General features: G+C 35.2%; 3 protein-coding genes across 3 annotated transcripts; all 3 read right to left on the bottom strand.

Moving 5' to 3' along the window:
• Nucleotides 1-8,753: 8,753 nt before the first annotated feature.
• Nucleotides 8,754-10,859, bottom strand: LOC100028526 (olfactory receptor 4F15-like). The gene has a single exon (XM_001378501.3). It carries the CDS (start codon nucleotides 9,690-9,692, stop codon nucleotides 8,754-8,756), a length of 939 nt encoding a protein of 312 aa, XP_001378538.2. The 5' UTR covers nucleotides 9,693-10,859.
• Nucleotides 10,860-20,853: 9,994 nt separating this feature from the next.
• Nucleotides 20,854-21,797, bottom strand: LOC100618673 (olfactory receptor 4F6-like). Its single transcript, XM_056825908.1, has one exon. It carries the CDS (start codon nucleotides 21,790-21,792, stop codon nucleotides 20,854-20,856), a length of 939 nt encoding a protein of 312 aa, XP_056681886.1. The 5' UTR covers nucleotides 21,793-21,797.
• Nucleotides 21,798-31,680: 9,883 nt separating this feature from the next.
• Nucleotides 31,681-32,724, bottom strand: LOC100028496 (olfactory receptor 4F15-like). The gene has a single exon (XM_001378479.4). It carries the CDS (start codon nucleotides 32,614-32,616, stop codon nucleotides 31,681-31,683), a length of 936 nt encoding a protein of 311 aa, XP_001378516.3. The 5' UTR covers nucleotides 32,617-32,724.
• Between the last annotated feature and the right edge of the window lie 39,365 nt (nucleotides 32,725-72,089).

Raw genomic sequence — 72,089 nt, 5'->3', positions numbered from 1 at the left:
TTGATAATGTTATTGAGATACTGAGATTGTTTTGATTCCTCAGTATCCAGCAGTGAATTAAGGCTGAGAACTTCCACTGAGACCAGTGCACTTGTCAGCCTACAAGACAAGGTATTGAAAAATCAAGTACAGGGATTTATTCTAAAAAAAAAAAGGTATTATGAAAGGAGGATTAAGGAATAAAGGTCCCCTACCTCTAAGGGATTCTCGCTAGCCACCCACCTTCTAAAACCTCCTCATGAAGGTTCCTTCCTTATCTTGATGCTCCCTAGGACCTCACCTGTCTGTCTAGATCACAGTGGCTAACTAGCTAAACCTGGCACTAGTTAATCCTCCCACATTGATCATAGGATGTAAGAGGTCTCCGGATATATCTAGGAATGAACTCAGAATGGTTGGATCCACCCTAGCTGGGTCAGGTATAATAGTGAGAGAGGGACTTAAAAGATGAAGAGACCAGAAAGCAGCTGTTTTTGAGGACCGAGTTCTGTATGACACCTTTCTCTTCCTCCACTAAGCTGGGCAGCTTTAATGGAGTCGGTCAGTCCAGACCAGAGAGTAAGTCTACCCCTCACAGCTTTCTACTTTTGATGAATTGAAAATACCCCTCCTATTACATAGACTCTGAATCAGTTCTGTTATAGTTCAAATTATCTAAGGTATTTTGAAAGGGAGGGTAAAGGGAAAGAAGGAGATCCCTGCTATCTCTTTCCTATGGCAACTTTTGAGGGCTTGATCAAAAACTCTTTTCAAGGAATATAGCTTTGAGTTCCCCTCAGGGAAAATTATAGTCCATGGGTTGTCTTCAGTTGGGCAAGAAACTTCATTCAGCTCCCTCAGGCAAAAGGGTTTGAGAAGAGTTTATCTTCTATCCAGCTCTCTCAGAGTCTTAGATAAGAAGCCCAGAAATCTCTTTCTGGCTCCAACAGTTTTTTTTTTTTAATCTTCATGGAATTCTCCCATCCCCCACAAATCCTGAATGTTCCATTTGCCCCTCCAGAAACATTTTCTTCAAATTTCAGGTTTCCACTCAGGTTACTGGTCACAAATCTTCTTAGTTGACAGGACACTTTCAGCATACAAGAACAGTTTGATTTTGAAGCAAAGGAAGGGTTTCTTCAGTCAGGAGCAACAGGGGTAAGTCTATTCAGTGCCAGGGGACAGGAATTAAAAAACTTCCTCAGCTCAAACAAGAGGAAGTCCCAGAGCTCCAGTCAGCTCAAGAAAGGAAGTCCAAGAGCCCTGCATAAATGTTGGTGTTCGCTCTTTTTCCCTTCTCTATGTTCTAGAACCCCTTGTCACTTGGTTCCTAGCATGAGGCCTGCTCTTGCAAAACCTCTTGCTTACTTATTATAACCCATTTCTCTTCTTCCTTTATTACAAAAGTAATACATAAGTAGTAATTACTGTGAATGTGAATGGAATGAACTAACCCATAAAAAAGGAAGCAGATAACAGAATGGATTAAAAATCAGAAGCCAACAATATATTGTTTCTAAGAAACATACTTGAAATGGAGAGACACAAAGAATAAAAAGAAGGGGCTAGAGCAGTCTCCATTAAGCTTCAGCTGATGTAAAAAAGGCAGACATAGCAATTATAATCTCAGAAAAAGTAAAAACAAAAGTAGACCTAATTAAAATTGATAAGCAGGGAAACCACATCTTGTTAAAAGGATCCATAGGCAACCAAGTAATAATAATACTAAACATATATGTATATATTAAAAAGCATAACTTTTGACAATGTACAAAATACATACCAGTTAAAATAGGAATCAATGAAACTTTTCTTAAAATAAGTAGCATCTATCTGAAGCCAAGAGAAAGCATTATCTATATTGGGGACAAACTTGAAGCCTTCTCAGTAAAATCAGGGGTGAAATGAGTAGGCCCATTATCACCAATATGATTCAGTATTATAGTAGAAATTCTGGCTATAGAAATTAGGGAAGGAAAAAAATAAAAAAATATTAAAATAAGCAATGAGAAAACCAAATTATCACTCTTTGCAGATGACCTTGATGGTATTCTTAGAAAATTATAGGGAATCATTTAAAAAAACTACTTGAAATATTTAACAATTTCAGCAATACCAAAGGATATAAAGTATGGTTTCTCTGAGAAAGACTTAATTTCTCAAAAAATGTAGGAAAATGGGGAGGTAGAATGAAGGTAGCAGAGAATGCATAGGAAACCATCTGATTCTATCAAATTATCCTCCAGAGTAATGATCCAACACCTCAAAATGAATTCTGGAGTAGAAAACCCATAAAAAGAAAAGGTGAAGTAATTATTCAGCCCAAGACAATTTAGAAGGCCCACATGAGGGATCCAGTGTCCTAGGCTGGAGGTGGAGCACAGTGCTACAGGGCAGGCCTCTCCAAGGTGACAGGCCTGGGATACAGCTAAAGCAGCAGCAAAGGCTTCTGGAACTCTCAGACACAGATGTAAAGGGAGTTTGATAACTGCTGAGAAGGAGATTAAAGAGGCCCTTTGCAGTCTGGGTGTAAGATCTGTCACATTGCCCAAACTCAAAACCAGGTTCGAGTCTTAGGGAACAGTTGCAGAGTAAGAAGGAACACTAGAATATACCAGTACTTGAACCCACAGGGGAGGAGAGGACAATGGCCATAGTTCCAAGGGGTAAAAGAGTGCTTAGGATTTTTCACAAATCAGTACACATGATAGGGAAAACATTAAACTCACCTCTCCTTACATTATGCCACCATTGAAAAATTGAAAGCTCATGACAGAGGAGAGACTCTAAACGAACACTCTAATGCAAATACTAACAACATGGCAATGGGTTCGAATCAAGAACACATGTGATACCCAGTGGAATCATGCATCGGCTATGGAGGGGTGGGAAGGAGGAAAAGAAAATGATCTTTTTCTTTAATGAATAATGCATGGAAATGATCAAATAAAATACTATTAAAAAAAAAAAAGAAAAATTGAAAGCTGAAAGATCCCTTGTGCCAGGTCTGAATGTAGCTACACAAAGAACTTGAAGCTTAGAACAGAATCTCTGTCACTACATTTACAAAGCCCAGCTTAAGAGTTTTTTAAACTAAAAGAAAAGAAAAAGGCAGGTAAATGAGCAAACAACAAAAATCACTCAATATAAACAAGTTATTTTGGTGAGAGGGTATATTGAAACTCAGGAGAAGACAACAAGGTAAATACTGCTGTGTCCAAAGCCTCCAAGAAAAATATTAATTGCTCTCAAGCCTCAAAAGAATTAATGATTAACAGAGAAGCTCAAAAAGAATTTTAAAAATTAAGGAAAGAAAGAAAAATTGGTTTATTGGGAAATTTAAAAATTGGTAGAAGAAAAATTGGGAAAATAAATGAGAGGGATACAGGAAAATCATGAATAAAGAGCTAACAGCTCGATAATGAAAGCACAAAAAATACTAAATAAATTATTAACTTAAAAACAGAAAAGGCCAATTACTAAAAGAGGCACAAAAATCTAAAGAAAAGAACTGAAGAAAAAAACTTTGGGAATAATGTCTCTTAAAAAATGCACCACAAATGTGAATTCCCATTGACTGAAGAAGTTGGGGTCTTATAAACACTTTAGGGATTATAGGAAAAGGACAACTGATTGGCTTACATGGAGAAAAAGGAAGGAGGATATCAGTCCAGGGCTGAACTATCTGAGTAACACCTAGATACAATTGGAGAAACTTGTAAGGCAAAAGGATACTTAAGACTTGAGTATCTCTATCATTCCTCTTCAGGGTGCTTAATGGGTGCTTGATGGCTTAGTGTTCAGTCTGGGCCAAGCATCTGTCTGGGAGTTACTTATAAACTTGGGGTTTCATAAAACAAAGTTGTCAGAGAGAAAACCATACACATTTGATTGGGTATAGAAAGCTATATTACCGGACAGGAAAGGAGAAGAGGAGGGATATAAGAGAAGGGAAATGGGGCTAATAGAAAAAAGATAAATTGGAGGAGGTAAAGGTCCAAAACTAAACAGGGGTAAATAGTACATAATAATCATAGTGGTGCAAAAAATTTTATAAGTATTTAATAAAGTCTTCATTTCTCAAACATATAGAGAAATGAGTTGAATATATAAAAATACACCTCATTTCCTAATTGATAAATGGTCAAATGATATGAACAGGCAGTTGTCATACAAAGTAATTAAAGTTCTCTATAGTCATGCAAAAATACTCTAAATCACTACTAGTTTGAGAAATACAAATTAAAACAACTCTGAGGTACCACCCCACACATTTCAGATTGACTATTATGACAGAAAAGGAAAATAAAATTTGGAGGGTATATGGGAAAGCTGAAACATGAATGCATTGTTGAGGAAATTTTGAACTGATTCAGTCATTTAGGAGAGCAATTTGAACCTATGCTGAAGGGGGTGTAAAACAACACATACCCTTTGACACAGTGATATCATTATTAGGCTTGCATCCCAAAGAGATTTTTTTAAATAGGTGGGGAAGGACCTTTATGTACAAAAGTAGCTTCTTTTAGAGGGGAAAAGATTTGGAATATGAGATACCCTTCAATTGTTGAATGGCTAAGTGAGTTGTGGAATTTGATTGTAATGGAATACTATTGGGCTATAAGAAATTACAAGCTGGAGGATCTCAGAAAACCCCCAAAAGACGTACACAGACTGAAGCAGAGTGAAATAAGCAGAACAGGAGAACATTGTACAGTGAAAGGACTATTGTATATGAACATGCAAGTGAAGTAGGCAGAACCAGGAGAATACTGCACACAGTCACAGCAATATTGTAAGGATTATCAACTGTGAAAGACTTAGCTAGCTTGGTCAAGACAATGACTTAAGACAATTCCAAATGACCCATGATGGAAAATTCTTATATCCACTGTACTGGGCCAAGCTCAGAATATCTCAAGATGAATCACTAGACCCCAAGATAAAAGTAAATGCTGAAAGCAGTGGAAATGGAGGAAGACATTGAGATTGGTCTTAGATAAAAGAATGAGGGTGGTATAAGCACTGATGGTGAGAATTTTGGAAGATTATTAATAAAAATGACATAAGAACTATATACCAAGAACTTACCAAAAAAAAAAAAAAGAAATGGTCCCTCTACATTTAAGTATGTTAGTCCAAAGCCCCATACAAGTTACGAGTCTTAACTAGAAGGTGCCATCCTATTTTGAGTCTCTGATTGCAGGAACTCAGTGGAATGACTTCTATAGTAGAAATTTTAGAGCCCAAGGCAGTACAGACTAGTGGATAGAAAACTGGTTTAGAATGAAGGAGACTTGAATTCATTTGACACTTCTGACACGTTGATGGTCTGAGCTTAAGCAATAACAACATTTCACTTCTCTGGTCTCAGACAACTCATACAGAAAAAGTAGCAGCACAGGTAGTAAACCAGGTTGGTGAAAGATGTCTTATCATAGTGTAGTATTGGGGTATAAAGGGATGTTATTAAGGAGGATACTGTTTATATACTTTGCTGGATGATAACAAAGTATTCACAGTTTCCCTTCTTATGGCTCAGTGCACAAAACTCGTCTGGAGATTTTTCTCATAAAAACTTATTATATATACATAGATAGAAAGATAGATAGATAGATAGATAGATAGATAGATAGATAGATAGATAGATAGATATAATGAGGTTTAAGGATATATAAAAGGGTTCCTTACATTAAAGAATCTAAGTCACTCCACTCAAACAAATTGCAGCAAGGCAAAGTCTTCGAATCTCAGGAATTCACTGAAGCAATAATACTATTTAATTACCTTAACTCTTACTAGAAAACTCAAACTATCTATGCTAAGCTAACTAAATGCTTAATTGTCTATTAATTAACGTTATCTCCAGAGTTATATTTGTAGTGAGCAAAATGGCTGATCTGAATACAGCTGAGTTTGAGTCTGGGGTGAACACAGTCTTCTGGTTTCTCCTTCTTTTACAAAACAGTTCTCACAGCAGCACATCTGACAAGTTCTTCTCAATGTATTTCCAAAGTTAGAAAAGTGAAAAACCCTTCAGATGGCTTAAGAGTTTGCTTTCTTTTCTACCACAGCAGAGCTGTATCCAGACAGCAAGAGTTGAGTCCATCAGTCTCTTCAGAATTCCCAGACCAACTGCTCCCAGAACTCTGCCTGCCCTCTCCTTCAAAGTTGCAAGTTCAAGAACAGAATTCTGTCTTGCCTCAGCCACTCTGCAGTCTCTGGCACCCCTTTCCAAAATTCCTTATCCTATCAAACCTTATCAATATATTCCCAATTTCCTTATTATAATAGAGAGTTCTATAACCTGATAAATCACAGATTAGCTCCCATTCTCCCCATTACTTGCTGAACTTAATAATTCACCTAAACACAACACTATTCATTTCTTCCATTGACATGTGTGCTTTAAAAACAAAACAAAACTGTGTGCTGGAGAACTACATTCCCCAGCCTTCTGCACCCTTAAGAAAAACTGTATGCTGGGGAACAACATCCCCCAGCATGCCTTGTACCTCCCAGGGTTCCCTTCCCCCTACATGCTGGCATGGGATTCATCTGTAAAAGGACCAATCCCGCGCTAGGGAGGGAACTCCGAATGGGTTTTAATCTGATCAGCAGAAGGGAAGAGCAGGAGTTCCCCAAAGACCTTTTCATTGATTAAGATCTTTCTTTTTCCTACTTCCTATGATTTCATTATTTTTTTTATTTCTTACTCTCTCTCTTTCTCTCTCTCTCTTTCTCTCTCTCTATATATATAATGTCTTTTACTAAACTTCAGTTATTGTCTTGGTAGTAGTAATAAATAGACTCAAATCAATTACGGAGAAGCTGACCATCAGGAAATGATTAAAAGAATGAATATAAGTATCAGAAGTAATAGGGAAAATATGAAGCCATCCTCCAGATTTTAATAATAAAAATTAATAAGAAGAACAAAAACAGGCGACTCTTCATCTCCCAAGAAGCAGAGACCAACAGTACTAACCCAATTAACAGAATGTTTTTTCTTCATTCTTTATTTCAGTTGATATTACTAATATTCAAAAACAGGTAGAAATTAAGAAGGAATTAGTATCGTGGTAACTAAAAGTTTATGTTTTGCTAGTTTAAGCAGTTGACTTTAGGAAGCCCAATACTTTAGAAGTATTGAAGAAACTGTAATTGAACTTTGCATATTTGTTACAAGAGTATTATCTTCTAATTGTTCAGGAAGTGTCTGAGGTTGTAGCAGAACCCAAGACCTCCCCCTCTTCATGCCTGGATCCTATCAACTGAGCTACCTCATTATCCCTATCCTCTTTTTGCTACATCTAAATTAATAATTTATACAACATTACCTAGACTTAAAGTGCACACCAAAACAAATTGTATGAAATATTTAATAGAAATTCAATAATTTATGTAACAGCTGCATCAAAATTCATACACACAGAATAAAATAAAGTTTAAAAAAGAAATTTTATTGATTCTTATTATATGTTTGTTTAATCTCACTGTTAGGAGACAGAAAGATAAGTTTATGAACCTTATATTAAATTACATATTCATACATATACTTTGGCCATATCATCTAATACCAAAAGGTCCTTCTTAAGAAAAGACATTGATCTTGGAGAGTAGTCAAGTAGAACAGAATGGAGCTACTTATAGAATCGTAGAATCTAAAATTACAGGTCACTTAGAGGTGCTAGAGATTTCTAACAAGTCATCCCTTTTATAACAACTCTCACCCAGGATTTGATACTAGCTTTATTTTATAATAGCAATGTAGGGAATACTACAAGATTTATTACTCTCTTCTCTATAGCTACATTAAATGAAAATAGGAAATACCAAGTTATACTTTACAAATAACAATATAATCATATTCATAAAGAAAGAGTCAGTACCCATATATGGGTCAGCAATTAAAGTGAGAATTTTGTGAATTTGCAAAAGTAAAAGAAAATGGGTTTTAAAACATTCTCCACTGACATTTTTAAGTCCACATTAAGGAAGCACACAAATGGACATTTTAGAGTTGTAACTATAATAATGATCTCATGATTCCAAGAATTCACTTAGAAAGTGTTTGTTTATATGTTTCAGTATATGAAATAGCAGCAACATGCCTATTAGGCCACTAAAATGGTCTTCAGATCAGTTGAAGGACCACCAGAACAATGTATACTGTTATCCAAGATCTTATCTTGACATGTACATGTTTAAACAGAAAAGGGAAAGAAAAATAATTAGAATTAAATAGCATTTTAAGATTTGAAAAGCACTCTACAGATGTAAGCTGATTTGATCTTTACAACTCTATGATGATATAAATGATATTATTCTTCCCATTTCCAGATGAGAAAACTGAGACTCAAAGGCTAAGTGACTTCTCCAGGTCCCACAACTAATAAAGGTCTAGTACACAATTCAAATTCAATTCTTCCTAACTCTAATCCATTACTCTATGCAATGTACCACTTATGTCCCTATGAGGCTCTTAATTATGATTTCCTGCATACATGGAGTTCCTAGGTGAGGAAATTCTCCAAAAAATGGAGATTAGCTCTTACCCTGAAATGTGTGATCTCAGCTGGGTAGAGCACTGAGAAGGTAAGTGACTTGTGCAAGGTCACAGTATGTATTAGATGTATGTATTAGTATGGAGAAACTGAATGGAAGTTTTCCTGGTTTCTGTGCAAGTTTTCTATCAACTACACCAGAATGCATCTCATTCACATGTTAAAAGTCATGATCAGAAAGAGTATTCTGTTCTTTATCAGTGTTATTTATAAAATTTTCCTAAAACTCACTAATCTGCTGCTTAGTCTCTTCATTGCTGCCTTCATGTCTTTGTTTCTGAATGTATATATGGAAGGATTTAAGACTGGGGTAATAATGAAATCAATAATAGCCAGAAATTTATCCACTGGAAGTGTAGGAAATGGCCACACATAAAAAAAGATACATGGACCAAAGAATAAGATCACTACACTGATGTGAGCTGACAGAGTAGAGAGTGCCTTTGACAATCCACTTGAGGAGTGTTTATGAACAGTGACCAAGATGTAAATGTAGGAAATGAACAGGAGACAGATGGTACCAATGGAGATGAAACCACTGTTAGCAGTGACTATGAACTCCAACTTATATGTATCTATGCAGGCCAATTTGATGAACCGAGGAAGATCACAATAAAAACTGTCAATTTCATTAGGACCACAGAAAGGCAAGTTTGCCACAAAAGCCAACTGGGTCAATGAGTGTATAAGGCCAATGACCCAAGAAGACACCTGAAGAAAAATACACATTTTGGGATTCATAATGGTCAAATAGTGAAGAGGCTTACAGATGGCAACATATCTGTCAAAAGCCATGGAAATGAGCAGCACCATCTCCGTTCCTCCCATTAAATGAATGAAGAAGATCTGGGTGATACATCCCTGGAATGATATGACTTTGTGCTCATATAAAAGGTCAACAATCATCTTGGGAACTGCAACAGTGGAGAGACACAAGTCAATAAAGGAGAGGTTGGCTAACAAAAAATACATTGGAGAATGTAGGTGACCATCAGTGCTCACTGTGAGAACAATAAAGACATTTCCCAGCACGATAACCATGTAGAAAAAGGAGGAAAACAGCAGAAGGCCAAGCTGTATGGCCCAAGAACTAGAGATTCCCAGGAACACAAATTCTGACACAATGGAGTGATTCAATTCATTCATCAGTCTGACTATGAGGTTATCTGAAAGGAAAAAAAAAAGGGAATGAGAACAATTCTAGAAAAAAATGTCTTTTTTTAAGATTCTAACATTCCATACAAGTGTTCTTGTGAGTATGAAGTGCTTAAAAATACATCTTATGCATCAATGTGTAATAAACTTAATTCTAGGAAATATGTGATTCCTAAGGAATATACTTGTTTTTGTAAATTCAACATTAATAAGTTAGGGCATACTGAACCCTAATTTTTTGTCATCAGTTTATAGATGGGAATAAAATTCTTATAACAGTGAAGTAAAAGCAAATTGCTTCAACTGTAGTTCACTGGTGCTAATTACATATTTCTCTTTCACTTTCTAATTCTTCTTTGCAAAAGGAAGACAAAGAGCAAAAAGAACAAATAGTGGTAAGAAAGGATAAATGGAAATACCCAATTAATGATCATAGTCATGGAAATAAGAAACAAACTTTAAATAGTAATACTGACAAAGATAATGGCTGGAGAGAAATTATTATGTATAGTGAATTAAAAAGGCAGGGGAAGCAATCATGGTCTCAAACAAGGCAACAGTAAACATAGATATGGTTTGAAGGGATAAATACAAAAACCACATTATATTAAAACATAACAGAGATAACAATATCAATAGTTACAAATTTACTGAATGACATAGCATCTAAATATGTAAAGGGGAGGTTAATCAAATTACATTGAGAAACAGCAAAAATATGAGAGATGTGAGCCTTAGTGAATCTTTCATACCTTGACAAATCCAACTAAAAATGAGAGCAAAAAGAAAGTTTACAACCTGAATAACTTTTAGAAAAGTTTCATATGATAAATCTCTGGCAATTGCTGAATAGTAAACAAGACATTATGCTAATTACACTTCTATATATGAGACCTTCACCAAAAATTCAACCATATGCTAGAGCACAAAAACTCAGAAAAATTACCAAAAAATCAAATAGCATAAATACCTCCTTTGCTAGCCAAACTTACAATGATGTAATAATAAATTCAGGTATATTTAATAAAGGATTCACAAAAATGGAGACAAAATAATTTCATACTTGACAACAAGCAGTAGATAATTTCATGAAAGAAAATGACAAATATGAGACAACATAACAAAACTGACAGAATGAGTTCAAAGCACACATTAGAATTTTTTAATTCTAAGTATTTGATAGACAAGAGATAAAGAAAAAATTAATGAATTTGACACGCAACTTAAAAGAGTTTAAAAGTCACAAATCAAGAAATATCAACTAAACATCAAAATAGAAATTCTGATTAAATTTCAGGGAAAAAAGGCATCAAATATAAATAAAACTAAGTTCTGTTTTTAAGTTAAAAATAAATAAGTTAATTACTAGTCTTGTTATAAAAATGGAAAAACTAAATTGTCTACTTAAAAAATGAAAATTAACAAAAATTAAGTAGAGGAAGTGGTAGTCATTTTGCCCAATTATATGCCAGTGTAGTTCATAAATAAAATGTATGAAAATTTACAGAAACAGAAAAGGAAATCTTTTGATTAGCAAACACCCAGGCAGCAATCCTTTTACATTTATATAATGTGCCAGGTCCTTTATTGAGGAAAAAAGAAAAAAGAAAAAAAAAAGGCAGTGCTTGTCTTCAGAGTGCTCAGGTTATAACAGAATTACATGCAAAGAATTTCAATACTTTTGGCAGAAAAACTCAAAATGGGATCATAAAAATTCAAAAATGATTGGTGTGACAAAAAATAAAAAAAGAAAAATATTACTTTAGAGATAAAATTATGGTCAATTTAGAGAAACCTAAAAAGATGACAAATATTAATTGAAACAGTTAATAACATTTGCAAAATTGGAGGACATAAAACTAACCTATGTGAATGATAAGCTTTTACAGAGAGGGAGAAAAGAGATAGAGATATAAAATAATAATGATATGTTCGGCAGTTCAGCTTCCAAGAGATATGAATTACCAGATGTCCCAAAAATTTCAGTCCAATTTTAAGCATTAATAATATATTTTTCTTTGTTTTAATTAGTTGTGTTTTACTCTTTGTGGGGCTTTCTATTGGATTTTTATTATCAAGGATACTAAAATGGTTAGCCATTTCCATATCCACAGGATCATTTTAACTGACAATGAGATAGATTGTGACTTTTCTGGGTAGGTAACAGAATGAAAGTCTCGATTTGATTTAATTTGAACTCAGGTCTTTCTGACTCAAAGTCCAGCATTCTATCCTCTGAGGCAGAGTTGCCTCCTTAATACTTTAAAAGTAATAATTTTTAAATAAATTTTAAAAAAAAGTAATAAAATTAATACTTTTAGGACACTATGAACATAAATAAAACTACAAAATACTAATTAGAAGATATTAACATTTTGGACTGAGTGATTATAGTAAAAGTGACAGTATTCTCTAAATAAATGTACTTATTCAATTCTATAAAAATGCAAGACTATTTCTTTATATCACTAGGAGGAAAATGAAACAAAAATCTAGAATAATAAACTATCAAGGAATATAAAAAGAAAAAAATGAGTGGGAAGGAAGGAGGTTCACATTATCATTTATGAAAATATAATACAAATTCATCAAAACAGGTTGGCACTGATTAAAAATAGAATAACAAACCAGTAGATTAGATTTTGTATAGTTCAGATAAAAAGAGGTGAGCATGGTATTGTACTATTAGCTAAACACAAAGATCTCAAGCATGATACTAAATAGTCACTCTTCCACTAACTCTGCCAGAGAGAATGCCATCTGGCAAAAATTGGGTTGAAACCAATAAGTTTAGTTTAAGTTCAGTCTTTTTCAGGCATGCCCTAATTTGGGATATTCTTCAGATACTGAAATAGTTTGCCATTTCCTTTTCCAGGTTATTTTTCATATGAAGAAATTGAACACAAGCAGAGTAAAGTGTCTTTCACATAGCTAGTAAGTGTCTGAGGCTAGATTTGAACTCAGGAAGATGAAGTTTCCTGACTCCAAGCCTGGCATTCAATCCACCATGCTACCTAGCTATGGATTTAGAACAATAACTAATACCATATATGACAATAACTTACAAATGGTTACATGATGTAGATGTAAAAGTTCAGATCATAATTAAGAGAACAAGAAAAGAAATACTATTCATAACTATTGAGAGATGAAGAGTTCCTTAGAAAAAAAGTAATGATCATAGAAGATAAAATGAATGTGACTCATGAATCAAAAAACTTTCTTCCCCAAAATTGATATAAATATAAATACAATGGAAATGGCAAACTGAGGGAGAAAAGGAATTTCCTCTCATAAAGTTCTGGTGTCAAAAATTTATAAGAAACCAATTCAAATTCATAAGAACAAAATCAGTTCCAAAACAGATGAATGATCAAAGGATCTGTATACATACATATAGCTATATAGCTATCAAATGAAGAAACCAATCTATAATGTCTTCTAAAAATGACCCAAACCAATAATAAAAAAGGGAAATTAAACAAAATTATGATGCCACCTAACATGTATCAGAATGAAAAAGTATACAAAATGGAAAATGACAGCTGCTGTAGAAAAGAAAAAGAGAGGAGGTCACTGTTGTAAAGCTAGTGTATTTGTACATTGGTCCAACCATTAGACAATTAAAACAGGTTTATTTCCATCCTTTTTAAATAAAAAATTTGAAATGTAATGAATTATAAATTAGTTGATATAGAAAAAAAAGAAAAAGGGAAATAGATGGAAAGTGAAAAATTAAGGAAATATGAATAAAGTTATTTTTAAATATTAGGAATAGAAAAGGTAGAAGAAAAGAGGCAAAATTGGAAAAGAAATCACTTAAACTGAATGCACATATGATGACTCCAATAAGATTCCAAATTTTCTGCTTCAATTTTTTTATCTGTTAACACTAATTCTCTTCCAAACTTGATATCCATAGAGTACAGAACAAATAATGGTCGCTTTATTTTAAAAATGCAGGGTGTTCATGGGATCCTATCTCTCTTTCTAAAACAAAGTTGTCAAATTCAAATTGAAAGGGAGAAGGCTATTAAACTGAACATCAGTGTATTCTCAGGACACATATTGACTTAGAAAATGATATAATCACATTATCTATATTTTGTATATTTTAATTTATTTTCTAAAATATATCTGAAATTATATTTTAATCTGGTTCAGGCTGCACTTGGCAGTATTCTGAGTTACTTGTCAACGCAGGAGGTGTATCCAGAGAATGGATGAGACTCTTCTACTTTGGAAGAACTCTAAAGAATATGCCTCCAAAAAAGACACTTGAATATGCCAATTCCTGATATAATACTTAAAATAAAGCTGGACACAGGGATGCCAATAGAAAATATAATCATCCTTTACTTTCATACTATCTTGTTTTCCAAATCACTCATTCTAAACCTAGCTACAATCAAGTCAGTCAGTTTTTACAGAATCAGAGAAGCTCAGATTTATACAGAATTTTTGAGCTCATAAAGTTCAATCTATAGTGTAATAATCATAGTCCATGTAATGTATCCTAAAAACTGATCTTCCATCCACCCCTTCAAGACATTCAAGAGTTACCATGCATAAACCATGGAGACCTGCTATTCTATTCATGAAGAGATTCTTTAGGAAGTTATTCTTATATCAAGCCAAAACTACACTCTTTTCATAATAAACATTCCTTTTTCCCCATTGTTGGAGAATAGCCTCTCCTCCACATAATAGTCTTACAGATATTTGAAGACTGCCACCTCATTTATATTCTTTGAACAAATGTCCATGTTTATTCTAACTTATCCTCAAATGACATTATGTCAGCCCTCCTTGCAGTCTTGGCTACTTTCCTACGGACTTTTTCTTATTTTTCTGTTTTCACCCTAAAATGTAACTTCCAAAACTGAACATAATATTCAAAATGATAAATAAATAGGACTAAAGGCAGCAGAACAATTACTCCCATCATTTAGGACATTGCTTTTATTGACATAGACTAAAATCCTATTTACATTTTTTCCTGTCCTGCTATCATGTTCTCTCTTTTTGAGATCTCTACATAATGAGTCTTTTTAGGATTTAATATCTAGTCAATCTCATAAGATTCACTCATTATTTTTTTTCTAACACTATGTAGGACTTTACTCTTATTAAAAATTAATTGAATTAGATGTAGAGTAGCCCACAAAGCTCTTCCAGACTCCTGTTTCTTTCCTATTTTCAAGCTTTGAACCATCTGAAAATTTGACAATATTCAAATTTGGTATCAGGGCAAGCTCTTTAGATTTGTATTTAGGAGAATTGAGAGTGAATTTTATCTCTTTATAATACACTTGCCTAGCTTCAATGAGGAATTTTCTAGTCCGTTTATTTCATGAAGAGGCAGTGCTGGTAGTGGATCAAGAACTGTCCTGGGAGTCAAGACTAAGTTCAAGTAGCACTTTTGACAAATACTGACTCTCAAATCATGGACAAGTCACTTTATTCTCTAGTATTTTGTTCATAATTAAAAGTACAAATTTCAGAGGAGACCCAGATCTGCATTTGTACAAGGGGATTACTCACCCAGAAGTTCCCTAAATTAATGAAATTATGAGCTCATTTCCTGTTCTTTTTTTTCATCATGTGCACTTTTAAAATGAATATTATTGAAATATTTCCAAATCATTTCTCCATGTCTTACTTCTCACTATTTGTACTTTTGACTTCATTTTATTCTCCTGGTTATTCCTCAGTAATTGTCACTTCTCTCTTTAAATACTTCTCAGTTTCCATGAATTTATAATTAACACATTAAATGATTAGTTTTTAAGTGATAACTCATTGTTTTGCTGAAATTTCCTTTTTCTCAGCTAAAGAGATAATCCAATAGATGAATGTATCATCTATGTGTGTATGCTAAAACACTATTTCACAGTGAATAATCAAAACCTACTTAATAAATAACATATTTAAAATTGCATTGTAATTAATTTAACTAATTTTAAGCAGTAACATGAAGAAAAAATTTTACATTTTGGCATTCTTATGATCAAAATTAATGTACCTGAACATGCTTTCTAAAACTTTAGAATTTATTAATTTGGTGAGCAAAAAGTAAATAACTTTTCTGGAATGCAACTTCTATAGGATCCTAAGATGACAGGTAGAAATTCCATGGGATAGTTACACCTACCACTAGTTTGGTTAATCCCTCCAATGCACAAGAATGTCAGATCTCTAATGAATTTGTGGCTTAGGACAAAGTTCTCAATTAATGGGTGTGAACCCCTTGCTTAGGTAACCACTTTATTGTTCTCAGTGATGCTGGAAGCACATAAAAAGGAAGAAACAAATTTACACTGTGACAGATTGACAAGAATCTATTTTATTCATTATCTGTTTCCATTAAAGTTCAATATTTTTAAAAGTTATTAGGAGCATTATTATCTTTCTCACCGTCTCCATGACTATGATATCTCAACTTTGTTCTCCTTTTCTGAAGCTATTATCCATCCGGTTTTTATTACTACAAGCCTAACACTGACACTTCTGGAAAAATGCAGATAGAAAAGAATTAAATCACCCCCTCTCCAAATTCTCCTTTTTCAAAGTGAAAATCCCCTCAAAAACCTGACACTTCAGTGTCCTCCTCATCAACTGAATACAACTTTTAAGAATTTAAAAAGAGCAATGTTTATCAGCCAACATTGGCATTATGGTATGAACAAGGATATTTTTCTTCAAAAAGATAAACATTATATTCTCCATTTTACTTTTACAGTATACAACAAAATCATTTTCTTAACTTCAAGTGCTAAGCAGAAATCCACTTGCCTCAAATCAAACATAAAACCTGAACTATCTCTTGATATGTTGTATTCCTGAACTTTTCCTACAGGTGCCCAAAATGAACAATTTTAAATCTGCTATGTGAGTAGCTCAATTGGTGACTTTCCAGAGGTTTTGGGACATCATTAAGGAGGCTTATTTTGGTAATTATCAGTACCTACACAAGTGATCCTGATAGATGCTAAACTTTGACAGAAAATTTTAATGTAGCTTAATGCTGACCGAGTAAAAAATTTTCTGCAGAACCCTTGCCTTGCAACAAGACTGAAGAGTGGTTTTTATGATAATCATATTGCAATATCCTGGCATTAGAATCCTCATGGTATAGAAACTATATGGTAGATTCTTTTCATGGCATTAATTTTAATTTTAACTTACCCCACCTACCTGTCTGGAAAAAAAGGTAATGAAGAGAATGAAAATCCACAGAAATTTCAGATGACTTTAAAACTGTGTGCCTAGACGCATATAAACATATTAAATTTTGCTTGCTCCTGAAGAAATATCAAGGATCAGTGACCTGCTGGAGTGGTCTTAATTTCAGAATCTTGAGCATATCCACCATGGGAATTCTGCCTTTGAAACACCTTTCTTTTTTCCCAGAGCTGCCAGTAGAATAACTATTAATGTTTGGTGCACAGATTCAAGTGCAGAAAAAGAGCAAAGGGTGGAGTTTGAGGAAGTGGAGAGACAAGTAGTTACAAAGCATTTGGCTGGGAATTAGGACTTTGATGCTAGTCCTGACTATTCTTCTAACTCAATGTGGAGACCAGTAGGTGTAAGAAAACTAATCAGAAGAATTTCATTCAATTCCTTGCTCTGCCATTCGCTGGCTATGTCCTCAGGCTCTCCAAGTTCTCTTAAAACCTCTTCTTTTTTTGTGATCTCTTCATGTTTTTCTCTTGTTTATCTCTTCTGACTGCTCAGCTATTTAAAATGCTGTAGATCAGTATTTTATATGAGTTTGCCCATTGGGGAAGACAATTTATCAATCATCCTCTTAATTCTAAAGCGTAAAATTTGCCCAACTTAACTATGACCTACTTTAAGTTCTATAGAATTCAAGTTGACTCAAGACACACTGTGAAGCAGATTGAGATTATATTTGATGCTCCCAATTCTCCTTATAACACCCTGGCATCTCCCCATCTCCAGGATTGCTTTAAATTCATTTGTTCCTTAGTTGCTTGTAATACCTATTAACATATCCCATCCAGATATGCTCAATAAAAGGAGAACTTCTTTCTACAGGAATAACATAGAAAGATCAGTACACATATACTTTAGGTTTAACTTGTATTAATAACATCATTTATAGTTTTATTAAACATTAGTAATTAAAAAAATAATGAATTATCATAATTTGGAGCACTTCCCACTGATTTGTAAATACATTGAAAATGTAATCAATGGCTCTTTAGAGCCAGTATTGAGATAGCTTCGACACATGTCTGATAGTACCTTATCTTAGATCAAGATTCTGTAATCCCTTTTCCTGATTCACTTGGACATAATAAAATTGCATTGAATTTTCATTTCCAAAAAAGAAAGTTTGTACTGAAATTCATACACCATAAAAATAGTAATTTTAAAATGCTAAATGTATAAATTATGTAATTTATAGATCATATTTATTAAATGAGTATTATATAACACATGATTTATCTTTTACATAATTTGTATATTATAGTTAAGAAAAATATATAAATATATAAATTTATTCTCACTACAAGGTAAATTGCTCGTCCTTAGCAGTGTTTGTTTATTAATATGTTTATTCAAAATATACTTTGGCTATGTGATCTAACATCAAAAGCTGCTGTAGCTAAAGAAACAAGACATTAATTATATATGGTTTTCAAGGAGAACAAAAAAGGAAGGTTCTTAGAACCATAGAATTTAGAGTTGAAAGAGACATTAGAGATTCTTAGGGAGTAGTTTATACTAAAGATATAATCTAGGATTTTAGAGGGGGTAGTTATGGTAATATGAAGTAAGTCTGTGATTTTTTTTTGTAAGTGGAAGTGCATATTGATGAAAATTCCTCCACCCTTCTAAATCAGTGCTTTTGTGGCTATATATGATCTTTAAAAAGTCACCTTGAGCATATAGACATTAAATGTCTTGCCCAGGACCATAGAGCCAAAATATGCCAAAACCAGGATTTGTATAAAAATTTTCTAGCTTTGAGGTTGATTCTCTAGTTGCCACAACTTAGTGATTCATGGTACCTTTTATTACACTATAACAATTTTATAAGTACTAATAAGGTGAAAATGACTATTAGTCATTTGAAATGAAACAAAAAAATCACCTTATCTTTTGTGATTGGCAATATTATTTTCTTCCAAATGATAAAATCAGTGCCTTTCAATAACATGTAACTAGATAGAGATTGTTAGACAAAAATATGTCTTCCTCTTATTAACTTGTTTTGCACTGCAGATTTGAATCTATATTAAGGTCAAGTAAACATTCTATTATTGTAAGTACAATATTGATTTTTGTGACTCAGGTTACATATCCACAAGGATTTTACTTTTGTTTCTTGTTTGAGCAGATGTGGAAGCAACCAAAGCACCTACAAGGCCAGTAAGACAGTCTTCATATTAATTTGAACACACCCATAGAAGACAGCATGGTATTGACTAAACTTCTCATTCAACATGCTAATGTTTACATACATCTGTAAAACAGTGGTAAATGTGAGCATGAAACATATTCCACTTTTTATCCATTATTTAGGAAATTTTCCTTGAGTTTACTAGTTGGCTGCCCTGTCTCCTCATTGGCACCTTCATCTCCTTCCTCCTAAATGTATAAATGGAATATTTACAACAGAGGTGATAAAAAAAAGTCAGCAATATCAATCAACTTCTCCATTGACACCACAGGAGTAGTTACCCACAAACCAAAGAATAGGATCACCAGAGTAATTTTAGCAGACAGAATAAAGAGAGCATTAGACAAATCAGATAACGGGTGTTTACTGTAAAAATAATAACACAATGAATTGATTATAGATGTAAACTGATTAGATATATTGCTTGCTGTACTTACTAAGTATCTTCCATTTATATAAGGGAAGTTAAACTCATATGTGAACTTTTCTTCAGGGCCAGCCACAAAGACATTAAAAAGTCTCTTGTTATACAAAAACAAACTATTTATTGAGAATATAAGTATATAAAAGGATTTTTAACTCTAAGGGATTCTAACTCCACCCAAAACAAAACTCCCTGGTTCCATAAGGAACTACTTTTTCTGTTTCCTGAGCCTTAGCAAACTCAGAGTCCAAACTAAAGAACAGGTTTATCTTTAGTCTTCTCACAGATAAAACAATCTATGAAACAGTAGTAGACAGTCACTAATGTTTCCCAAGTTGGAAAAGGAAACACTTAACTCCTTCAGCCTTTTCCCTCCTTTCCTTCTAAATTCAGATAGGGAGGAGAGACAGCAAAGAGCATGTCACCTGCTCCCAGCAGTGAAAGAGCAACTGCCACTCCCAGAAAGCAACTGCCAACCAAAAACCATTACATCTCCCCCACATAATGTCAGCATTTGAACATTACATTATGTCTCAGATCTGTTTCAAGCCAGATCCTCCACAAGCCAGCTTCTCTACTTCTTACCTCTAAACTAATATAACAAGATATAATTTCTAATATCATCCTTATTAAGTAATTTTAGCTGACAGAGTGAAGAGAGTGTTAGACAAATCAGATAAAGGGTGTTTCTTTATAAAGGGTGAACAGTAATCAAAATATAGATTTAGAAAATTAACATGAAGAAAATGTCCAAGTTGATGAAGTCACTGTTAATAGCGATGATGAACTCCAACTTGTAGTTGTCTAATGTTTAATGAACCAAATAAGGTCAAATAAAAATTGCCAATTTAATTGGGGACACAGAAAGACAAAGTCATCACAAAACCCAACTGGATTACTGAGTTTAAGAGATGAATGAATAAGCAGATACCTGGAGGAAAATGTACATTCTTGGTTTATAATGGTCATATAATGGAGAGACTTACATATGTAACACATCTATCAAAGGCTATCGTCATCATAATCTCACATGATAAAAATGAATAATCTTGAAATGATTTGCTTTTAGTTCTTGGAAGATTATACAATATACTGAAATTTGTGATCTCAGTTGGATAGAGCACTGAGAAGGTAAGTGACTTGTGCAGGGGCACTTAGTATGTAGTAGATGGAGAAATTGAATGGAAGTCTTCCTGGTTTCTATGCAAGTTTTTTATCAACTACACTGGAATGCATCTCATTCATATCTTAAATGTCATGATCAGAAAGAGTATTCTGTTCTTTATCAGTGTTATTTATAAAACTTTCCTAAAATTCACTAATCTGCTGCTTAGTCTCTTCATTACTGCCTTCATGTCTTTGTTTCTGAATGTATATATGCAAGGGTTTAAGACTGGGGTGATAATGAAATCAATAATAGCCAGGAATTTATCCACTGGCAGTGTAGGAAATGGCCACACATAAAAAAAGATACATGGGCCAAAGAATAAGATCACGACACAGATGTGAGCTGACAGAGTAGAGAGTGCCTTTGACAATCCACTTGAGGAGTGTTTCTGAATGGTGACAAAGATGTAAATGTAGGAAATGAACAGGAGACAGATGGTACCAATGGAGATGAAACCACTGTTAGCAGTGACAATGAATTCCATCTTATATGAATCTATGCAGGCCAATTTGATGAACCGAGGAAGATCACAATAAAAACTGTCAATTTCATTAGGACCACAGAAAGGCAAGTTTGCCACAAAAGCCAACTGGGTCAATGAATGTATAAGGCCAATGACCCAAGAAGACACCTGAAGAAAAATACACATTTTGGGGTTCATAATGGTCAAATAGTGAAGAGGCTTATAGATGGCAACATATCTGTCAAAAGCCATGGAAATGAGCAGCACCATCTCCGTTCCTCCCATTAAATGAATGAAGAAGATCTGAGTGATACATCCCTGGAATGATATGACTTTGTGCTCATATAAAAGGTCAGAAATCATCTTGGGAACTACAACAGTGGAGAGACACAAGTCAATAAAGGAGAGGTTGGCTAACAAAAAATACATTGGAGAATGTAGGTGACCATCAGTGCTCACTATGAGAACAATAAAGATGTTTCCCAGCACAATAACAATATAGAAAAAGGAGGAAAACAGCAGAAGGCCAAGCTGTATGGCCCAAGAACTAGAGATTCCCAGGAACACAAATTCTGACACCATGGAGTGATTCAATTCATTCATCAGTCTGACTATGAGGTTATCTGAAAGGGAAAAAAAAGGGAATGAGAACAATTCTAGGAAAAAAAATGTCTTTTTTTAAGATTCTAACATTTCATACAAGTGTTCCTGTGAATATGAGATGATTTAAAATACATCTTAGGGGTCAGCTGGGTAGCTCAGTGGATTGAGAGCCAGGCCTAAAGACAGGAGGTCCTAGGTTCAAAGCTGGCCTCAGACACTTCCTAGCTGTGTGATGCTGACCAAGTCATTTGATCCCCATTGCCTAGCCCTTCCTGCTCTTCTGCATTGGAACTAATATACAGTATTGATTCCAAGACAGAAGATAAGGGTTTTTAAAAAAAATACATCTTATTCATCAATGTGTAATAAAACTTATTCCAGGAAATATGTAATTCCTAAAAAATATAGTTTTTATTTTGGTAAAGTCAACATTAATAAGTCAGGGCATACCAAACCCTATACTAAACTGTTATCAGTCTACAGATGAAAAGATAAATAATATAACAGTAAAAGAAAGCAGATTGTTTCATTTGTTGCTTACTAATGCTAGTTACATATTTCTCTTTCACTTTCTAATTCTTCTTTGCAAAAGGAAGTAGAGCAAAAAGAGGAAATACTACTAAGAAAGAATTAATGAAAATACTCAATTAATGATCATAGTAATGGAAAAGAGAAGCAAATTTAAATATGAATATTGATAAAGACAATGGCTGAAGAGAAATTACATATACTGAATTAAAAAGGCAGGGGAAGCACTCATAGTCTCAAACAAGACACAGTAAATAGTGATTTCAGGGTCAATAACAGAGAGGAAGAGACTAAGTCTGGATTTGAAATCGGCTTTCCTGACTGAAAGTCCTGCATTCAATCCACTGAGGCACATATGCCTCCTTAATATTTTAAAATTACACTAATACTTTTAGGACACCATGAACATGAATAAAACCACAAAATCCTAATTAGAAGATATTAAAATTTTGGACTGATTGAATATAGTAAAAATGAGAGTACTCTCTAAATCAATGTACTTATTGAATGCTATACAAAATGAAAGATTATTTCTTTATACCACTAGGAGGAAAATGAAAAAAAAGAACATCTAGAATAAAAAGGCCTCCAAGAATATCAAAATAAAAAAATGAGAGGGAAGGGAGGAGGTTCACATTATTATTCATGAAAATATAATATAAAATCATCAAGACAGGTTGGTACTGATTAAAAATAGAATAACAAACCAGTAGATTAGATTCTGTATAATTCAGATAAAAACAAGTGAGCATGGTATTGTACTATTAGCTAAACACAAAGATCTCAAGCATGATACTAAATAGTCACTCTTCCACAAACTCTGCCAGAGAGAATGCCATCTGGCAAAAATTGGGTGAAAACCAATCAGTTTAGTTTAAGTTCAGGCTTTTTCAGGCATTCCCTAATTTGGGATATTCTTCAGATACTGAAATAGTTTGCCATTTCCTTTTCCAGGTTATTTTTCATATGAAGAAATTGAACACAAGCAGAGTAAAGTGACTTTCACATAGCTAGTAAGTGTCTGAGGCTAGATTTGAACTCAGGAAGATGAAGTTTCCTGACTCCAAGCCTGGCATTCAATCCACCATGCTACCCAGCTATGGATTTAGAACAATAACTAATACCATATATGACAATAACTTACAAATGGTTACATGAAGTAGATGTAAAAGTTCAGATCATAGTTCAGAGAACAAGAAAAGAAATACCACTCATAACTATTGAGAGTTGAAGAGTTCCTTAGAAAAAAAAGTAATGATCATAGAAGATAAAATGAATATGACTCATGAATCAAAAAACTTTCCCCCTCAAAAAGTGATATAAATACAATGGAAATGGCAAATTGAGGGAGAAAAAGAATTTCCTCTCATAAAGTTCTGGTGTCAAAATTTTATAAGAAACCTATTTAAATGCATGAGAACAAAATCAATTCCAAAACAGATCAATGATCAAAGGATCTGAAAACATACATATAGCTTTGTAGCTATCAAGTGAAGAAACCAATCTACAAAGTCTTCTAAAAATTACCCAAAACAATAATAAAAAAGTGAAAGTAAACAAAATTATGATTCCACCTAACATGTTTCAGAATGAAAAAGTATACAAAATGGAAAATGACAGCTGCTGTAGAAAAGAAAAAGAGAGGAGGTCACTGTTGTAAAGCTGGTTGAGTTGTAAATTGGTCCAACCATTAGGCAATTAACAAATGTTTATTTCAACCTTTATGAATAAAAATTTGATGTGCAACAAATTATGAATTGTTGGTGTAGAGAAGAAAGAGAAAGGGAAACAGATGTAAAGTGAAAAAAGTAAGGAAATATGAGTAAAGTTATTTTGAAATATTAGGAATAGAAAATGTAGAAGAAAAGAGGCAAAATCTTGAAAAGAAATCAGTTAAATTGAATGCACATATAATGACTCAAATTAGATTCCAAATTTTCTGCTACAATTTTTTTATCTGCTAAAACTAATTCTCTTCCAATTCTTCCATTCTCTTCCATTCTCTCTTTCTAAAACAATGTTGTCAAATTCAGATTGAAAGGGGAAAGACTATTAAACTGAACATGTGTCTTCTCAGGACACATATTGACATAGGAAACCATATAATCACATTATCTATATTTTATATATTTTAAATTATTTTCTAAAATATATCTCAAATATATTTTAATGTGGCTCAGGTTGCACTTGGCAATATTATGGAATACTTGGCAATGCAGGAGGTGTATCCAGAGAATGGATCAGACTCTTCTGCTTTGCAAGAACTCTAAAGCACCTGCCTCCCAAAAGACGCTTGCTTATACCAGTTCCTGATATGATACTTAAAATACAGCTGGACACAGGGATGCCAATAGCAAATGTAATCATCCTTTACTTTCATACTATCTTGTGTTCTAAATCGCTCATTCTAAACCCAGCTACAATCAAGTCAGTCAGGGTTTTTACAGAATCAAAAAAGCTCAGATTTATACAGCAATTTTAAACTCATAAAGTTCAATCTATAGTGGAATAATCATAGTCCATGCAATGTATCCTAAAAACTGATCCTCCATCCACCCCTTCAAGACATTCAAGAGTTACCATTCATAAACCATGGAGACCTGCTAATCTATTCATGAACAGATTCTTTAGGAAGTTATTCTTACATCAAGCCAAAACTATACTCTTTTCATAATAAACATTCCTTTTTCCCCATTGTTGGAGAATAGCCTCTCCTCTACATAATAATCTTACAGATATTTGAAGACTGCCACCTCATTTTATATTCTTTGAACAAATGTCCATGTTTATTCTAACATCCTCAAATGACATTATGTCAGCCCTCCTTGCAGTCTTGGCTACTTTCCTACGAACTTTCTCTTATTTTTCTGTTTTCACCCTAAAATGTAACTTCCAAAACTGAACATAATATTCAAAATGATAAATAAATAGGACTAAAGGCAGCAGAACAAGTACTCCCATCATTTAGGACACTGCTTCCATTAACATAGACTAAAATCCAATTAACATTTTTTTCCTGTCCTTCTATCATGTTGTCTCTTATTGAGATCTCTACATAATGAGTCTTTTTAGGATTTAATATCTAGACAATCTCATAAGATGCACTCATTTTTATTTTCTAACACTATGTAGGACTTTACTCTTATTAAAAATTAAATGAATTAGACGCAGAGTAGCCCACAAAGCTCTTCCAGACTCCTGTTTCTTTCCTATCTTCGAGCTTTAAACCATCTGAAAATTTGACAATATTCAAATTTGGTATCAGGGAAAGCTCTCTAGATTTGTATTTAGGAGAATTGAGAGTGAATTTTATCTCTTTATAGTACACTTGCAAGAGCCTAGCTTCTATGAGAAATTTTCTAGTATATTTATTTCATGAAGAGGCAGTGCTGGTAGTGGAACAAGAACTGTCCTGGGAATCAAGACTAAGTTCAAGTAGCACTTTTGACAAATACTGACTCTCAAATCATGGACAAGTCACTTTATTCTCTAGTATTTTGTTCATAATTAAAAGTACAAATTTCAGAGGAGACCCAGATCTGCATTTGTACAAGGGGATTACTCACCCAGAAGTTCCCTAAATTAATGAAATTATGAACTCAGTTCCCATTCTTTTTTCATCATGTGCTGTTTTAAAATGAATATTATTGAAATATTCCTAACTCATTTCTCCATGTCTTCATTCTCACTAGTCATACTTTTCACTTCAGTTTATTCTCCTCAGTAATTGTCACTTCTCTATTGCAAACTCTTCTCAGTTTCCATAAATTTATCATGAACACATTAAATGATTACTTGTTAAGTGATAACCTGTTGTTTTGCTGAAATTTTCTATTTCTCAGCTAAAAAGATAATCTAATAGATGTCTATGTCTGTGTGTATATGCTAAAAGACTATTTCACAGTGAATAACCAAAACCTAGGTGATAAATAACATAATTAAAATTTCATGATAATTAATTTAAGTAATTTTAAGCAATATGATGAAATAAGAAATTTGACATCTTAGATTTCTCATAAAAATTATTGGATATGTACATATTCCCTAGATCTTTAGAATTTATTAATTTGGTGAGCAAAAAGTAAATAACTTTTCTGGAATGCAACTTCTATAGGATCCTAAGATGACAAGTTGAAACTCCATGGGATAGTTACACCTACCACTAGTTTGGTTAATCCCTCCAATGCACAAGAATGTCAGATCTCTAATGAATTTGTGGCTTAGGACAAAGTTCTCAATTAATGGATGTGAATCCCTTGCCTCAGGTAACCACTTTAGTGTTATCAGTGATGCTGGAAGCACATAAAAGGGAAGAAACAAATTTACGCTGTGACAGAATGACAAGAATCTACTTTATTCATTATCTGTTTCCATTAAAGTTCAATATTTTAAAAAGGTTCATTATTATCTCTCTTAAAGGCTCATTATTATCTCTCGCACCATCTCCATGACTATAATATCTCAAATTCATTCTCCTTTCCTGAAGTTATTAGCCATCTGGTTTTCATTACTACAAGCCTAACACTGACACATATGTTCCTTCTGGAAAATGCAGACAGAAAACAATTAAATCTACCACTCTCCAAATTTTCCTTTTTCTAAGAGAAAATCCCCTCCAAAAGCTGACTCTTCAGTGTCCTCCTCATCACCTAAATACAACTTTTAGGAATTTAAAAAGAACAATATTTATCAGCTGACACTGATATAATGGTAAGAACAAGGATATTTTTCTTCAAAAGGATAAACCTTATATTCTAATCCTCGCCATAGTACTTTATGGTATACAACAAAATCATTTTCTTAACTTCAAGTGCTAAGCAGAAATCCACTTGCCTAAAATCAAACATAAAACCTGAAATATCCCTTGATATGTTATATCCCTGAACTTTTACTAAAGGTGCCAAAACTGAACAATTTTAAATCTGCTATGTGAGTAGCTCAATTTGTGACTTTTTAGAGGTTCTGGGACATCATTAAGGAGGCTTATTTTGGTAATTATCAGTACCTACACAAGTGATCCTGATAGATGCTAAACTTTGACAGAACACTTTAATATAGCTTATAGCTGACTAAGTAAAAAGTGTTCTGCAGAATCCTTGCCTTATAGCAAAATTGAAGGGTGGTTTTATAATAATCCAATTGTAATACCCTGTCATGGAATCCTCATGGTATGGAAACTATATGGTATATTCTTTTCATGGCATTAATTTTAATTTTAACTTACCCCACCTACCTGTCTGGAAAAAAAGGTAATGAAGAGCAATATCCACAGAAATTTGAGATTCAGACACAATTGAAAACTGTGTGCCTAGAAGCATATAAACATATTAAGTTTTGCTCCTGAAGAAATATCAAGGATCATTGACTTGCTGGAGTGGTCTTAATTTCAGAACCTTGAACATGTCCACCATGGGAATTCTGCCTTTGAAACACCTTTCTTTTTTTCCCAGAGCTGCCAGTAGATTAACTGTTAACGTTTAGTACACAGATTCAAGTGCAGAAAAAGAGCAAAGGGTGGAGCTTGAGGAGGTGGCAAGTCATGTAGTTACAAAGCATTTGGCTGGGAATTAGGACTTTGGTGCTAGTCCTGACTTTTCTTCTAACTCAATGTGGAGACCAGTAGGTGTAAGAAAACTAATCAGAAAAATTTCATTCAATTCCTTGCTCTGCCATTCTCTGGCTATGTCCTCAGGCTCTCTAAGATCTCTTAAAACCTCATTTATTTTTTTTCTGTGATCTCTTCATGTTTTTCTCTTGTTTATCTCTTCTGACTGCTCAGCTATTTAAAATGCTGTAGATCAATATTTTATATGAGTTTGCCCATTGGGGAAGAAAACTTATCAATCATTCTTTTAATTCTAAAGAGTAAAATTTGCCCAACTTAACTTTGACCTACTTTAAGTTCTATAGAATTCAAGTTGACTCAAGACACACTGTGAAGCAGATTTAGATTATATTTGATGCTCCCAATTCTCCTTATAACACCCTGGCATCTCCGCGTCTCCAGGATTGCTTTAAATTCATTTGTTCCTTAGTTGGTTGTAATAACTATTATCATATCCCATATAGATATGCTCAACACAAGGAGAACTCCTTTCTACAGGAGTAACATGGAACAGTAGAAAGATCAGTACACATATACTTTAGGTTTAACTTGTATTAATAACATCATCTATCGTTTTATTAAACATTAGTATTTTTTAAAAGAATGAATTTTTATAATTTGCAACACTTCCCACTGTTTTGTAAATACTCACATTGAAAATGTAATCAATGGCTCTTGAGAGCCAGTATTGAGACAGCTTCAACACATCCCTGATAGCACCTTATTTTAGATCAAAATTATGTAATCCCTTTTCCTGATTCACTTTGACATTCCAGAAGAAAATTTCACTGAATTTTTATTTCTGAAAAAGAATGTTTGTAGTGAAATTCATACAAAATAAAATAATAATTTTTAAATGCTAAATTTATACATTATATACTTTTATAGATCATGTTTATTAAATGACTATTATATAAAAGTTTATATTTTGCATAATTTGTATATTACAGTTATGAATAATATATAAATATATAAATTTAATCTCAATACAAGGTAAATTGCTCATCCTTAGCAGTGGATTATATATTTATTCAAAATATACTTTGGCTATGTGATCTAACGTCAAAAGCTGCTCTATCTAAGGAAACAAGACATTAATTAAATATGGTATTCAAGGAGAACAGAAAAGGGAGGCTCTTAGAACCATAGAATTTAGAGTTGAAAGAGACATTAGAGATTCTTAGATAGTAATTTACACTAAAGATTTAATCTAGGATTTTAGAGAGGATAGTTATGGAAATATGAAGTAGGTCTTTGATTTTTTAGGGGGGTGTTAAGTGGAAGTCCATATCCAGAAAATTCCCCCACCCTTCTAGGTCTATTTATGATCTTTAAAAAGTCACCAGAAGAATATAGACATGAAATGTCTTCCCCTGGATCATAGAGCCAAAATGTGCCAAATGTGGAATTTGTATAAAAATTTTCTAGCTTTGAGGCTGATTCTCTAGTCGCCACAACTTAGTGTTTCATGGTACCTTTTATTACACTATAACAATGTTATGAGTACTAATAAGGTAAAAATTATCTTCTCTATTACTCATTCGAAATAAAACAAAAAAAAATCACCTCATCCTTTGTGATTGGCAATATTATTTTCTTCCGAATGATAAAAATCAATGTCTTTCAATAACATGTAAATAGATAGAAATTGTTAGACAAAAATATGTCTTCCTCTTGTTAACTTGTTTTGCACTGCAGATCTGAATCTATATTAAGGTCAAATAAACATTCTATTATTGTAATTACAATCATGATTTTTGTGACTCAGGTTACATATCCACAAGGATTTTACTTTTGTTTGCTTTTTGAGCAGATGTGGGAGCAACCAAAGCATCTATGAGGCCAGTAAAATAGTCTTCATATTAATTTGAACACCAATAGAAGACAGCATGGTATTGACTAAACTTCTGATTCAACATGCTAATGTTTACATACATCTGTAAAAAAGTGGTAAATGTGAGCATGAAACATATTCCACTTTTTTTCAGTTATTTAGGAAATTTTCCTTGAGTTTACAAGTTGGCTGCCCTGTCTCCTCATTGGCACCTTCATCTCCTTCCTCCTAAATGTATAAATGGAATATTAACAACAGAGGTGATAAAAAAGTCAGCAATATCAATCAACACCATTGACATCACAGGAATAGTTACCCACAAACCAAAGAATAGGATCCCCAAGGTAATTTTAGCTGACAGAGTAAAGAGAGCCTTAGTCAAACAAGGTAAAGGGTGTTTCTTGTAAAAATAATAACTCAATGAATTGACTATAGATATAAACTGATTAGATATATTGCTTGCTGTGCTTACAAAATATCTTCCCTTTATATAATTGAAGTGAAACTCATACATGAACTTTACTTCAGGGCCAGCCACAAAGACATTAAAAAGTCTCTTGTTATACAAACGCAATCTACTTATTGAGAATATAAGTATATAAAAGAATTTCTAACTCTAAGGGATTCTAACTCCACCCAAAACAAAACTCCCTGGTTCCATAAGGAACTACTTTTCCTGTTTCCACAGGCTTCACTGATCCTTCCTGATTTGAATAACCCAAAATTTCCATATTCTACAATAACCTAAAACTATTGTCCTTATAAGAAGTATATAATTCTTAACTTTGACTCCAAGTTATAAAAACAACAAAGGCCAGCTGACTGAGCCTCAGCAAGAACCAAGTTAGGACTCTGAGCCTTAGAAGACTCAAGAGTCCAAACCAAAGAACAGGTTTTTCTTTAGTCTTCTCTGAAATAAAACAATCTATGAAACAGCAGTAGACAGTCACTAATGTTTCCCAAGTTGGAAAAGGAAACACTTAACTCCTTCAGCCTTTTCCCTTCTTTCCTTCTAAATTCAGATAGGGAAGAGAGACAGCAAAGAGCATGTCACCTGCTCCGAGCAGTGAAAGAGCAACTGCCACTCCCAGAAAGCAACTGCCAACCAAAAACCATTACATCTCCCCCACATAATGTCAGCATTTGAACATTACATTATGTCTCAGATCTGTTTCAAGCCAGATCCTCCACAAGCCAGCTTCTCTACTTCTTACCTCTAAACTAATATAACAAGATATAATTTCTAATATCATCCTTAAGTAATTTTAGCTGACAGAGTGAAGAGAGTGTTAGACAAATCAGATAAAGGGTATTACTTTATAAAGGGTGAACAGTAATCAAAATATAGATTTAGAAAATTAACATGAAGAAAGTGTCCAAGTTGATGAAGTCACTGTTAATAGCGATGATGAACTCCAACTTGTAGTTGTCTGATGTTTAATGAACCAAATAAGGTCAAATAAAAATTGCCAATTTAATTGGGGACACAGAAAGGCAAAGTCATCACAAAACCCAACTGGATTACTGAGTTTAAGAGATGAATGAATAAGCAGATACCTGGAGGAAAATGTACATTCTTGGTTTATAATGGTCATATAATTGAGAGACTTACATATGTAACACATCTATCAAAGGCTATCGTCATCATGATCTCACATGATAAAAATGAATAATCTTGAAATGATTTGCTTTTAGTTCTTGGAAGATTAGACAATATACTGAAATTTGTGATCTCAGTTGGATAGAGCACTGAGAAGGTAAGTGACTTGTGCAGGGGCACTTAGTATGTAGTAGATGGAGAAATTGAATGGAAGTCTTCCTGGTTTCTATGCAAGTTTTTTATCAACTACACTGGAATGCATCTCATTCATATCTTAAATGTCATGATCAGAAAGAGTATTCTGTTCTTTATCAGTGTTATTTATAAAATTTTCCTAAAATTCACTAATCTGCTGCTTAGTCTCTTCATTACTGCCTTCATGTCTTTGTTTCTGAATGTATATATGGAAGGGTTTAAGACTGGGGTGATAATGAAATCAATAATAGCCAGAAATTTATCCACTGGCAGTGTAGGAAATGGCCACACATAGACAAAGATACATGGGCCAAAGAATAGGATCACTACACTGATATGAGCTGACAGAGTAGAGAGTGCCTTTGACAATCCACTTGAGTGTTTATGAACGGTGACCAAGATGTAAATGTAGGAAATGAACAGGAGACAGATGGTACCAATGGAGATGAAACCACTGTTAGCAGTGACAATGAATTCCATCTTATATGAATCTATGCAGGCCAATTTGATGAACCGAGGAAGATCACAATAAAAACTGTCAATTTCATTAGGACCACAGAAAGGCAAGTTTGCCACAAAAGCCAACTGGGTCAATGAATGTATAAGGCCAATGACCCAAGAAGACACCTGAAGAAAAATACACATTTTGGGGTTCATAATGGTCAAATAGTGAAGAGGCTTACAGATGGCAACATATCTGTCAAAAGCCATGATAATGAGCAGCACCATCTCCGTTCCTCCCATTAAATGAATGAAGAAGATCTGGGTGATACAGCCCTGGAATGATATGACTTTGTGCTCATATAAAAGGTCAGAAATCATCTTGGGAACTACAACAGTGGAGAGACACAAGTCAATAAAGGAGAGGTTGGCTAACAAAAAATACATTGGAGAATGTAGGTGACCATCAGTGCTCACTATGAGAACAATAAAGATGTTTCCCAGCACAATAACAATATAGAAAAAGGAGGAAAACAGCAGAAGGCCAAGCTGTATGGCCCAAGAACTAGAGATTCCCAGGAACACAAATTCTGACACCATGGAGTGATTCAATTCATTCATCAGTCTGACTATGAGGTTATCTGAAAGGGAAAAAAAAGGGAATGAGAACCATTGTAGAAAAAATGTCTTTTTTTAAAATTCTAACATTTCATACAAGTGTTCTTGTGAATATGAGATGCTTTTAATTACATCTTATTCAGGGGTCAGCTGGGTAGCTCAGTGGATTGAGAGCCAGGCCAAAAGACAGGAGGTCCTAGGTTCAAAGCTGGCCTCAGACACTTCCTAGCTGTGTGATGCTGGCCAAGTCATTTGATCCCCATTGCCTAGCCCTTCCTGCTCTTCTGCCTTGGAACAAATACACAGTATTGGTTCCAAGACAGAGGTAAGGGTTTAAAAGAAATACATCTTATTCATCAATGTGTAATAAACTTAATTCTAGAAAACATATAATTCTTAGGAAATATAGTGTTTTTTTTTTTTGTAAATTAACATTAATAAGTCAGGGCATACCAAACCCTATACAAAACTGTCATCAATCTACAGATGAAAAGATAAATATTATAACAGTGAAGAAAGAGCAGATTGTTTCAATTGTTGCTTGCTAATGCTAATTACATATTTCTCTTTCACTTTCTAATTCTTCTTTGCAAAAGGAAGTAGAGCAAAAAGAGGAAATACTACTAAGAAAGAATTAACGAAAATGCCCAATTAATGATCATAATAATGGAAAAGAGAAGCAAATTTAAATATGAATATTTATAAAGACAATGGCTGAAGAGAATTAGGTATACTGAATTAAAAAGGCAGGGGAAGCACTCATAGTCTCAAACAAGACACAGTAAATAATGATTTCAGGGTCAATAACAGAGAGGAAGAGACTGAGTCTGGATTTGAAATGGGCCTTCCTGACTGAAAGTCCTGCATTCAATCTACTGAGGCACATATGCCTCCTTAATATTTTAAAATTACACTAATACTTTAGGACACCATGAACATGAATAAAACCACAAAATCCTAATTAGAAGATATTAAATTTTTGGACTGATTGAATATATTAAAAATGAAAGTACTCTCTAAATCAATGTACTTATTGAATGCTATACAAAATGCAAGACTATTACTTTATACCATTAGGAGGAAAATGATAAAAAAAAACCATCTAGAACAGTGGTTCTCAGCCTTTCTAATGCATTGACCCCGCAATACAGTTCCTCATTTTGTGGTGACCCCAAACCAAAAATTTATTTTGGTGGCTACTTCAAAAATGAAATTTTGCTACAGTTATGTAGCAAATGTAAATACCTGATATGCATTATGTATTCTCATTGCTACAAATTGACAGGGTGAGAACCGCTGATCTAGAATAATAAGGTATCCAAGAATATCAAAAGAAAAAAATTAGGCAGGAAGGAAGGAGGTTCACATTATCATTTAGGAAAATATAGTATAAAATCATCAAAAGAGGTTGGCACTGATTAAAAATAGAATAACAAACCAGTAGATTAGCTTCTGTATAGTTCAGATAAAAACTAGTGAGCATGGTATTGTACTATTAGCTAAACACAAAGATCTCAAGCATGATACTAAATATTCACTCTTGCACAAACTCTGCCAGAGAGAATGCCATCTGGCAAAAATTGGGTGGAAAGCAATCAGTTTAGTTTAAGTTCAGTCTTTTTCAGGCATGCCCTAATTTGGGATATTTTCAGATACTGGAATAGTTTGCCATTTCCTTTTCCAGATTATTTTTCATATGAAGAAATTGAACACAAGCAGAGTAAAGTGACTTTCACATAGCTAGTAAGTGTCTGAGGCTAGATTTGAACTCAGGAAGATGAAGTTTCCTGACTCCAAGCCTAACATTAAATCCACTATGCTATCTAGCTATGGATTTAGAACAATAACTAACATCATATATGACAATTACTTTAGAATGGTTATATGATGTAGATGTAAAAGTTCAGATCATAACTAAGAGAACAAGAAAAGAAATACCACTCATAACTATTGAGAGGTGAAGTTCCTTAGAAAAAAAGTAATGATCATAGAAGATAAAATGAATGTGACTCATAAATCAAAAAACTTTCCCCCCCAAAATTGATATAAATAAAATGGAAATGGCAAACTGAGGGAGAAAAGGAATATCCTCTCATAAAGTTCTGGTGTCAAAATTTTATAAGAAACCGATTCAAATGCATAAGAACAAAATCAATTCCAAAATAGATGAATGATCAAATGATCTGTATACATACATATAGCTATACAGCTATCAAATGAAGAAACCAATCTATAAATTTTTCTAAAAATGACCCAAACCAATAATAAGAAAAGTGAAATTAAAGAAAATTATGATTCTGCCAACATGTACCAGAATGAAAAAGGTAACAAAATGGAAAATGACAGCTGCTGTAGAAAAGAAAAAGAGAGGAGGTCATTGTTGTAAAGCTAGTGGACTTGTACATTGGTCCAACCATTAGGCAATTAACAAAAGTTTATTTCCTTCCTGTTTAAATAAAAATTTGAAGTGTAATAAATTATAAATTAGTTGATATAGAGAAGAAAGAGAAAGAGAAATAGAAATTGAAAAAAGTAAGGAATATGAGTAAAGTTATTTTTAAATATTAGGAATAGAAAATGTGGAAGAAAAGAGGCAAAATCTGGAAAAGAAATTACTTAAACTGAATGAACATATGACTCCAATAAGATTCCAAATTTTCTGCTTCAGTTTTTTTTTCTGCCAGCACTAATTCTCTTCCAAACTTGATATCCATAGGGTACAGAACAAATAATGATCACTTTATTAAAAAATGCAGGGTGTTCATCTAAAGGGATCCAATCCCTCTTTCTAAAACAAAGTTGTTGAATTAAAATTGAAATGGGAAAGGCTATTAAAATGAACATAAGTGTCTTCTCAGGCCACATATTGACTTAGAAAATGATATAATCACATTGTCTATATTTTGTACACTTTAATTTATTTTCTAAAATATATCTCAATTATATTTTAATCTTGTTCCGGTGGCATTTGGCAGTATTCTGGGCTACTTGTCAATGCAGGTGGTGTATCCAGAGAATGGATCGGACTCTTCTGCTTTGCAAGAACTCTAAAGCACCTGCCTCCCAAAAGACCCTTGGATATACGAATTCCTGATATAATACTTAAAATAAAGCTGGACACAGGGATGCCAATAGCAAATGTAATCATTCTTTACTTTCATACTATCTTGTGTTCTAAATTGCTCATTCTAAACCCAGCTACAATCAAGTCAGTCAGAGTTTTTACAGAATCAAAGAAGCTCAGATTTATACAGAATTTTTGAGCTCATAAAGTTCAGTCTATAGTGGAATAGTCATAGTCCATGCAATGTATCCTAAAGAACTGGTACTCCATCCACTCCTTCAAGACATTCAAGAGTTACCATGCATAAACTATGGAGACCTGCTGAGACCTGCTATTCTATTCATGAACAGATTCTTTAGGAAGTTATTCTTACATCAAGCCAAAACTACACTCTTTTCATAATAAAAATTCCTTTTTCCCCATTGTTGGAGAATAGCCTCTCCTCCACATAATAATCTTACAGATATTTGAAGACTGCCACCTCATTTTATATTCTTTGAACAAATGTCCATGTTTATTCTAACATCCTCAAATGACATTATGTCAGCCCTCCTTGCAGTCTTGGCTACTTTCCTACGGACTTTCTCTTATTTTTCTGTATTCACCTTAGAATGTAACTTCCAAAACTGAACATAATATTCAAAATGATAAATAAATAGGACTAAAGGCAGCAGAACAAGTACTCCCATCATTTAGGACACTGCTTCCATTAACATAGACTAAAATCCTATTTACATTTTTTCCTGTCCTGCTATCATGTTGTCTCTTATTGAGATCTCTACATAATGAGTCTTTTTAGGATTTAATATCTAGTCAATCTCATAAGATGCACTCATTTTTATTTTCTAACACTATGTAGGACTTTACTCTTATTAAAAATTAATTGAATTAGACGCAGAGTAGCCCACAAAGCTCTTCCAGACTCCTGTTTGTTTCCTATCTTCGAGCTTTAAACCATTTGAATATTTGACAGTCATCAAATTTGGTATCAGAGAAAGCTCTCGAGATTTGTATTTAGGAGAACTGAGAGTGAATTTGATCTCTTTATAATACATTTGCAAGAGTCTAGCTACAATGAGAAATTTTCTAGTATATTTACTTCATGAAGAAGCAATGCTGGTAGTGGAACAAGAACTGTCCTGGGAATCAAGACTAAGTTCAAGTAGCACTTTTGACAAATACTGGCTCTCAGATCATGGACAAGTCACTTTATTCTCTAGTATTTTGTTCACTATTATATGTACAAATTTCAGAGGAGACCCAGATCTGCATTTGTACAAGGGGATTACTCACCCAGAAGTTCCCTAAATTAATGAAATTATGAGCTCAGTTCCTGTTCTTTTTTCATCATGTGCACTTTTAAAATGAATATTATTGAAATATTCCCGATTAATTTCTCCATGTCTTACTTCTCACTATTTGTACTTTTGACTTCAGTTTATTCTCCTGTTTATTTCTCAGTAATTGTCATTTCTCTCTTGTAAATCCTTCTGTTTCAATGGATTTATAATTAGCATATTAATTTATTACTTGTTAAGTGATAACCTATTCTTTTGCTGAAATTTTCTATTTCTCAGCTAAAGAGAAAATCCAACAGATGTCTGTATGTGTGTCTGTGTGTGTATGCTAAAATGCTATTAAGCAATGAATAACCAAAACCTACTTGATAAATAACATAATTAAAATTACATAGTAATTAATTTAACTAATTTTAAGCAATAATATAAACAAAGAATTTTGACATTTTAGAATTCTTATAAAAATTAATGGACCTGAACATTCTTCCTAATACTTTAGAATTTATTAATTTGTTGAGCAAAAAGTAAATAACTTTTCTGGAATGCAACTTCTATAGGATCCTAAGATGACAAGTTGAAACTCCATGGGATAATTACACCTACCACTAGTTTGGTTCATCCCTCCAATGGACAAGAATGTCAGATCTCTAATGAATATGTGACTTAAAATAAAGTCCTCAATTAATGGATGTGAACCCCTTGCCTCTGGTAACCACTTTAGTGTTCTCAGTGATGCTGAAAGCACATAAAAGGGAATAAACAAATTTACACTGTGACACAGAATGACAAGAATCTACTTTATTCATTATCTGTTTCCATTAAAGTTCAATATTTTAAAATGTTATTAGGCTCATTATTATCTCTCGCACCATCTCCATGACTATGATATCTCAACATTGTTCTCCTTTCCTGAAGTTATTATCCATCTAGTTTTTATTACTACAAGCCTAACACTGACACACAAGTTCCTTCTGGAACATGCAGACAGAAAACAATTAAATCTCCCCCTCTTCAAATCCTCCTTTTTCTAAAAAGAAAATCCCCTCCGAAACTGACTCTTCAGTGTCCTCCTCATTAACTGAATACAACTTTTAGGAATTTAAAAAGAACAATGTTTATCAGCTGAAATTGGCATAATGGTAAGAACAAGGATAAAAATTATATTCTAATCCTCACCTTAGTACTTTATGGTATGCAACAAAATAACTTCAGGTGCTAAGCAGAAATCCACTTGCCTCAAATCAAACATAAAACCTGAAATATCTCTTGATATGTTGTATTCCTGAACTTTTCCTACAGGTGGTCAAACCAAATAAATCTGTTATGTGAGTAGCTCAATTGGTGACTTTCCAGAGGTTCTGGGACATCATTAAGGAGTCTTATTTTGGTAATTATCAGTACCTACACAAGTGATCCTGATAGATGCTAAACTTTGACAGAACACTTTAATATAGCTTATAGCTGACTAAGTAAAAAGTGTTCTGCAGAATTCTTGCCTTATAGCAAAATTGAAGGGTGGTTTTTATGATTATCATATTGCAATATCCTGGCATAGATTCCTCATGTAATGAAAACTATATGGTAGATTCTTTTCATGGCATTAATTTTAATTTTGACTTACCCCACCTACCTGTCTGGAAAAAAAGGTAATGAAGAGAATGAAAATCCACAGAAATTTCAGATGACTTTAAAATTGTGTGCCTCGAAGCATATAAACATATTAAATTTTGCTCCTAAAGAAATATCAAGGATCAGTGACCTGCTGGAGTGGTCTTAATTTCAGAATCTTGAACATGTCCACCATGGGAATTCTGCCTTTGAAACACCTTTCTTTTTTCCCAGAGCTGCCAGTAGAATAACTGTTAATGTTTAGTACACAGATTCAAGTGCAGAAAAAGAGCAAAGGGTGGAGTTTGAGGAGGTGGAGAGTCAAGTAGTTACAAAGCATTTGGCTGGGAATTAGGACTTTGGTGCTAGTCCTGACATTTCTTCTAACTCAATGTGGAGACCAGTAGGTGTAAGAAAACTAATCAGAAGAATTTCATTCAGTTCCTTGTTCTGCCACTCACTGGCTAAGTCCTCAGGCTCTCCAAGATCTCTTAAAACCTCATTTTGTTTTTCTCTAATCTCTTCATGTTTTTCTCTTGTTTATCTCTTCTGATTTCTCAACTATTTAAATTGCTTTAGATCAGTATTTTATATGAGTTTGCCCATTGAGGAAGACAATTTATCAATTATCCTCTTAATTCTAAAGAGTAAAATTTGCCCAACTTAACTATGACCTTGAGAGATTTTTTTTCTTAGTGAATTAATACTTTCCTTATGGAGGAATTTATTTCCACTCTCACCTTAATGCAAAGTAGAGCAAATAACAATAACAGCAACAACCTGGAAACCAAGATTAAGTTAAATTCTATATAATTCAAGTTGACTCAAGACACACTGTGAAGCAGGATAAGTTTATATTTGATGTTCCCAATTCTCCTTATGATACCTTTGTATCTCCCCATCTCTGGGAGTGCTTTAAATTCTTTTGTTCCTTAGTTGTTTGTAATTCCTATAAACATATCCCATCTAGATATGCTCAATACAAGGAGAACTCCTTTCTACAAGAGTATCATTGAACAGTTTATGGAGGAGAGAATTTGAAAGGCATACATGCAAAACAGAATGCAAAGGATATCATTAGTCAGTCAAAATGAAGATTCCATTTGGAATGTGACTGAGAGTCAGTTGGAGTCAAGCCTAAGGCTGAACTGAGCTTCTCGGCTTTTGGCTGGTGGCTAATGGTGGTGACTGATCCTGAAGGAAGGCTTTTGGATTTTGCTGGCTGGCTGATCTGAAAGAAGAAGAAGAAAGACAGTTGTCCTCACATCTCTCTGACTGACTCACTTTCATAAGAGTGACTGGATTGTTATTTCTCCAATATCTTCCTAACCCTCATTTTAGGGAAAAGGGAAACCTATCCCTCTTATCTTATCCTCCATCCTTGTTCTGTCTTCCCCAAATAAACCCCTTACTGAGAAAAGAAGATTTAGAACTATACCATTGAAATCTTACTCACACTGAGTGAAACTGAAAAAAAGGGGGAAGGGGAAGCTGAAAGGCTTTTGAAGAGATGGAGGAAATGGAAGGAATAGGGAGGAGGGTAGGCAAACTTGATCAATTAGTTATCCAATATCCATCAATATATACCATTAAAATCACCATCTATTACAGATTGGCACCCTTAAATGACTGGACCACAAAATCCCTTAGAAACAACAGTAGGAAAGATATTTAAGCAGATTCTCTGTGGAGTTGTTTTTATGGCAGCCATTGCTGGATTCTGGGTCTACAATATACTCTACAGCAAAATGACCCACATGATTTTTGATTCTCTGGATTATATTAGCAACAACACCATCTTTATACCACAGTTGCCATTTCAAACTGAAACCATACTATGGCAGATTTTGACTCAAGTGTATATCATCTCTATGGCAGCCATTCACACTCTGACTTAGTTGAGAAATATCTTTATTTTTGTTATCCCCAAAAAGGCAGAACAGATACTAGTGGTAGATAATGACCTAGAAACTGTTATTAAGAACTTGTTTGAGGAATTGATCAAGGAAAATGGGCTAGACCAGGATAAGGACAAGAACAATGGCCAGGCAGATAGTGCACCCAAAGAAAAAGTAATAAAGGTAAAGAAATCTAAAGACAAAGCTAAGGGAAATGAAGGTGACAAGGACACTAAGTCTAATAGTGAACCAGAAAAAATTTGTCCACTAAAGGAGGTCACCAAGCTATCAACTATAGCTGGTGCACTACAATCTAAAGTCCACAGACACTTTATATCTCAGGAACTTGAATCCCTAAAGAAACATTTTCCAATTTCATAGAACAACTTTTAAAATGCAGAAAGAACTGAAACGTACTTTGAAGGTGTAGAGTTTCTTCTATCTGAACTGTTTAGTCCCCATGAGCAAAGAGAATTCCTTAAAAGGGCCAGGACTGATAACAATCTAACGAGTTGGCCCACTGAGGAACAAAGGGAACATCTATATTTTGCAAACCCCACTATCATATCCTACTTAAGGAAATGTAGTGAAGATTTGCTCCAAGCTATAAAACAATGTTGTGCTAAGCCAAATGCATGGGCTAGATTTGATGAACTCATGCAGAACAAAGGGGAACATCCAGCCACATTCATTGACCCTCTCTCAGAAATAGTAGAATCAATATTGGGTTTAGAGGCTAATAGTGAGTAATCTTCTAGTCACATGAGATGACAGTTTTTGAGAGACTACACACCTCACTTGAAAAACTTTTTAAACACTATTTCCCTAAATATGATATTGTCAGTCTGATTGAACTACATGAAACAGATAGTTACCTACATGATAATCAGTCAGAACAACACAAATGCAAGACTTAAAAGATGAGTTAGAGATAACAGAGAAAAATCTAAGAGAAAAGGAGACAGAGGAAATTAAGAAACTCATCACTGTTAGGACTTACACAAAATCTAGTTATAAACCAAAACCAGTGCAGAGAGGAACAAGGCAATGCTTTTTCTGCCACAAGAGAGGACACCTCATAAAAGATTGTTTTCTGAAGAAGAAACATGAAATTAACAAGACTACACAAAATATAGATATCAAAAACAAAATTCCACTTGCTGTTCTCATCGTAAGCTAAAATCCACAAAGCAAGCATCTGATTTAGAAGAGATGCAACATGCCATTAATTCTGGAGCCAAACCTAAGTATTCAGACATGATTAGGAAAGAATTATGAAGGCAGGTGTATAATGTATATAGTTTAATACATGAAGATAGAAGTGATAGTGAAAAAGAGGCTGCTGTTAAAAATAGTAGAAAAAAAGATGAGAAACAATGAAAAATTTGTGCAAGAAAGTGAATCTGTGAGTGATAGCATATTCAATAAATCAAGGGAAAGGCAGAGCCAAGTAACAGAGATATATGAAGAAATAAATGAAATAATTTCTCAAATAGCAATAGAGATAAGAGACTTTGAGAAGGGCTGTATAGTAACCACAGAGGAAAAAAGTGCAAATGAAGTCAAATCATTCTTAGAGAAATTATTTTCATTGCAGAGTGGGCTCTGGGAATGAATTTTGTAAAAGACAGTCACAAAAATCTCAAGAAAAAGTTAGTGAGAGATACAGAGAAACATAACTTCAATTCCCTCCAGGTTACTGTTGCTAGAGATATAATTGCTTTGAAACCATTCACAGATTTACATGACATCCCATCAAACTCAGTTAATTCTGTAAATAGCTATATGGCACAAAATCCCTTAGAAATAACATCTAATTTGAATCCAGAAGCTGAAACTTTCCATCCAGCAATGATTGATTTAGATAATACAAAATTACCTGAAAATGGAGCTGACATTACATTCGAAAATAATAATTCTATTCAAAGTAATGGAGGTGACATGGCAATTGAAATTGAAAAGGGAAATGGAATAGTAACTGAGTCTTAGTAACTAAATAACTAATAGTCTTAGTAACTGAAAGAACAACCAAGGATTCAAATGGCAGACTTGAAGCCAACATTCTAAGTGGCAGAGGGGAATCTGGCCAAATAACCTTATGTGAGATAAGCAACAGCTATGATTTAAATTCATGTTCCAATGTAGTTGAGAATATAGTACCAACAATCCCAAATGAAGACTTCATATGAAATGGGTTGAATCTAAAAGAATTAACTGATGCTAACATTCAGCTGGCAGAAGGTAGCAAAGGAATGAACAGTGATTCAGTGGCAATTACACATTAGCTACACAGCCAGAAACATGTGTATGTAGTACTGTGGGAAAGAATGAAGGCACACATCCTACTGATGCAGGGGAAAATGCAGATGTACTAAACTTATTCCCAGAACAACACAACATAGAGGGAAATATTTCTATCTCTACGCCATCAAAAGAGAGTGAAGATGAACATAAACCTCAGACTGGTGATAGACTAGGATCTATAATTATTAACAGCATAGAATATCTGCAAGAAGAATCTAACCCCATACCATCAATTTTACCAATTAAAAATGAAAATCTAAAGCTTAGTAGTGAGAAACAACCAGAAACTGATTTGGGAAAGATAAAGGCTGGTGACATAGGCTTAGATCAACACACAAAGCCAAAGTTAACAAAGTCTGACACAAGTTTACATCTCACTGAACAAAATCCAATGAATAACTTAAGGACTGGATTCAGTGAGTCAGATTCAAATACAGAATCAGAAGGACTAACAGAGGGTGTAATAATAATAATGGATCAAGATGATTTAGAACAAATGCCTTATCAATTTTATAAGCTTTATGAAGAGGTAGATGAAGAAGGGGATATGTGGGACACAAATGAGAAAACTGAATATCTGAAACCAGTACAATCAAAATCTCACCAAGATTATGATGATCAGATGTTCTTTGGGCACAGAATAAGTTGCATACCATTAGAAGAACTTTATGCAAGATTAGGGGTTGAAAATGAAGATGACTTTATAGAGAAGTTGAATTACATGGCTTGTAAAGATACAGATTTTGAATGGGAATTTTGATATCAAGAAACATATTAATGAACTGGAGGAGAGATAGATACACAATTTCACTTCTATTCTCTAACTTCAAAAACATGACAAGTACCATTCATTCTGTAACAGTGAAACTAAGATTAGTTGGAATTCCATAGGGTAACATACAGCACAAGACCTTATGAGAATGAAGACTAGTCTTAGGTAGAAAAGAAATTATTCCAGCAAAAGAAAAACTATGTTATTCAACAACAATGGTACTGTGGAAAGGAAATAAGACTGACAATTTGTGTGGGGGAAGGCGCAACTGGGAGTGGCAGTTGGGTCTTGGGACTAGCACTTCCTTCCTGCCGGGAGAGGTCTGGCGTCCTGGGGTTGGAGGAGAGTGGAGCTTGTTCAGCCCAGTCTGGAGTGGCATACTCTTCTTGGTTCAGCCCAAAGACACAGGCTTCTAAAGGTTAGAATTGTTCTTGTTTGCTTTCTGTGTACTGCTAAGATTCTGAATTAGAACAATGAGAGTAGATGGGAGTGGGACAAACTCTCCGCCAGCCTCTGGGGCCTGGTCTCAGGTCTGAAACTGAGAAAAACTCCAATCCCAACTAGTTATTAAACTTTATGTTATTTGAATTCTCAGTCAGATAAGTGGACTATCTTTTCTGGTCATAGAGGGAGCTGAATTTCAGTTTCAGTCATCCAAAGACAAACCGTCCTTATTGGACCCCTGCTGTTTCCTCTCAGCAGGGGGCATCTCCCTCCCTTGCATCACCAAGCAATATTCCCTCTCTCCCTTTAACTCCTCCTTACCCCTATACAAACCTCCCATTATTCCCCATTTATCCCATTTTTCCAAATCCTATTTCCTTTCCCAATAAATATTACAGTACTCCTAAGTTTGTCACAGACAACTCCAACTTCATAACTATGACAGAAACCACCACCTAGAAGGCTATGGAAGCATAGATTCACATTGGATGAATTTGTTATCAAAGACTTTAATATCAAGTTATAGTTGAGAATTGAGACAGGTTATCCATAACCTCTCAACCTTCATCCTAAAACAATCTCTACCAGGGGAAGGATGAGAGGGAGGGTATACCATGAAGATATTATCTCATAGTTTCAGATACCTCATAAGAAATAATAATGTGATCATGTCATCACTGAAGATACATGCAAATGACATATGAAAAAAACAGCTCTAGTCATGAGAAGCAACATGAATAGTCTTAAAAGAAATCAATAACAGTGCCTAAGAATGAAAGCCAATGAATGGAAAACAAAGGAAAGCACTGCAAAATCCAATAAAGCAGAAAAAGAAAAAATACGAATTTAAAAGTTTAACAGGCAAAGAAAATCTCTTCATATTCTCTCTGCCTATATGAGTAACAGAGAAGAAAGAAACAATGTTATCTCACATACAAGAGTAACTCCATGACCAAACGGAATACATTACATCCAAATTCTATCTCCAAGACACAGTTAAAGTAATAATACAATGAACCTCCTTGTCAAAAAGTCAAACAGCATAAAGATAAAGAAAACTTCAAATCAATATTCTTAACAAATTCTAAGAATGTGACTAAACCAGAGTGAGCTACCTGAGCGCTCACCGGGACAGCGAGTGAGTGGGGAGCGTCTCTGTCTGGGGGGGCACTCCAGGGTCCTTGGGATCTGGGGACTGCCAGGGAAAAACGTCTCAGGGCGCTTTTACTGGAGAAGCCAGCGGACCTGGACTTCGGGTGGGCTGCGCTGAACAACGCGCGCTGATTATCTGGGCGGAGCTGAATACCTGGGCTTGGAGGCTGGGAAGAACTAGTCTGAAGCAACCTAAATTCACAGAAAAACCGCTCTTATAACCCAGACCCCAGACCAAAAAGGAAAGGGAAATAAAACCACCAAAGGGATGGCTCACATGGCCCAAAATCAAGCCTCCAGGAAGAAAGGGAAAAAAGTGACTATTGAAAACTTTTATGGTGGAAGTACCCAAGGAAAAGAGGAGAATGAGGAGGAAATCCAAAAAAATTCAGAACACGCCTCCCAAAATGGAAACTATCAACAAGCTCTGGAAGATCTCAAACTGGAACTTATCCAAAAGATGGAAACCTTCTGGAAAGAAAAATGGGAGAAAGAGATCAGCTGTCTGACAGATAAGACTGCTCAATTGGAAAAAGAACTCGAAGCATCCAATAGAAGGGCAGACAAGGCTGAAAAGCAAATCCAGTCCCTAATGACCAGAATTAAGCACCTCGAAGAAAGTGAGATGAGAAAACAGCAAGAATCAATAAAGCAAACCCAAACAATTAAATAATTGGAAGAAAACATAAAATATCTCACTGAGAAGGTCACGGACCTGGAGAACAGAGGAAGACGAGAAAATCTCCGTATCATCGGTCTCCCAGAAAAACCAGAGGTAAACAACAAATTGGATTTTATTCTAGAGGAGATTATAAAAGAAAATTGCCCCCACGTTCTGGAGCAAGGGGGCAAAATAGAAATAGAAAGGATTCATAGAACACCTTCTATACTAAATCCCCAAAAGACAACGCCTAGGAATGTAATTGCCAAATTCAAGAGCTTCCAAGTAAAGGAGAAAATCCTACAAGAAGCCAAGAAGAAGAGCTTCAGATATAAGGGGGCTCCCATAAGGATCACACATGACTTAGCGGCTAACACACTAAGAGACCGCAAAGCATGGAACACGATATTTAGAAAGGCAAGAGAGCTGGGTCTCCAACCAAGAATCAACTACCCAGCAAAACTGACTATATACTTCCAGGGGAAAGTATGGGCATTCAACAAAATAAAAGATTTCCAAGCATTTGCTAAGAAAAGACCAGAGCTCTGTGGAAAGTTCGATATCCAAGCACAGAAAGCAAGAGAAACATGAAAAGGTAAATATGAAAGAAAGGGAAAAGGAGATAAATCTTATCTTTCTCTTTAAGTCAAACTCTCTTCTATAAGGACTACATTTACATCTAATTATATATATTAATATGTGGGGAAAATGTTTTGTGTAACTCTCATAAATTGTATCATCATAAGAGTAGTTAGAAGAAACATGCATAGGGAAAGATTGGGGAATCAAGAAGATTTGGGGAAAGTTGGGGCAAAAAAAGGAAAAGGGAGGGGGGAACCGTGATAATACTAAGATTAACTTCAAGAAATAGGGGGGGAATCAATAGAATAAACTTTCCCATATAAAGATACACATGGGAAGGGGAGGGGAAGAACTCTCATATGAGAAGGAGAGGAAGAGAGCGTGAAGTGGAATTACTTAAACCTTACTCTCAGTGAAATCAAATCTGAGAGGGAAGAACATCTAGATCCAGTGGGATCCTGAATTCTATCTTATCCATTAGGGCAAGAAAGAAAGGAAAATTAAGGAGGGGGAGGGGGGAGGGAGTACAAAAAGGGAGGGAAGGAGAGGGGGGAGGGGAAGGGAGCATAAAAAGGGAGGGGCTAGAAAGGGAAGCATCTCAAGGGAGGGGACTAGGGGGACTGACCTAAAGTAAATCACTGGTTCAAAAGGAGAAAGCTAAAGAAGAAAGGTCAGAACTAGGGGAAGACATCAAAATGCCAGCGAATCCACAAATAACAATCATAACTTTGAACGTGAATGGGATGAACTCACCCTTAAAACGCAGACAAATAGCAGATTGGATTAGAACACAAAACCCTACCATATGTTGTCTTCAAGAAACACATATGAGACGGGTTGACACTCTCAAGGTTAGAATTAAAGGTTGGAGTAAGACCTTTTGGGCCTCAACCGATAGAAAGAAGGCAGGAGTTGCAATCATGATATCTGACAAAGCCAAAGTACAAATAGACCTGATCAAAAGGGACAGGGAAGATAAATATATTCTGCTAAAAGGAAGTATAGACAATGAGGAAATATCACTAATCAACATGTATGCACCAAATGGTATAGCATCCAAATTTTTAATAGAGAAACTAGGAGAATTGAAGGAGGAATTAGACAGTAAAACCATATTAGTGGGAGACTTGAACCAACCACTATCAAATTTAGATAAATCAAATCAAAAAATAAATAAGAAAGAGGTAAAAGAGGTGAATGAAATCTTAGAAAAATTAGAATTAATAGACATATGGAGAAAAATAAATAGGGACAAAAAAGAATACACCTTCTTTTCAGCACCACATGGCACATTCACAAAAATAGATCATACACTAGGTCATAGAAACATGGCACTTAAATGCAGAAAAGCAGAAATATTAACTGCAGCCTTTTCAGATCACAAGGCAATTAAAATATTGATCGGCAAGGGTACATGGAGACCCAAATCAAAAATTAATTGGAAATTAAATAACATGATACTCCAAAATCGGATAGTTAGAGAAGAAATCATAGAAACAATTAACAATTTCGTTGAAGAAAATGACAACGGCGAAACATCCTTTCAATCCTTATGGGATGCAGCCAAGGCAGTACTTAGAGGAAAATTCATATCCCTGAGTGCATATATTAACAAATTAGGGAGGACAGAGACCAAGGAATTGGAAATGCAAATCAAAAAACTTGAGAATGAACAAATTAAAAACCCCCAGAAGAAAACCATACTAGAGATCCTAAAAATTAAGGGAGAAATTAATAAAATAGAAAGTGACAGAACTATTGAGCTAATAAACAAGACTAGAAGCTGGTACTTTGAAAAAACAGACAAAATAGACAAAGTACTGGTTAATTTAATTAAAAAAAGGAAAGAAGAAAGGCAAATTAATAGCATCAAGGATGAAAAGGGGGATCTCACCTCAAATGAAGAGGAAATTAAGGCAATCATTAAAAACTACTTTGCCCAACTATATGGCAATAAATATACCAATCTAGGTGATATGGATGAATATTTACAAAAATATAAATTGCCTAGACTAACAGAAGAAGAAATAGTTTTCTTAAATAATCCCATATCAGAAATTGAAATCCATCAAGCCATCAAAGAACTGCCTAAGAAAAAATCCCCAGGGCCTGATGGATTCACCAGTGAATTCTATCAAACATTCAGAGAACAGTTAACCCCAATATTATACAAACTATTCGACATAATAAGCAAAGAGGGAGTCCTACCAAACTCCTTTTATGACACAAGCATGGTACTAATTCCAAAGCCAGGCAGGCCAAAAACAGAGAAAGAAAACTATAGGCCAATCTCCCTAATGAATATAGATGCAAAAATCTTAAATAGGATACTAGCAAAAAGACTCCAGCAAGTGATTAGAAGGGTCATCCACCATGATCAAGTAGGATTCATACCAGGGATGCAGGGCTGGTTCAACATTAGGAAAACCATCCACATAATTGACCACATCAACAAGCAAACCAACAAGAATCACATGATTATCTCAATAGATGCAGAAAAAGCCTTTGATAAAATACAACACCCATTCCTACTAAAAACACTAGAAAGCATAGGAATAGAAGGGTCATTCCTAAAAATAATAAACAGTATATATCTAAAACCATCAGCTAATATCATCTGCAATGGGGATAAACTAAATCCATTCCCATTAAGATCAGGAGTGAAACAAGGATGCCCATTATCACCTCTATTATTTGACATTGTATGAGAAACACTAGCAGTAGCAATTAGAGAAGAAAAAGAAATTGAAGGCATCAAAATAGGCAAGGAGGAGACCAAATTATCACTCTTTGCAGATGACATGATCGTCTACTTAAAGAATCCTAGAGACTCAACCAAAAAGCGAATTGAAATAATCAACAACTTTAGCAAAGTTGCAGGATACAAAATAAACCCACATAAGTCATCATCATTTCTATATAATTCCAACACAGCTCAGCAGCAAGAACTAGAAAGAGAAATCCCATTCAAAATTACCCAAGACAAAATAAAATACTTAGGAATCTATCTCCCGAGACAAACACAGGATCTATATGAACACAACTACAAAACACTTTCCACACAACTAAAACTAGACTTGAACAATTGGAAGAACATTAACTGCTCATGGGTAGGATGAGCCAATATAATAAAAATGACCATCCTACCCAAACTCATCTATCTATTTAGTGCCATACCCATGGAACTTCCAAAAATTTTTTTTACTGATTTAGAAAAAAACATAACAAAGTTCATTTGGAAGAACAAAAGATCAAGGATACCCAGGGAATTAATGAAAAAAAATACAAAGGAAGGGGGTCTTGCAGTCCCAGATCTCAGACTATATTATAAAGCAGCGGTCATCAAAACAATTTGGTACTGGCTAAGAGACAGAAAGGAGGATCAGTGGAATAGACTGGGGGCAAGCAACCTCAGCAAGACAGTATATGACAAACCCAAAGATCCCAGCTTTTGGGACAAAAATCCACTATTTCATAAAAACTGTTGGGAAAATTGGAGGACAGTGTGGGAAAGATTAGGCTTAGATCAACACCTCACACCCTACACCAAGATAAATTCAAAATGGATGAATGACTTGAACATAAAGAAGGAAACTATAAGAAAATTAGGCGAACACAGAATAGTATACATGTCAGACCTTTGGGAAGGGAAATACTTCAAAACCAAGCAAGAATTAGAAAGAATTACAAAATGCAAAATAAATAATCTGGATTACATCAAATTAAAAAGTTTTTGTACAAACAAAACCAATGTAACCAAAATCAGAAGGGTAGCAACAAATTGGGAAACAATCTTCATAAAAACCTCTGACAAGGGTTTAATTACTAAAATTTATAAAGAACTAAATCAATTGTACAAAAAATCAAGCCATTCTCCAATTGACAAATGGGCAAGGGACATGAACAGGCAATTCTCAGCCAAAGAAATCAAAACTATTAATAAGCACATGAAAAAGTGCTCTACATCTCTTATAATCAGAGAGATGCAAATCAAAACAACTCTGAGGTATCATCTCACACCTAGCAGATTGGCTAACATGACAGCTATGCAAAGTAATGAATGCTGGAGGGGATGTGGCAAAGTGGGGACATTAATTCATTGCTGGTGGAGTTGTGAATTGATCCAACCATTCTGGAGGGCAATTTGGAACTATGTCCAAAGGGCGATAAAAGACTGTCTGCCCTTTGATCCAGCCATAGCACTGCTGGGCTTGTACCCCAAAGAGATAATGGACAAAAAGACTTGTACAAAAATATTCATAGCTGCGCTCTTTGTGGTGGCCAAAAATTGGAAAATGAGGGGATGCCCCTCAATTGGGGAATGGCTGAACAAATTGTGGTATATGTTGGTGATGGAATACTATTGTGCTAAAAGGAATAATAAAGTGGAGAATTTCCATGGAGACTGGAACAACCTCCAGGAAGTAATGCAGAGCAAGAGGAGCAGAACCAGGAAAACATTGTACACAGAGACTGATACATTGTGGTACAATCGAAGGTGATGGACTTCTCCATTAGTATCAATGCAATCCCTGAACAATCTGCAGGGATCTAAAAAAAAAATACTACCCACAAGCAGAGGATAAACTGTGGAAATAAAAACAACGCTGAAAAGCAACTGCTTGACTACAGGGTTGGAGGAGATAAGACTGAGGAGAGACTCTAAATGAACACTATAATGCAAACTCCAACAACAGGGAAATGCGTTCGAGTCAAGAACACATGTGATAACCAGTGGAATCATGCGTCGGCTATGGGAGAGGGAAAGGCGGGAGGGGGGCGGGGGGGAGGGGAGGGAAGGAAAAGAAAACGATCTTTGTTTCCAGTGAATAATGTATGAAAACGACCAAATAAAATAATATTAAAATTAAAAAAAAAATAAATAATGATGATGAACTCTAAAAAAAAAAAATTCTAAGAATGTATGTAGTATATTATACTATTATGCTTACACACACTCATGAAGATGAACTTGAGTAAAGCTTATTTCCATGCATGAAGATGAACATATGTAAAGCTTACTTCCATGCGTAAAGATGAACACATGTAATGCTTACTTCCACTCATGAAGATAAACACATGTAATGCTTACATCCACACGTGAAGAATAACTGATGAATTCTGACAAGCATTCATGAAGAATTCAGCTTACTTCCATGCACATGAGAATTTCAATCTTAAATACATGCACATGTCAAAACCTTACACGCATGCATGTTCCTGATTGTTACAGTTTGTTCCTGAATTGAAGAATACAAGACTACAATCAAGAGTGAAAGAAGACAAGACTGGAATGCTGATCAGATGATAAAGACAGAGGTTATACAATCAACATAAAAGGACATGGAAGGACTGTGAAATTTTGGACTTGTGATCATGGGAATATGTAAGAATTTGTCATACAAGTTAATATCACATATATGCATACACATCCTACATAGAAAAGGAAGATATCTCATGGAATGGGTAAGTATACAACATGCATAGTTTCAAAACAAAGTCACACTGATATAAATTTCTGTGGAAAATTCAAACAGACAAAGATATTTCTTATCTGCATGAGTTTGCACAGAAATCTAGAGCAATTTATATGGATGTGCATATGTAAATCTGTATAAATACAACCCATGTACACATGTAGATACTAATTTATTAACAAACTAATTATATCAGGATAATTTATTAATATTCTGATGACTAACACTAGTGATAGGTTAGTGAATTTGTTCAAAGTCTTAGCGATATAGGGACAGACATAGAACTACTTAAGTATAGAAGTTAGATTGCTTTATAATTGTAGGTTAGCAATTGTTAGTAATAGAAAATTTTACTTAGTTGAATTTATAGACATTAAGAGATAAGAAAGTTGCATATTCAAAATGTTATTGAAATTGTTGGAATGGTTTAAAAACTGTTTCATGATTTGTTACTATGTCAAAACCATGTTCATGTACAATCCTTATTATCTAAACCACTTCCCTATACCCAATATTAGTATAGAACTAGGTAGACAGAATAGCTAAGATAATATTAGGATTTATTATTTGGGGGGGGGGGGTAAAGAAATATTTAAGATAGTACAGAGTTAAGAATGGATAGCTAGAAATATGGGAAAAGGTAAGTATCATTAAAAATGCAAGTTGAATTTTGAAGACAAAAAAAGGAAGGGATGTGGAGGAGAGAATTTGCAAGGCATGCATGCAAAACAGAATTCAAAGGATATCATCTGTCAGTCAAAATGAAGATTCCATTTGGAATGTGACTGAGAGTCAGTTGGAGTCAAGCCTAAGGCTGAACTGAGCTTCTGGGCTTTTGGATGGTGGCTAATGGTGGTGACTGATCCTGAAGGAAGGCTTTTGGATTTTGCTGGCTGGCTGATTTGAAAGAAGAAGAAGAAATACAGTTGTCCTCATATCTCTTCAACTGACTCTGTTTCACAAGAGTGACTGGATTGCTATTTCTCTAAATATCCTCCAAACCCTCATTTTAGGGAATAGGGAAATCCTATCCCTCTTATCTTATACCCCATCCTTGTCCTGTCTTGCCCAAATAAACCCCTTGCTGAGAAAAGAAGATTAAGAACTATATCATTGAATGCTCCTAGCTCACATTGAGTGAAACTGAAGAAAAAGGGGGAGGGGAAGCTGAAAGGCTTTCAAGGAGATGAAAGGAATAGGAGGAATAGGGAGGAGGGTAGGCAAACTTGATCAATTAGTTATCCAGTATCAATCAATATGCATCCTAATAATTACCATCTATTACAGATTGGAATCCTTAAATGACTGAACCACAAAATCCCACAGTAGGGGAACTTCCAGTCAAGATGGCAGCTTAGAGGCAGCAAACCCTTCCTTACCGATCACAAACTGAATGCTCCTAGGGCACTGAAATTCAAACTGAACAATGGGACAGAGCCGGGGAACCCTCCTCCTGGACTCGGATCAAAAGGTATACCCCCCAAAAGGCAGAACCCTAGATCACTCGGATCTAAGGGATAGGCAGAAGGAAGGTCCCAGGACCGATCCCTCCCAACCCAGAGCTCTGATGCCGTGGCAGCATTGGGAACCTCAGGGCCAGCAATAGGGCCTCAGGGCTGGCTATTCTGAAGGACGCACCTAGAAAGCAACTTGAGCCAGTCTCAGGGGTGCCCAACACAGACAGAAAAAAAATAGAGAGAGACGGGGGGGGAGCCTGTAGCCCCCTGGCTGGGTCCTTTCATCTGAGTCTCACCGAAGGTTCCCACTTCAGGGCAAATCCAGACCAACCCAGCTGAACCTAATCCCATCAGGAGCCCTCAGAGCTCAGGTTGGCCAGGACCACTCCCCCCTTAGAGTGCAGGGTCTTCTGAAAGAACAGAAAACTCAGGGCCTGCAAAGGGGCTGCTCCAAAGGGCATACCTTGAAAGTAACCTGGGCCAGTCTCGGGGCACTCAACACAGACAGAAGTGGAGGTTTCTGCTTCAGGGCAAATCCAGTCCAACCCAGCTGAACTTATTCCCATCAGGAGACCTCAGAGCTCAGGGAGGCCAGGACCCCTCCACCCTTAGAGTGCAGGGTCTTCTGAAAGAACAGAAACCTCAGGGCTGGAAAAGGCACTGAGGTACCTTGTGGACAGTGCTGTGCCAGACTCAGAGCATGGAAGTAAGGCAGTGGAGAAGAAACTGGAGTTAACAGAGAGCAGTAACACACGAAACACCTGCAGTCAGGGGAGGGCAGACCCTGGACTTCCTTGGGGAAGACAGAGCAGCTGCAGAGAATGGAAAATTTGCCTGGGGCTAAAGCCTCGGACCATCAGACAGATACACAAAGAACCAGTCCTCCTCACTCAGATAGATTTGGCAAACAGTACAGAAGTGGAAAAGCCTCCAAACACCAAGAAAAGCAAGAACAAGGGGGTGACTTTGGACACATTTTATGGAGCAAAAATACAAAATACAGAGGACATAGAAGAGGAAACACAAGCAAATGCTCCAAAAACTTCCAAAGGAAATGGAAATTCTCCACAAACTCTTGAAGAATTTAAATCTGAAATGAACAAAAAGATGGAAGCCTTCTGGGAGGAAAAATGGGAAACAATCCAAAAGGAACTCGGCAATCTGAAGCATGAAAAAATGCAACTGAAGAAAGAGCTTGACCAAACTGAAAAGGAAAACCAGGCTTTAAAGGTCAGACTCAGGCAACTGGAAGGCAATGATCTTGCAAAAGAGCAAGAATTAATAAAGCAAAGCCAAAAGACTAAACAATTAGAAGAGAACATAAAATATCTCACTGAAAAGGTGGCAGACTTGAAAAATAGAGGAAGGAGAGACAATCTGAGAATAATTGGCCTACCAGAAAAGCCAGAAACAAATAATAATCTCAACATCATAATACAAGATATCATCAAAGAAAACAGCCCAAAGTTTCTAGAACAAGGGGGCAATACAGGCAATGAAAGAGTTCACAGAACACCCTCTACACTAAACCCCCCAAAGACAACTCCCAGGAATGTAATTGCCAAATTCCAAAGCTTTCAAGCAAAAGAAAAAATCTTACAAGAAGCCAGAAAAAAACAATTTAGATATAAAGGAATGCCAATCAGGGTCACACAAGACCTTGAAATTTCCACTGTGAGTGACCATAAGGCATGGAACACGATTTTCAGAAAGGCAAGAGAGCTGGGTCTTCAACCAAGAATCAGCTATAGATCAAAACTGACTATGTACTTCGAGGGGAAATTATGGGCATTCAACAAAATAGAAGATTTCCAAGTTTTTGCAAAGAAAATACCAGAGCTCTGTGGAAAATTCGACATCCAGACACAAAGCGCAAGGAATACCTGAAAAAGTAAATATGAAGGAAAGGGAAAAGGAGAAAAATGTTATCGTTTTCTTTTATTCAAACTCTCTTCTATTAGGAAGACATTGATATCAATTTTTATATATATATACATATATATATATTAATATGTGGGGGAAATGTAATGTAACTCAAAAATTGTGTGCATCATTAGAGTAGTAAGAAGAATCATACATAGGGAACTTTGGGGGCATCAAGATGATATAGAGAAAGAGAGGGATAGAAAAGAAAAAGGGAGGGGGGAATCATTGATGGTACTAAGATATACTCCAAGAAATAGGGGGGGAAAACTAAATAGAATAATCTCTCTCACACAAAGATACATATGGAAAGGGGAGGGGAAGAATTCTCCTATAAGAAGGAGAGGAAGAGAGTTTTTACTTAAACCTTACTCTCAGTGAAATCAACTCTGAAAGGGAAGAGCATCCAGATCCACTGGGATCTTGAATTTTATTTTACCCAACAGGGTAAGGGAGAAGGGAAAACCAAGGAGGGGTAGGGGGGGAGAGAACACAAAAAGGGAGGGAAGGAGAGGGGGGAGGGGGAGGAAAGAAAAAGGGAGGGGCTAGAAAGGGAAACATACCAAGGGAGGGGCAAGAAAGGGAAACATATCAAGGGAGGGGACTAGTGGGATTGATTTAAAGTAAATCACTGGCTTAAAAGGTTATAGCTAAAGAAGAAAGGTCAGATTTAGGGGAGGATATCAAAATGCCAGGGAGTCCACAAGTGACAATCATAACTTTGAACAGGAATGGGATGAACTCACCCATAAAACACAGACAAATAGCAGAATGGATTAGAATCCAAAACCTTACCATATGTTGTCTTCAAGAAACACACACGAGGCGGGTAGACACTCACAAGGTCAGAATTAAAGGATGGAGTAAGACCTTCTGGGCCTCAACTGATAGAAAGAAGGCAGGAGTTACAATCATATCTGACAAAGCCAAAGCAAAAATAGACTTGATTAAAAGGGATAGAGAAGATAACAATATTTTGTTAAAAGGGACTGTAGATAATAAGGAAATATCACTAATCAACACGTATACACCAAAAAGTACAGCACCCAAATTTCTAATGGAGGAACTAGGAGAATTGAATGAGGAAATAGACAGTAAAAACATATTAGTGGGAGATTTGAACCAATCAGTATCAAATTTAGACAAATCAAATCAAAAAATAAATAAAAGAGGTAAAGGAAGCAAATGAAATCTTAGAAAAATTAGAGTTAATAGACATATGGAGAAAAATAAATAGGGACAAAATGGAATACACCTTCTACTCAGCACCACATGGAGCATTCACAAAGATTGACCATACACTAGGGCACAGAAACATGGCATACAAATGCAGTAAAGCAGAAATAATAAATGCAGTCTTTTCAGATCATAAGGAAATAAAAATATTAATCAGTAAGGGTACATGGAGAACCAAATAAAATTTTATTGGAAATTAAATAATATGATATTCCAAAATCAGTTAGTTAGAGAACAAATCATAGAAACAATTAATAATTTCATCGAGGAAAATGACAATGGTGAGACATCCATTCAAACTTTATGGGATGCAGACAAAGCAGTAATCAGAGGAAAATTCATATCCCTGAGTGCATATATTAACAAACTAGGGAGGGCAGAGATCAATGAATTGGAAATGCAAATCAAAAAAACTTGAAAGTGAACAAATTAAAAACTCCCAGAAGAAAACCAAATTAGAGATCCTAAAAGTTAAGGGAGAAATTAATAAAATTGAAAGTGATAGAACTATTGAACTAATAAATAAGACTAGAAGCTGGTACTTTGAAAACCAAACAAAATAGACAAAGTACTGGTCAATCTAATTAAAATAGGAAAGAAGAAAAGCAAATTAACAGCATCAAAGATGAAAAGGGGGAAATCACTGCCAAAGAAGAGGAAATTAAGGCAATCATTAAAAATTACTTTGACCAATTCTATGGCAATAAATATACCAATCTAGGTGCTATGGACAAATATATACAAAAATATAAGGTGAATAGACTAACAGAAGAAGAAATGTAGTGGTTATCTCTCAGTGACTGAGAATGACAATTGTCTTTGTGCATTATCATCTATTGATGTACCCTCATGTGGCTTTGAAGTCAAAGGCGTGAGGTGCAAAGTTTGTGGCACATGGGGCATGAGATACCAGTTGTTACGGGAGGTGCGGTTGTGGCCTGGTGTCGGCGTTCACACGCAGCGGCAAGACATCAATATCATTCATCTTCAAAGATGGTGGTGGAATGGTTAATGTGGGTTTGCCAGCTGCTTCTGACAGAGGCAGCAAGTTCTAGTTGCTTTGGTGTAATACCAGCCCACTTCAAGTTTGACTTTAGCTGATCCTCGTATCTTTTCTTTGGCCGGCCTTGTTTCCTGAGTCCAGCTGATAGTTCACCATAAAATACGTGTCTTGGTATTCCCTGTGGGTCCATGCGGATGATGTGTTCAGACCATCATAGCTGGGTTTTGAGGACCATTGCTTCGATTCTGGTGGAGTTGGCTCTGTTGAGGAATTCCTGATTGGTGATTAGGTCCTGCCATCAGATCCTCATGATTGACTGGAGAGAGAGTTGGTGGAATTGTTCCAGCTGTTTCATGTACTTCCAGTACAGGGTACATGTCTCACAACCATACAGGAGCGAGCTGAGGACCACTGCGTTATACACTTTGAGCTTCGTCACATATCAGAAAATGAATTCCAACAGGCCATCAAAGAACTCCCTAAGAAAAAATCCGCAGGGCCTGATGGATTCACAAGTGAATTCTATCAAACATTCAAAGAACAGCTAATCCTAATACTATACAAATTATTTGACATAATAATCAAAAAGGGAGTTCTACCAAACTCCTTTTATGACACAAGCACGGTACTGATTCCAAAACCAGGCAGGTCAAAAACAGAGAAAGAAAATTATAGACCAATCTCCCTAATGAATATAGATGCAAAAATCTTAAATAGGATACTAGCAAAAAGACTCCAGCAAGTTATCAGAAGAATCATTCACTATGATCAAGTAGGATTTATACCAGGATTGCAGGGATGATTCAATATTAGGAAAAACATCCACATAATTGACCATATCAACAAGCAAACCAACAAAAACCACATGATTATTTCAATAATTGCAGAAAAAGCCTTTCACAAAATACAACAACCATTCCTATTAAAAACATTAGAAAGCATAGGAATAGAAGGGTCGTTCCTAAAAATAATAAACAGTATATATCTAAAACCATCAGCTCATATTATCTGCAATGGGTATAAACTAGATGCATTCCCAATAAGATCAGGAGTGAAACACAGATGTCCATTATCACCTCTATTATTTGACATTCTACTAGAACACTAGCAGTAGCAATTAGAGAAGAAAAAGACATTGAAGGCATTAAAATAGGCAAGGAGGAGACCAAGTTATTGATATTTGTGGATGACATGATGGCTTACTTAAAAAATCCTAGAGATTCAACCAAAAAGCTAATTGAAATAATCAACAACTTTAGCAAAGTTGCAGGATACAAAATAAACCTGCATAAGTCATCAGCATTTCTATATATTTCCAACACAGCTCAGCAGCAAAAACTAGAAAGAGAAATCCCATTCAAATTCAAAATCATCTTAGACAAAATAAAATACCTAGGAATCTATCTCCTGAGACAAACACAGGAACTATATGAACACAACTACAAAACACTCTCCACACAACTAAATCTAGACTTGAGCAATTGGAAAAACATTAACCACTCATGGGTAGGATCAGCCAATATAATAAAAATGAACAACCTACCCAAACTTATCCATCCATTTAGTGCCATACACATTGAACATCCAAAGAATTTCTTTACTGATGTAGAAAAAATCATAACAAAGTTCATTTGGAAGAACAAAATATAAAGGATTTCCAGGGAAATCATGAAAAAAAATACAAAGGAAGGGGGCCCTGCAGTCCCAGATGTCAAACTATATTACAAAGTAGCAGTCATCAAAACAATTTGGTACTGTCTAAGAGACAGAAAGGAGGATCAGTGGAATAGACTTGGGATAAGTGACCTCAGCAAGACAGTATATGATAAACACAAATATACCTGCTTTTTGGACAAATATCTATCATTCAATACAAACTGCTGGGAAAATTGGAAGAGAGTGTGGGAGAGATTAGGTTTGGATCAACACCTCACACCCTACACCAAGGTAAATTCAAAATGGGAGAATGACTTGAACATAAAGAAGGAAACTATAAGTAAATTAGGCAAACACAGAATAGTATACATGTCAGAGCTTTGGGAAGGGAAAGATTTTAAAACCAAGTAAGACATAGAAAAAGTCACAAAATATAAAATAAATAATTTCGACTACATCAAATTAAAAAGCTTTTCTACAAACAAAACCAATGTAACTAAAATCAGAAGGGTAGCAACAAATTGGGTAACAATCTTCATAAAAACATCTGACAAAGGTTTAATTACTCAAACTTACAAAGAGCTAAATCAATTGTACAAAAAATCAAGCCATTCTCCAATTGATAAATTGGCAAGGGGCATGAATAGGCAGTTTTCAGATAAAGAAATCAAAACTATTAATAAGCAAATGAAAAAGTGTTCTCCATCTCTTATAATCAGAGAGATGCAAATCAAAACAACTCTGAGGTATCACATCACACCTAGCAGATTGGCTAACATGACAGCTATGGAAAGTAATGAATGCTGGAGGGGATATTGCAAAGAAGGGACATTAATTCATTGTTGGTGGAGTTGTGAATTGATCCAACCGTTCTGGAGGGCAGTTTGGAACTATGCCCAAAGGGCAATAAAAGACTGCCCTTTTATCCAGCCATGGCACTGCTGGGTTTGTACCCTAAAGAGATAATAAGGAAAAAGATTAGTACAAGAATATTCATACCTGCTTTCTTTGTGGTGGCCAAAAATTGGAAAATGAGGGGATGCCCTTCAATTGAAGAATGGCTGAACAAATTGTGGTATATGTTGGTGATGGAATATTATTGTGCTAAAAGGTATAATAAAGTAGAGGAATTCCATGGAGACTGGAACAGCCTCCAGGAAGTATTGCAGAGTGAAAGAGCAGAACCAGGAAAACATTGTACACAGTGACTGATACACTGTGGTACAATCTAAAGTAATGGACTTCTCCATTAGTGTTAATACAATGTCCCTGAACAATCTGCAGAGATCTAGGAGAAAAACAATATCCACAAGCAGAGGACAAATTGTGGGAGTAAAAACACTGAGGAAAAGCAACTGCCTGACTACAGGGGTTGAGGGGACATGTCTGAGGAGAGACTCTAAATGAACACTCTAATGCAAATACCAACAACATGGAAATGGGTTCAAATGAAGAACACATGTGATACCCAGTGGAATCACGGGTCATCTATGGGAGAGGTGGGGGTTGGGAAGAAGAAAATGATCTTTGTCTCTAAAGAATAATTTTTGGAAATGATCAAATAAAATATTGTTTAAAAATAAAGAAAGAACAGTAGGAAATATATTTAAGCATATTCTCTGTAAAGCTGTTGTTATGGCAGCCATTACTAGATTCTGGGTCTACAATATACTCTACTGCAAAATGTGCCACATTTTTGATTCTCTGGATGATATTGGCAATAAGTCTGGATTATATTGGCAAGCAAATAGCAGGTTGGATAAGAATCCAAAACCATACACTATGCTGTGTACAAGAAACACACATGAGGAAGGTAGATACACACAGGGTGAATATAAAAGGATGGAGCCAAATCTACTGGGCATCAACTGATAAAAAGAAGGCAGGAGTCACAGTCACGAAATCTGACAAAACCAAAGTAAAAATAAATCTAGTTAAAAGAGATAGGGAAGGTAATTACATCCTGATAAAAGGCAGTATAGTAGTAGTGGTAGTCTCTCGGGTATTGAGAATGACTATTGTCTTTGTGCAGTTTCATCTACAGTGTACCCTCATGTGGCTTTGGAGTCCAAAGGCTGAGGTGCAAAGTTTGTGGCACATGGGGCATGGGACTCCAGTTGTTACGGGAGGTGCGGTTGTGGCCTGGTGTCGGCGTTCACACGCAGCGGCGAGACGTCGACGTCGCTCATCTTCAAAGGTGGTGGCGGCAAGATTAATGTGGGTTCACCAGTTGCTTCTGTCAGAGGCAGCGAGTTCTAGTTGCTTTGGTGTAATGCCAGCCCACTTCAAGTTTGACTTTAGCTGATCCTTGAATCTTTTCTTTGGTCGGCCTTGTTTCCTGAGTCCAGCTAACAGTTCACCATAGAATACGTGTCTTGGTATTCCCTGTGGGTCCATGCGGATGACGTGTCCAGACCATTGTAGCTGGGTTTTGAGGATCATTACTTCGATGCTGGTGGAGTTGGCTCTGTCGAGGACTTCCTGATTGGTCATTTGGTCGTGCCATTGGATCCTCATGATTGACCGGATGGAGTGTTGGTGGAATTGCTCCAGCTGTTTCATGTGCTTCCGGTACAGTGTCAATGTTTCACAACCGTACAGGAGCAAGCTGAGGACCACTGAGTTATACACTTTGAGCTTCGTTGCAGTGCTTACACCTCTGTGTTGGAGGACTTTGCAGCACAGCCGCCTGAGTGCCTGGCTGGCCTTTTGGATCTTGGCATTAATCTCGTGGTCTAGGGACCCGTCGTTGGCGATGGTGCTGCCCAGGTACTTGAAAGTGTTGACGTTAGAAAGCTGCGTGCTGTTGATTGTAATGCACGGCTGGTTAGTTGGCCTCCCTGGTGCAGGTTGGAACAGCACCTCTGTTTTGCTGAGGCTGATAGTCAGGCCAAACAGTTTTGTTGCACTGGAGAACCTGTCCACAATGGTTTGGAGATGGTTTTCTTGGTGGGCCATGAGGGCACAGTCATCTGCAAAGAGAGCTTCCAGGATGAGTCTCTCTGTTGACTTTGTTTTTGCAGTCAGGCGGCGAAGGTCAAATAGTGAGCCATCCAGTCAGTATTTGATGTAGACACCCAGGTCTAGATCCATCACAGCATGTTGTAATACTTGGGTGAAAAATAGGTTGAATAGTACCAGAGTGAAGACACAGCCTTGTTTCAAGCCATTGGAGATGTTGAAGCGATTGGAAGTCTCTCCACCAGATAGGACTTCCCCTGTCATGTCGTCATGAAAGAGCTGGACCACTTTGACAAATTTTGCTGGGCAACTGAACTTGCTGAGGATCACCCACAATGCATCCCTGTTCACTGTGTCGAATGCCTTTGTCAGGTCTATGAAGACAATGTAGAGACTCAGGTTCTGCTCAAGGCATGTAAAAGGCAGTATAGACAACGAGGAAATATCAGCACTCAACATGTATGCACCAAATGGCATAGCATCCAAATTTCTAAAGGAAAAACTAGTGGAGCTCAAGGATGAAATAGATAGAAAATCTATACCAGTGGGAGACCTGAATCTTCCTCTATCCGAACTAGATAAATGAAACCAAAAAATAAATAAGAAAGAGGTAAGAGAAGTGAATGAAATCTTAGAAAAATTAGAGTTAGTAGATATGTGGAGAAAAATAAATAGGGACAAAAAGGAATAGACCTAATTTTCAGCAGCATATGGTACAGTCACAAAAATTGACCATGTAGTAGGGCATAAAACATTTCAAACAAGTGCAAAAAAAGCAGAAATAATAAATGCATCCTCAGATCACAATGCAATGAAAATAATAATTATTAAGGGTACATGGAGAGGGAAATACATATACATGTGTGTGTATATATATACAAATAGAGCTCAAAAAGAGGTTAATACTAAAAGAAATGGGAAAAGAAACAAATGGGGGTAAATTTATATGTCACAAAGAAGCTCATGGTGGGAGGAGGCAGAACATCAATACACTGGAAGGATAAAGAGGTTGGAAATAGGAAATACTCAACTCTTACGTGCTTTGAAACTGACACAAAGAGGGAAGAACAATCCAATTCATTGAGGCAGAGAATAGATTTGCGCCATATAGGGGAATAGAAGGGTAACAAATGGACTATTAGAGAGGGAAGCAGTATAAGGGAGGGAGAGGGTGGGGGCAATTTTAGAAAGACTACAGGGAAAATAAGAGGGGGAATTAGAAGTGAGGGGGGTAGAAAGGGAAGTAAAATAAGAGCGGGAACTAGGGGGACTGATTATAAACAAATATTGGTGTAGAAGGAAAGAGTGAAAGAAGAAAAGGCAGGACCAAATCAAAATATTGGGAAATACACAGCTAGTAATCATAACTCTGAATGTGAATGGAATGAACTCACCCATAAAATGCAAGCGAATAGCAGAGTGGATTAGAATGCAAAACCCTACCATATGCTGTCTGCAAGAAACACACATGAGGAAGGTAAATACACATAGGGTGAAAGTAAGAGGATGGAGCCAAATCTACTGGTCATCAACTGATAAAAAGAAGGCAGGAGTCACAATCATGATGTCTGACAAAGCCAAAGTAAAAATAAATCTAGTTAAAAGAGAGGGGAGGTAATTACATCCTGATAAAGGCAGTATAGACAATGAGGAAATATCTGTACTCAACATGTATGCACCAAATGGCATAGCATCCAAATTTCTAAAGGAGAAGGTAGAAGAGCTCAAGGATGAAATAGACAGAAAAACTATACTTGTGGGAGACCTGAACCTTTCCATATCCGAACTAGATAAATGAAACCAAAAAAATAAATAAGAAAGAGGTAAGAGAAGTGAATTAAATCTTAGAAAAATTAGAGTTAGTAGATATGTGGAGAAAAATAAATAGGGACAAAAAAGAATATACCTGTCTTTTCAGCAGCACATGGTACATTCACAAAAATTAATCATGTATTAGGGCATAAAAACATTGCAAAAGAGTGAAAAAGGGCAGAAATAATGAGTGCAACCTCCGATCATAATGCAATGAAAATAATAATTAGTATGGGTACATGGAGATGTAAATTAAAAATTAATTGGAAATTAAACACTGCTATTCTCCAAAACCAGTTAGTTAATGAACAAATCATAGAAACATTTAATAACTTCATTGAAGAAAATGACAATGATGAGATATCCTTTCAAAACCTATGGGGTGCAGCCAAAGCAGTACTCAGAGTCAAATTTATATCCTTGAGTTCATATATTAACAAATTAAGAATGGCAGAGTTCAATGAATTGGGCATGTAAATTAAAAAAACTAGAAAGCAAACAAATTAAAAATCCTCAGATGAAGACTAAATTAGAGATCATGAAAATCAAATGAGAAATTAATAAAATTGAAAGTCAAAGAACTATTGATTTAATAACTGAGACTAGAAACTGGTACTTTGAAAAAACAAATAAAATAGACAAAGAACTAGTCAGTCTAATTTAAAAAAGGAAAGGAAAAAAAAACAAATTGACAGTATCCAAGATGAAAAGGGAGACCACACCTCAAATGAAGAGGAAATTAAGGAAATCATTAAAAACTACTATGCCCAATTATATGGCAACAAATATGGCAATCTAGGTGAAATGGATGAATATTTACAAAAATATAAATTGCCTAGACTAACAGAGGAAGAAATAAATTACCTAAACAACCCCATATCAGAAAAAGAAATTGAGCAAACCATCAAAGAACTCCCTAAGAAAAAATCTCCAGGTTCAGATGGATTCACAAATGAATTCTATCAAACATTCAAAGAACAACTAATCCCAATATTATACATGCTATTTGACAGAATGAGCAAAGAAGGAGTTCTAACAAATTCATTTTATGACACAAACATCGTACCGATCCCAAAGCCAGGCAGGTCAAAAATAGGGAAATACAACTATAGACCAATCTCCCTAATGAATATAGATGCAAAAATCTTAAATAGAATACTAGCAAAAAGACCCCAGCAAGTCATCACAAGGGTTATTCACTATGACCAGGTAGGATTCATACCAGGAATGCAAGGATGTTTCAACATTAGGAAAAGTATCTGCATAATTGACCACATTAACAAGCAAACTGACAAAAATCACAAGATTATCTCAATAGATGCAGAAAACGCCTTTGATAAAATACAATACCCAGTCCTATTGAAAACACTAGTAGTATAGGAATAGAAGGGCCTTTCCTAAAAATAATAAACAGTATATATCTGAAACCATCAGCAAACATCATTTGCAATGGGTATAAACTAGAAGCCTTCCCAATAAGATTAGGAGTGAAATAAGGATGCCCATTATCACCCCTATTATTTAACATTGTACTAGAAACACTAGTAATAGCAATTAGAAAAGGAAAAGAAATTGAAGGTATTAAAATTGACAATGAGGAGACCAAGCTATCACTCTTTGCGGATGATATGATGGTATACTTAAAGAATCCTAGAGAATCAACCAAAAAGCTAGTCGAAACAATCAACAACTTTAGCAAAGTTGCAGGATACAAAATAAACCTGCATAAGTCATCAGCATTTCTATATATCTCCAATCCATCTCAGCAGCAAGAATTAGAAAGAGACATTCCATTTAAAATCACCCTAGATAGTATAAAATACTTAGGAATCTATCTGCTGAGACAAACACAGGAACTATATGAACACAACTACAAAACACTCTCCACACAATTAAAACTAGATCTAAACAACTGGAAAAACATTGATTGCACATGGGTGGGATGAGATAATAAAAATGACAATCCTATGCAAATTAATTCACTTATTTAGTGCCATACCCATTGAACTACCAAAAAGCTTCTTTACAGAATTGGAAAAAAAAAAGTTCATTTGGAAGAACAAAAGATCAAGAATATCCAGGGAAATAATGAAAAAAAATGTAAAGGAAGGAGGACTTGCAGTCCAAGATCTCAAACTGTACTATAAACAGTGGTTATCAAAACAATTTGGTACTGGCTAAGAGACAGAAAGGAGGAACAGTGGAATAGAATTGGGGTAAATTACTTCAGCAGGATAGTCTATGATAAATCCAAAGATCCCAGTTTGAGGGACCAAAACCCACTTTTTGATTAAAACTGCTTAGAAATTTGGAAGACAGTATGGGAGAGATTACGTTTGGATAAACATCTTACACCCTACACCAAGGTAAACTCAGAATAGGTGAATGACCTGAATATAAAGAGGGAAACTATAAGCAAATTTGGCAAACACAGAATAGTATACTTGTCAGACCTTTGGGAAAGGAAAGACTTTAAAACCAAGCAAGAGCTAGAAAAAAATCACAAAATGTAAAATCAATAATTTTGATTACATCAAATTAAAAAGTTTTTGTACAAACAAAACTGATGCATCCAAAATTAGAAGGGAAGCAACTAATTGGGGAACCATCTTCATTACAAAAACATCTGACAAAGGTCTAATTACTCAAATTTATAAAGAGCTAAACCAGTTGTACAAAAAATTAATCCATTCTCCAATTGAAAAATGGGCAAGGGACATAAATAGGCAATTTTCTGTTAAAGAGATCAAAAATACTAATAAGCAAATGAAAAAGTGTTCTAAATCTCTCATAATCAGAGAGATGCAAATCAAAACAACTCTGAGGTATCACCTCATCCCTAGCAGATTGGCTAACATGACAGCAAAGAAAAGTAATGAATGCTGGAGGGGATGTGGCAAAGTTGGGACATTAATGCATTGCTGGTGGAGTTGTGAATTGATCCAATGATTCTGGAGGGCAATTTGGAACTATGCCCAACGGGCAATAAAAGACTGTCTGCCCTTTGATCCAGCCATAGCACTGCTGGGTTTGTACCACAAAGAGATAATAAGGAAAAAGACATGTACAAGAATATTCATAGCTGCACTCTTTGTGGTGGCAAAATATTGAAAAATGAGGGGATGTCCTTCAATTGGGGAATGGCTGAATAAATTGTGGTATATATTGGTGATGGAATACTATTGTGCTCAAAGGAATAAAAAAGCGGAGGAATTCTATAGGGACTGGAACAACCTCCAGGAACTGATGCAGAGTGAGAGGAGCAGAACCAGGAAAACATTGTACTCAGAGACTGATACACTGTGGTACAATCAAATGTAATTGACTTCTCCATTATTGGCAATGCAATGACCCAGAACAACTCTGAGGAACCTATGAGAAAAAAACACTATCCATATCCAGAGGAAACACTGTGGGAGTAAAAACAGCAAAGAAAAACAACTGCTTGAATAAATGGGTTGAAGGCATATTGTTGGGGATGTAGAATCTAAATGAATATCCTAGTAAACAACAACATGGAAATGGGTCCTGATCAAAGACACAAGTAACACCCAATAAAATTGCTCATGGTCTGTGGGAATGGTGAGTAGAGTGGCAGGAGGGAAATAATGTGATTATTGTAACCAAGGAATAATGTTCTAAATTGACTAAATGAATTAATTCAAATGGAAGAAAAAATAAATCAATATTAGGAATAAAAAAGGTAGAAGAAAAGAGGCAAAAGCTGGAAAAGAAATCACTTAAACTGAATGCACATATGATGACTCCAATAAGATTCCAAATTTTCTGCTTCAATTTTTCTTTTTCTGCTAACACTAATTCTCTTCCAATATTGATATCCATAGGGTACAGAACAAATAATGATCACTTTATTAAAAAATGCAGGGTCTTCATTGAAAGGGATCCAATCTCTCTTTCTAAAACAACGTCATCATATTCAAATTAAAAGGGGGAAGGTTATTTAACTGTACATATGTGTCTTCTCAGGCCACATATTAACTTAGAAAGCCATAGAATCACATTATCTATATTTTATATATTTTAATTTACTTTATAAAATATATCTCAATTATATTTTAATCTTGTTCCGGCGGCACTTGGCAGTATTCTGGGCTACTTGTCAATGCAGGTGGTGTATCCAGAGAATGGATCGGACTCTTCTGCTTTGCAAGAACTCTAAAGCACCTGCCTCCCAAAAGACGCTTGCTTATACCAGTTCCTGATATGATACTTAAAATACAGCTGGACACAGGGATGCCAATAGAAAATGTAATTATCCTTTACTTTCATACTATCTTGTGTTTTAAATCACTCATTCTAAACCCAGCTACAATCAAGTCAGTCAGGGTTTTTACAGAATCAGAGAAGCTCAGATTTATACAGAATTTTTGAGCTCATAAAGTTCAATCTATAGTGGAATAGTCATAGTCCATGCCATGTACCCTAAAAACTGGTGCTCCATCCACTCCTTCAAGACATTCAAGAGTTACCATGCATAAACCATGGAGACCTGCTAATTTATTCATGAACAGATTCTTTAGGAAGTTATTCTTACATCAAGCCAAAACTACACTCTTCATAATAAACATTCCTTTTTCCCCATTGTTGGAGAATAGCCTCTCATCCACATAAAAGTCTTACAGATATTTGAAGACTGCCACCTCATTTTATATTCTTTCAACAAATGTCCATGTTTATTCTAACTTATCCTCAAATGACATTATGTCAGCCCTCCTTGCAGTCTTGGCTACTTTCCCCTGGAATTTCTCTTATTTTTCTGTATTCACCTTAAAATGTAACTTCCAAAACTGAACATAATATTCAAAATGATAACTAAATAGGACTAAAGACAGCAGAACAAGTACTCCCATCATTTAGGACACTGCTTCCATTAACATAGACTAAAATCCTATTTACATTTTTTCCTGTCCTGCTATCATGTTCTCTCTTTTTGAGATCTCTACATAATGAGTCTTTTTAGGATTTAATATCTAGTCAATCTCATAAGATGCACTCATTTTTTTTCTAACACTATGTAGGACTTTACTCTTATTAAAAATTAATTGAATTAGACGCAGAGTAGCCCACAAAGCTCTTCCAGACTCCTGTTTGTTTCCTATCTTCTAGCTTAGAACCATTTGAATATTTGACAGTCATCAAATTTGGTATCAGGGCAAGCTCTCGAGATTTGTATTTAGGAGAATTGAGAGTGAATTTGATCTCTTTATAATACATTTGCAAGAACCTTGCTACAATGAGGAATTTTGTAGTCCATTTACTTCATAAAGAGACTGTGATGGTAGTGGATCAAGAACTAGCCTGGGAGCCAAGACTAAGTTCAAGTAGCATTTTTGACAAATACTGGCTCTCAGATCATGGACAAGTCATTTAATTCTCTAATAATTTGTTCACTATTAAAAGTACAAATTTCAGAGGAGACCCCGATCTACATTTGTACAAATTGTATTTCTCACCCAGTGAGAAACTGGGAGCTCAGTTCCTGTTCTTTTTTCATCATGTGCACTTTTAAAATGAATATTATTGAAATATTCCTGAATCATTTCTCCATGTCTTACTTCTCACTCTTCATACTTTCACTTCAGTTTATTCTCCTGGTCATTCCTCAGTAATTGTCATTTCTCTCTTGTAAACCCTTCTCAGTTTCCATAAATTTATCATTAACACATTAAATGATTACTTGTTAAGTGATAACCTGTTGTTTTGCTGAAATTTTCTATTTCTTAGCTAAAAAGATAGTCCAATTAGATGTCTGTATGTGTGTCTGTGTGTGTATTCTAAAAGACTATTTTGCAGTAAATAACCAAAACCTACTTGATAAATAACATAATTAAAATTACATAGTAATTAGTTTAACTCATTTTAAGCAATAATACAAAGAAAGAAATTTGACAACACCTTAGATTTCCCATAAAAATCATTGGACATGTACATATTCCCTAAAACTTTAGAATTTATTAATTTGTTGAGCAAAAAGTAAATAACTTTTCTGGAATGCAACTTCTATAGGATCCTAAGATGACAGGTAGAAATTCCATGGGATAGTTACACCTACTGATCTCTAATGAATTTGTGGCTTAGGAAAAAGTCATTAATTAATGGATGTGAACCCCTTGCTTAGGTAACCACTTTAGTGTTCTCAGTGATGCTGGAAGCACAAAAAAGGGAAGAAACAAATTTACACTGTGACAGAATGACAAGAATCTATTTTATTCACTATTTGTTTCCATTAAAGTTCAATATTTTAAAAAAGTTATTAGGCTCATTATTATCTCTCATCAATCTCCATGAATATGATATCTCAACTTTGTTCTCCTTTCCTGAAGTTATTATCCATCTAGTTTTTATTACTACAAGCCTAACACTGACACACAAGTTCCTTCTGGAACATGCAGACAGAAAACAATTAAATCTCCCCCTCTTCAAATCCTCCTTTTTCTAAAAGAAAATCCCCTCCAAAACTGACTCTTCAGTGTCCTCCTCATTAACTGAATACAACTTTTAGGAATTTAAAAAGAACAATGTTTATCAGCCAACATTGGCATTATGGTAAGAACAAGAATAAACATTATATTCTAATCCTCACCATAGTACTTTACGGTATGTATGTAACAAAATCTTAACTTCAAGTTCTAAGCAGAAATCCACTTGCCTCAAATCAAACATAAAACCTGAAATATCCCTTAATATGTTGTGTTCCTGAACTTTTCCTAAAGGTGCCCAAAACGAACAATTTTAAATCTGCTATGTGAGTAGCTCAATTGGTGACTTTCCAGAGGTTCTGGGACATCATTGAGGAGTCTTATTTTGGTAATTATCAGTACCTACACAAGTGATCCTGATAGATGCTAAATTTTGACAGGAAATTTTAATGTAGCTTAATGCTGACTGAGCAAAAAATGGTGTTTTTTATGAAAATCAAATTACAATAACCTGGCATAGATTCCTCATATGATGGAAACTATATGGGAGATTCTTTTCATGGCATTAATTTAAATTTTGACTTACCCCACCTACCTGTCTGGAAAAAAGGTAATGAAGAGAATGAAAATCCAGAGAAATTTCAGATGACTTTAAAACTGTGTGCCTAGAAGCATATAAACATATTAAATTTTCCTCCTGAAGAAATATCAAGGATCAGTGACCTGCTGGAGTGGTCTTAATTTCAGAACCTTGAATATGTCCACCATGGGAATTCTGCCTTTGAAACACCTTTCTTTTTTTCCCAGAGCTGCCAGTAGAATAACTGTTAATGTTTTGTACACAGATTTAAGTGTAGAAAAAGAGCAAAGGGTGGAGTTTGAGGAGGTGGAGAGTCAAGTAGTTACAAAGCATTTGGCTGGGAATTCGGACTTTGGTGCTAGTCCTGACTATTCTGCTAACTCAATATGGAGTCCAGTATGTGTAAGAAAGCAAATCAGAAGAATTTCATTCAATTCTTTGCTCTGCCACTCAATGGCTATGTCCTGAGGCTCTCCAAGATCTCTTAAAACCTCATTTTGTTTTTCTCTGAACTCTTCATGTTTTTCTCTTGTTTATCTCTTCTCATTGAGCAGCTGTTTAAAATGCTATAGATCAGTATTTTATATGAGTTTGCCCATTGGGGAAGATAATTTATCAATCATCCTCTTAATTCTAAAGAGTCAAATTTTCCCAACTTAACTATGACTTTACAAGATTTATTTTTCTTAATGAATTAATACTTTGCTTATGGAGGAATTTATTTCCACTCTCCTTAGTGCAAAGTAGAGCAACAAATAACAACAACAATAACCTGGAAACCAAGATTAAATTAAGTTCTATAGAATTTAATTAACAAGTTCACTCAAGACATACTGTGAAGCAGGCTGAGTTTATATTTGATAATCCCAATCCGTTTTATGACACTGTTTATCTTCCCATCTCCTGGATTTTTTTTTTATTTATTTGTTCCTTAGCTGCTTGTGTAAAGGGTAAATTTAGGGTTGAGACTGAATTTAATTTTAATTGGTCACCAGGGATATAATTTCTAAATCCCAATGAAGCACGCAAGTCAGAATGGAATTTTATGTTGATTTATTTACAATAGGAGGAAGAAATTAAGAAAGAGAGGGGGGGGGAAGAGTTAGTTTAAACTGTGCCAGCTCAGGCTGAGCCAGGCAGCAGTTCAA

The sequence above is a fragment of the Monodelphis domestica genome, chromosome 1, assembly GCF_027887165.1.
Source record: "Monodelphis domestica isolate mMonDom1 chromosome 1, mMonDom1.pri, whole genome shotgun sequence".
Lineage (NCBI taxonomy): Eukaryota > Metazoa > Chordata > Mammalia > Didelphimorphia > Didelphidae > Monodelphis > Monodelphis domestica.
This window is presented reverse-complemented; position numbering and strand designations above follow the sequence as displayed.

Excerpts from the sequence above, each read along its gene's own strand:
- LOC100618673 (XM_056825908.1), bottom strand. The coding sequence starts at position 21,792 with ATGAATGAATTGAATCACTCCATGGTGTCAGAATTTGTGTTCCTGGGA.
- LOC100028526 (XM_001378501.3), bottom strand. The coding sequence starts at position 9,692 with ATGAATGAATTGAATCACTCCATTGTGTCAGAATTTGTGTTCCTGGGA.
- LOC100028496 (XM_001378479.4), bottom strand. The coding sequence starts at position 32,616 with ATGAATGAATTGAATCACTCCATGGTGTCAGAATTTGTGTTCCTGGGA.